The 60,948-nt window shown below is 55.9% G+C and overlaps 1 protein-coding gene and 1 long non-coding RNA gene across 3 annotated transcripts; one reads left to right on the forward strand and one right to left on the reverse strand.

Moving 5' to 3' along the window:
• Positions 1–12,928: 12,928 nt before the first annotated feature.
• On the reverse strand, positions 12,929–54,899 carry TENT4A (terminal nucleotidyltransferase 4A). Of its 2 annotated transcripts, none has more exons than XM_051853408.3 (13): positions 53,777–54,899; positions 31,364–31,487; positions 30,408–30,454; positions 28,497–28,617; positions 23,903–24,010; positions 23,318–23,446; positions 21,082–21,295; positions 19,036–19,162; positions 17,983–18,083; positions 17,191–17,363; positions 16,293–16,451; positions 15,903–16,067; positions 12,929–15,004 (listed from the first exon to the last, which is right to left on the reverse strand). In XM_051853408.3, exons 1-13 carry the CDS (start codon positions 54,493–54,495, stop codon positions 14,813–14,815), a joined length of 2,379 nt encoding a protein of 792 aa, XP_051709368.1. In that variant the 5' UTR covers positions 54,496–54,899; the 3' UTR covers positions 12,929–14,812. The 2 variants fall into 2 exon arrangements, with proteins under 2 accessions (XP_051709368.1, XP_002721862.2); XM_002721816.6 differs by having other exon boundaries at positions 12,929–15,007.
• LOC149122438 (uncharacterized) lies at positions 31,498–50,547 on the forward strand. Its single transcript, XR_016220870.1, has 2 exons — positions 31,498–48,792; positions 49,325–50,547. It is a non-coding gene; the product is annotated as an uncharacterized LOC149122438 (long non-coding RNA).
• Positions 54,900–60,948: the final 6,049 nt, after the last annotated feature.

Raw genomic sequence — 60,948 nt, forward strand, 5'->3', positions numbered from 1 at the left:
CCAATTCCTCTGGTCCCTGCGTGAGAACAGCTGGTGTGTGGCTGGTGTGACGTGGGGCAGACCTGAAACGCACGCACCCCTGGCTGTGCCATCTGGCCTGGTGCCGCCTCGCTCAGTGTCTGCCGGGGACAACCCTCTGCGGAAGCAGAAGCAGGCCCCGAGCCGTGTGTGCATCCCTGGGAGGATCCGTGCAAGGGCTGCTCCAAGAGCCCGCAGTGACAGTTTGTGCTGACTCATGCGCAGACAGGTCCTGAACATGCTTACTCAGCAGCGCACACTGGGCAGCAAGCACGGGCCCCACAGGTGGACCAGGAAGCTGTGTCTCCTCCACTTCCCAGCAACGGGGAGAGGACTCGGTGGGAGAGGAGAAGGCTGCGCGAGAGACCAGCACGGAGCCACCAGGGGAGAAAGAGCGAACACAGACACTGTGTGGCCGAAGGCCCCAGGAGGTCCGAGCTGCAAGGACCCCGGGTGCCAACCGGGCAGGAGTGACCCACGCCAAGGACACACAAGGTCAGGAGGTGCCTCCTGGATTTGGGAGTGGGGTCTTCGGTAGCCTCACAAGACCCCCGTAGCCACACGGAGAGACTGGGAGCGAGAAGGCCAGTGGGGGGCAGTGCTTCACAGAACTCCGGATTATGGTGAGGATGTGTTGGAATTACAAAGCTGTGTTTGGGCAAAGCCCAAGTGAAGCTGAGTGGCAGGTTCTGAAAATCCACGGTGACTAGACGTGCTGTGGACTGACACCTGCCGGGGGTGGCCTAGACGTTCTCACAAGAACACGGTGAGTACTGATGGGGGTCGGTGCCCACACCTGATTTGATCGCTCCACAGTGCATAGGTAGGTAGGTAGATAGATGATTGATAGATAGATGATAGATGATAGATAGATGGATAGATACGTAAATACATAGACAGATAGATAGCTATCATTTTTATTTGTCCATTACAACTTTTAAAAGGTGGAGAGGAATAAATAATAAATAATAAATTAAATGAGGAAAAATATACCCATGACTTCTGCAAAGATCTTCAAGAAATGCTGGAAGCACCAGTCAGAGGCTAGGGAACAGGACTTCCATGTGGTAGAAAATACCACTCACAGGGCAAGTGTAGCTTCTCTGTGGGGACCTGGCTGTGGTCACCGGGCTCAGAGACCATCTCGTGTTGCATGGGCCCTGTGGAGGGTGGAGGGACAAGGCGTCCCCTCAGCGCGCCTGGAGAAGTCCTGCTGTCAGAGCTGATCAGGCCTGGAGAAGTAAGCTCCAGAATTCAGGAAACACCATCGGAGAACACAGTGGAGGAACAACCAGAAAAGTCTAGAACATGGAGCATCCTGGGACATAACTTCCCTGGTCTCCTAAATGAGGACCATAACAAAGGTTTTCAAAAGGCAGGATTTGGCCTGAGCAAAAGTGCAGGTGAGGGCCCGTGGAGTCCTCGGGTGCTAGGGGAGACACACACATCGTCCGTGTGACTCACAGCCGTGGAACCCTCCTCCAGCTTTGTCCCGTCTCACACGTCACTCCGATCCCGTTTCTCTGTCAGGACACAGAGACTGTGAAGGAGACCCAGCAAGACGGCTGCCTCTCCTGCCCAACACAGCTCCACCCTTCCGTTTGTTGGAGAATTCAAGGACCAAGCATAGCTTTAGGATAGCTCGATTAACTGTGAATGCAACAAGCCTGTGTCGTTCTGCGCGTTTTATCCAAACCACAGTTCTTGTGGATTTGTTGGGAGTACAGTATTCCTAAATGCCAAGACTTGCATTTTAAAAGTCTGGCCAGGGGCTGGCGTTATGGTGCAGCCAGTTAAGCCACCACCTGGGACGCTGGCATCCCATGTGGGTGCCAGTTCAAGTCCCAGCTGTTCCACTTCCCATCCAGCTCCCCGCTAAGGCACCTGGAAAGCAGCAGGAGACAGACCAAGTGCTTGAGCCCTTGACGTCTATTTGAGAGACTTGGATGGAGTCCCAGGCTCCTGGCTGTAGCCTGGCCCAATCCTGGCCATTGTGGCCATTTGAAGGGTGGACCAACGAATGGAAGCTCTCTCTTTCTCTCCCTCTCTCACCTCTCTCTCTGTAAGTCTGCCGTTCGAATACCTAAATAACTGGGCTCCGTGACCCCTGTAGTTCTGCAGATGCTGCCTGGGAAACCCACCTTCCTCAGCGGCAGTCCTGGCTGCAGATTAAAAGTGCTGACAGCTGGAAAACATTGCTCCTGGGCTCCACCCACCTCGTGAAACCCTACTCTCGCAATGAGGTCCACGTCAGGTGTTTGCAAGCTCCCAGGTGAGTCTGTGAGCAGCCAGGGGTGACCATGTCTGCATGAAATCCTTTATCACACTCACATCTCAACCTCAGTTTGTTCCAGATTCATCGGCCAGGCCCCTTGCAGGGCTCCAGCCACAGACGGGAGTGGTCAGTTTTGCAGGGATGGGTGGGACGTGGGAAGAGCGGTGACAGAGAGGCAAGGGTGAGGGGTGACCTTGGCCCTCTCCTTGCCTGGCAGTCACCGGCATCACCTCGCTCAGAGCAGGAAAACAAAAAACATAAAACCTGCTCTTCCTTTCCTTTTGCAGGATTTCCTGTCACTTCCTTCCAGCCCACATTCAGTGTGATGCCAGTTACATAACCCAAGGAGCTGTTTTCTTAAAGTTCAAAGTCAAATTGGATCTGGCACAGCAGGAAACTCGGATAAATTTAGTCACGGAGTCAGCTGTTACCAGAAGGGCGGCTCCCACAGCATCCACAGGCTGCAGGTGCGCCCCCAGGGAGAGGAAGCATCCCTTGGCAGTGTCTGGGCCCCGTTGCCTTCTCACTCCTTGGCAGGTCCTTCCACTGTAGAAAAGGTGGCAACAATGCATTGACCTGGGAGCCAGCTCGCCCAGGAGCGATGGGCGCAAGCAGAACCAGCAGTCGTCTAGTTTGTAAACGAGACATAAAGCAAACCCCACCAGGCAGGGGCCAGCAGGCGCTTTATGGCGAGCCTTGCTTACTCTGCACATCAGACGTGCAAGCCTCTGCTAACCGTTCAGCCTCTGGAGACGCAAGGCCAGGCCCCCTGAGAGATCACACGGAAAGTGGGTGACCACATCAGATCTTTTGGATTACCAAGGCCGAGTGCGGTCTTTCTTTGGGCCCTGAAAAGAAACTTCCAAGGGTTAAAAAGCCCCCAATACGGGGCGGGGGGGAGCTTCCCTGGCAAGGTTAGTCCAGGACTGAGGAATCTGCCGAGGGGCCGTTCAGATGTTTACAGCATCATTCACGCGCCACACAAAACTCTCAATGTAGAAATTAGCCTGCTGGAGACTGACTGGATTTCAAACCCCAGCTGCCGTGGCCTTGGAGGGCCAGCCCAGACGAATCTGTGGGCCTTATGCAGCCCACAGGCCGGACACTCCCCACCCCGGCCCCTCCAGAGGTACAGGGGTGAAGTCTGGGAGGGGTGAGCCCGGGATTTGGGGTGGGGCTTAAGCATGGCCTTTTTCCATGTGCATTGCAGGAGACGTGGGCAGTGTCATATCATCGGTGCATGATGGGAGTGGCTGTGCCCCGTGGCAATTGTATTACAATGACATCACGACCTGGAGGTCGTGGGGGAAACAACCACAGCCATGTTGGATATTTGCAGCTAGTGCTGGTTCCACGGTCACAGCAGTATGGGACTTGCTGTCTCCACTACTCAGCGAGGGGCAGCGGCTCGCTGGGGCCGGGGAGGTGGGCACAGAAGGGGCCTTGTCATGTGGGCAGGACCAGGCTGTCAATTACCCACCTGCCCCCATGCACAGTTCGGGGAGGAGCTGTCCAGTAGTGGTTCAGCTGGAGCTGTCAATCATAGACCCACATTGTGGTCCAGCTTGGCAAGGAGCTGTCACACCTTAGCTCTTCCAGTGACCTAAGCCCTCGACACAAGCCCACACACACTGTTCAGTCATTTCAAAGAGGACAAAATTCATCATTGACCTGGACGTCATTCCATGACCTGAAAGACAAGCACTGCGTGGAATCTACAGATGCTGACGTCACACAAGTTGAGAATGCAATGCTGGTTACAAGAGGCGGGGGCGGGGGGCAGGCAGGATGGAGAAAGGTTGGGGAGCGGGTGCTGAGCTCCAGTGAGCTGGGAGACGTCCGTGCTGGGCTTCTATGGCGCAGTAGGGTGACCCCACATAATGATGACATATTGTAGACATATTTTAAAAGCTGGAAGAATGTTGAATGCTCTCACCAGGAAGAATCAATAAAGGATTGAGAAAATAAATACGGACATTCCACACTGTACGTGCATCATCATGTCACGCGGTGCTCCATAAATGTCAAATCTTACGTCAATTAAAAACTTTGTAATCAAACAGGAAATTTACAAAACACATCCTCTTGACAGCTCTTCTCCCTTTCCACAATCCTATTTCATTTTTAAAAATATGACTTGTTGGGGAGGTGCTGTCACATAGTAGGTTAAGCTTCTGCCTGTGACACCAGCATCCCGTCCAGGTGCCAGTTCTAGTCCTGGCTGCTCCATTTCCAAACCAACTCCCTGCTAATGTGCCTGGGAAAGCAGTACAAGGTGGCCTAAGTGCGTGGGCCCTGCACCCACATGGGAGACCCAGAGGAAGCTCCAGGCTCCTGGCTTCAGATCCTCCCAGCTTCGGCTGATGTGGCCATTTGGGGAGTGAACCATTGGATGGAAGGCCTCTCTCTGTCTCTCCCTCTATCTGCCTCTCAAATATTTTAAATATATATATATATGATTTATTAAGTCTTCCTGTCTGAAATTAACTCCTCCCCTCCCCTCTTCTCCAGCGCCAACTGCAGCAGGGCCTTCGTCCCCACCGCCACAGCCTGCCTGGAGGACAAGGTGGGGGAGTGCTGGGGGCGCCAGGAAGAAGAGGGCAACCCAGCGCTGCGAGCTGGCTGCACCCACCCACCCAGGGATGGGGCGTCAGCCTCGGCAAGCCAATGTGCCCCGGGGAAGCCCACAGGGAGGAAGGGGTGCAGGCGGTGGGGGAGGGGTGGAGCAGCAGCACAGGTGCAGCAGCACTGCTTCCCTGGGGGAGAGCGCCTGGAGCGTTAGCACCAGCAGCCACAGATTCCGCTGTGCTGGCCCCTGCCCTGGGGAGGGGAGGGCTGGGGGAGCCCCTGCTCGGGAGAAGAGAGCCAGGGGACTGGGATGACAGCAGCAATGCCCCAGGCTGGCTGAGCGTTAAGGTGGAATCACCCCAGGCCCGCCAAGCATTAAGGTGGAATCACAGAAATGCAGGAACAGCTGGCAATGAGCAGGGAGGCTGCGTGCCTGCCCCAGGGCTGCAGTAAGAACAGGACCACAAACCGCCTGCCCCAACCACAGAAAGCATCCTGTCACCCCCTGGAGGCTGGACAGCTGGACGTCGGAACTCGGGCTCCCTCAGAGGCTCTGGGGGACTCCCTGCCACGCCCCTCCCCCAGCGTCTGTCGGCAGCTGGCAGGCCCTCCCCCCCTCCAGCCCCCACTGCCCACCACCATGGCTGCAGTCTGCCTCCACCATCAGCCCGAGCTCTCTTCCTGCATCTCTGGTCACCGCTCCTGCACACAGTCTGCCCATCAGGACAGGTCCCTGGGCCAGGGGTCACCCCGGCTCCCGCATGGCCTCATCTTGATTTGATGGCATCGGGAGACGCCCGGGTTCTGGGGTTGGGGAAGCCACAACTCGGCATGCTGCAGGCACAGGGGAGATCTCTGAGGAGCTCGGGAGAGGAGGTGGGACCTGAACAGCCAATGCCATCTTAATTGATGTCAGACAGACCCATAAGTAAACGGAGAAGCAGAGGGGGGATGACACACTGCCCTGCCTGCCTCAACCCCAAGTTTGTGTGACTTTGCTTCCACTTTCAGCAAACTGATCTCTGTGATACAACTGTTTTCACACCAAGTTTGGAGCAAACCCTTGAAGATGATGGGTGTTTTCATTCAGAAGATGAAAATCCCACAGCTCCTGCAGAGGTCAGCTGCAGAGGCCCCCACCAGAGGGCGCCACTCTCTCCGGGGCGCTTCTGTCTGAGCCACACCCCGCTGCCCTCTCACTGTCCTTTATTGGCGAACACTGAGCAAGATGCCAAGGGGTCTTCACCCAGGGCAGGAGCTTAGGGGTCCATGAATTGCATTGACCCTTGAGAGCCCACCAGCCAGGTTCAATGTCATAAAACACTGACTACACTCCTGGGGCACTGCCGACATTTGGGCGCCAACTGTCTTGTCGGAAGGGAGGTGTTCTGCTCCCTGGGCAGGGTGTTCAGCAGCAGCCCTGCCCCCACCACCACTAGATGCCGCCAGCAGCCCCCTCCTTGGGACAACTAGAGACATCTCCATAGGTTGCCAAGAGCTCCATGTGGGGCGCACGATGCGCGCTGAGAAGGATCTTGGGTTTGGGAGATCACCTGTTTAGCCAGCAAGTGCCTCCCTGGGCGAGCCGAAGCCTGTGCCACATCATCACCCACCTGCCATCAGTGTGGCCAGGTGGCAACAGGTCAGCTCTGCCCTGCCACTCCCTCTCCTGCAAGCCCTGAAGTGTGAAGGCACTGGCAAGCCCATGTCCATTGCAACATGAGTCACAGTAGCCAAGGCAGGGACTTGGCCTAAGTGTCGCTCGGTGGACAAATGGCACTTTTTAAAAATTTTTTTATTTGACGGGTAGAGTTAGGTAGTTAGGTAGACAGTGAGAGAGAGAGAGACAAAGGTCTTCCTTCTGTTGGTTCACCCCCCAAATGGCCACCACAGCCGGCGCACTGTGCTGATCTGAATCCAGGAGCCAGGTGCTTCCTCCTGGTCTCCCACACGGGTGCAGGGCCCAAGCACTTGGGCCATCCTCCACTGCACTCCCAGGCCACAGCAGAGAGCTGGACTGGAAGAGGGGCAACCGGGACAGAATCCAGCGCCCCAACCTGGACTAGAACCCGGAGCCCATATGGGATGTGGGTGCCGCAGGTGGAGGATTAACCAAATGAGCCACGGCACCGGCCCCTGATATGGCTTTTAAAAATGTGGCAAACATGCCCAGTGGAATACCGTGCAGCCATACAAAGGGTGAACTCCTGGCACTGGCAACAAGAGGGAGGAACCTGGGGACATTATGCTAAGTGAAGTCAGCCAGGCACCTGATTTCACTCATACGAGGAATCTAAGAGAGACAAACTCACGGAAGCAGAGCCTAGAATTGGGGAAGTATTGGAGAAGCCCCTCGGGAGCAGCCTGGGCTTGGAGCCAGGTCCCTGAGCAGGCCCTGGCCCTGCCGCTGCCTGTGGGACACACCCCCACCTTGTCCCCTCACCCACAGCAGTACCAGTACCCTCTCCTGGGCAGCCATGGGAACCCCACCCATCAGCACGTGCAGCGGCTCAGGCTGTGCTTTTGGTCCAATCCACTCCCCCAGGCCCCAGGCCAGGAGCCTCTGCTCTCAGCAGCCAGAGGAGCCAAACTCTAAGCTCTCGGGCTCCCAGCCTGATCCCCTTAAGCCACGAGTCATGAGCCCTCGCTTCTTCATTCGTGTCCAAGAGGAAAAGGATCAGTCAGGATGAAAAGGGGAAGTGGAAAGGATTAAGAGCGTCCCAGGGGCCGGGGCTGTGGCACAGCAGGGAAAGCCACCACCGCCTGCAGTGCCGGCATCCCATATGGGTGCTAGTTCGCATCCTGGCTGCTCCACCTCCAATCCAGCTCTCTGCTGTGGCCTGGGAAAGCAGTAGAAGATGGCCCAAGTGCTTGGGCCCCTGCACCCACATGGGAGACCCAGAAGCTCCTGGCTCCTGGCTTCGAATTGGCGCAGCTCCAGCCATTGCGGCCATTCAGGAAATGAACCAAAAGACATAAGATTCTCTCTCTCTCTCTCTCGCTCTCGCTCTCTCTCTCTCTGCCTCTGCCTCTCTGTACTCTGCCTTTCAAATAGATAAATCTTAAAAAAAAAAAAAATGTCCCAGTCATTTGCCAGGTCAGGTGGCTCTCACCCGGCTCCAGGCGGACACCGGGCCCCATCGTCAGCCCTGAAGGAGGGCTGGGCAGGTTCTAGCCACATACCGTGCTGTGTGGGTGCTCACACACATGCATGCACACACATGGGGCACACACGCACGTGCACACATGTGGTCATGTGCACACCCCACCAGGAACACCACTGGGTCCCGTGCCTTTCCCAGACTGAGTCACTGCATGCCATCCAGGAAGGAGCCAGCAAATGTGCGTTTCTCCCAAAAGTGGTTCATCCTGCCTGGGGGGCCCGGGGGCAGCAGAGCGTCACAGAGTGGGAGGCCGGCGGGAAGAAGGACCCCCAGGCAGGGACACAGCCCAGGCCTGTGACGAATGCAGACAGAGGGCCCAGCTGCCTCCCTCAAACCCCATTACCTCTAGGACAGGAAGTCCAGGCAGCACAGAGCACACCAAAAAATGTAGAGAGGAAAAATGAGTTTTCTCCATTAATCAAAGCAGAAATATTTATTTGCTACTACCTTCAGTTTTATGTAACTATTTATAGGTTATTCACCAAAACTGCTGTTCTCTTAACATGGCCATAAGCCTAGCAACCAGAATGAGGCCACTCCCACTCGCAGCCGGCTGATGGACACCCACTCCCTAGGGCCAGTCAGTGGCCCAGCTCCCCGGGCTCGCCCCACCCATGAGCACCTGAGGTGCAGGTGCGCCCTGTTTCCCCCTCTGCTCCTGTGGAACCCGGTGGCAAGTGTTTGGCGACAGGGCCCTGACGTCCGCGGTGGCTACTCCACAGCTTCCCTGTACCCAGCCTCCAGGTCCTGCCGCTGCCGCAGCCAGCCTCCTCGGTGAGTGCCAGCCGGATGTGCCGTGAGGCTCGTCCCACCAGGAAGGGCAGAGGGAGAAGCTGGGCTTGCAGAGGTGGGCTGTGGTTTGCAGACAGGGCTTCGCCCAGGGCTTGCACTGGGGCCCCCACACCCGCAGGCGGCAGGTGCAGCATCCTTGCCCAGGTGAAGAGCCGGCTGCAGGATGCTGCCCGCCCAGGAGCTCACATGGTGACCAGGGAGGAGATGGACACGGACCCAGGCCCTCGGCCCCCTGCTCCTGTCCCGCCCCTGAGGCCCTGCATCTGGGAGAGCAGGCAGATTCCTCAGCAGAGAACAGCAGGGGGACAAGGAGACGGGGCGGAGGAGTGCGTGGGGGTGTGTGCGCTCCTCAATTCCAGGTGCCCCTCCCAGCACATCAGCGCCCCCCACCCCGTGACAAAGTGGCCCCTCATCCCCTGCTCAGGTGTAGGTTCTGCAGGGGTGAGGGGTTTTGATCGCTCACTCCCCCGGTGGAGACAACAGGCACCTCTGGGGCGGCAGAAGACTCCCCCACACCCCCCATTCCCCCTTCTCAGCCCAGACCCCCACACCCCCCATTCCCCCCTTCTCAGCCCAGACCCCCCAGGGGCTGTGCCCATAGCCGCATCCTGCTGGTCCGTGTGATCTCACAGATCTCTCTTTAACAGAGAAACAAATCGCAGCCTCATTTGCCTGGCGTTTTTTAAACCTGAGTTCCAGATTTCCTCTTAAATACTAACTAAACGCACAACCTGTTTCAGGGCCCCGCCTACCGAGAGGGGAAGCCTGGACCAGCCCAGGTCTGGGGAATGGTCTGGCTGAGGCAAGACTGCCCCCTCTCTTCAGCGGGGCGCACTGCAGGGAACTCCTGGAAGGGGTCCCCCGCCAGAGGAGGGGGAAGGGCCGGGATGTGCACTCTGCCCCTGGGACCACCTGGGAACTGGCCAGGAGGCGTCCTGGGGTCCAGGGAGTGGGGGCAAGCCCAGAGCAGACGGGAGGAAAAGGTGCGGATGATTCTAGGTAATGAAGGAGTCGCAGGCGGCAGATTCCAGGAGGCTCAGAGGTGGCAGCACAGTCGCCCGGCTGACAGGTGGAACTTGAGGTCCCTGCTGAAGAGGGGCACATGCTGGGAGCAGCAGGGGTGTGGGACGATGGGGAAGCAGGTGATTTGGGTTAGGGGTTGCGGGGTTTGAGGCCTGCGAGACACCCACATGGAGACACACACAGGACACAGCCCCTTGCAGCTGCAGGCCCTGAGTCACGCGCGGGGAACTCCCCACACTGTCTCCCTGGCTGGCACGCGCGGGTGCACCTGCTCAGGGCTGCTGTGGCCTAAGAAGCCGAGTTTCGGTTTCTCACCTTTGGGGCTAAGCTGTCCTCATTGACCCCACAGCCTCTTCCCAGCTTGAAAGCTACCTGGCAGTTCTGTGGGAGGGGGCACGGACGTGGAGGAGACTCGGAACTGGCCTCACCACCTGCACCCCCAACCAGGAAAACGCCCTGGGAACACGTCGAGACATAGGCAGAAGGGTGCCGGTGGCCCACGCACTCTGGCCCACCCAGGGCTATGCCCCGCCCAGCTCCCCATTTCAGAGACCCGCCCAGGCCAGCGCCGCCCCCTCGCTCGCACAAGCTCACCCCACTGCGGGCAGCGGCCAGCCCCCTGGTGGCTGACCCCCCACTCCGGCTCCTGAGGGCCTGTTAAGGTCTGGAGTCCTCCTCCCACCAGAACGTCTGAGGCTCTGACGTCAGGACTTCCCCAGGACCAGGCTGTGGCACTGACAACAAGCCGAACGAACTCTGAGCTGTTCTTGAAGTGAGGTGTCGGGGATGTATGTATGTGTATATGCGTGCATGCGTATATTGTATATATATGTGTGTGCGGTGCACGTGTGGTATATGTGTATGTACATGTGTGCATGCGTATGTGCCTGTGTGTGTACATGTGGTGTATGCATATGTGTATATGTGCATGTGTATAGTATGTGTGTGCTGTGTGCATGTGTGTAGTATGTGTATTGTGGTATGTGCATATATGTAAATGTGTATATGTAAATGTGTGGTATGTGGTGTGTCTATTAATGTGTAATGTGTGTGGTGTGTACATTGTATGACATGTATGTATGTGTGCAGCATGTGTATGCGTACATGTATATTGTATATGTATGTGTGGTACACGTGTGGTATGTGTATATATGTATTGTGGCATGTATATGTACATGTGTGCATGAATGTGTATATGTGTGCCTGTGTGTACATGTGGTGTATGCATGTGTATATGTGCATGTGTATAGTATATGTGTGTGGTGTGTATGTGTATTGTGGTATGTGCATATATGTATATGTGCATATATGTAAACGTGTGTGTGGTATGTGGTGTGTCTGTATTAATGTGTAATGTGTGTGGTATGTGCATTGTATGGCATGTGTGTGCAGCATATGTGTACATGTATATTGCATACGTGTGGTGTGTGTATGCACGAGGTGTGTGTATGCATGCGTGTATGGTGTGTATATATGCACATGTATGTGTGTGGTATGTGTATAGGATGTGTACACATGCATATGTATGTGGTACATGTGAATGTGTGTATACATGTGTGAATGTGCATGTGTGTTTACTGGTCACTACATTTCCTCTACTCTTCCAAGTCACCTGAGGATTGGCAGAATCTCACAGGTGTGAGGGTAAACTGTGCAGGTCGGACCGTCCCAGGAAGGTGGGATTAACACAAGCCTGCATCTGCCCACAGCAGGGGCATCTGTGCGCCCCACCTGCCCTTGGGTCCCGGTGCCTGGCTGCTGACCACGGGTCACTTGGGTTCACAAGAGCTGGCACCGGAAAGCTGTGGCCACTGCATGGGGAGTCCAGGAGCCCTGACCATGAACAGCTCACTGGGGTTGCAGGGCTCCGAGCCAAGGTGGGGATCCTGCCAGGCAGCAAACTCACAGCCGAGCCACACGGTGAGGTCACAGTCACAGTGGACAGGAACCAGACACCCCCGTGTGCTGACGTCCCTCTCAAGCCCAGGGAGGACACGCAGCCCTGTCACCGGACGGGACAGGCCTCCTTTCCTCCTGGGAGTCTCCTGCTTTCCATGGATGGGGCCAGGACACATTCCTTCCCCGGGGATCCCGGGAGAGCAGGGCCCGTCTCACTGCTCCCCTCGGGCTCCAGGCCCACCTCTAACCTGGCTCCTTCTAGATGCCGGGGTCACTTCCTGTCGGGCTCCTTGGTCCCCTGCAGGCATGGGCTCCGGGGAGGCCGCACTGCCAATCACAGGGAAACCCAGAGGCCAAGGGCAATGCCCTCCTGCCTACCCCGTCCACCTGGCGCTCTCGCCAGGGCCCTAAGTCAGCCATGTCTCAGCCCCTCCAGCATAGACCCGCCCCTCCACACCCCATGGGCCCACTCTACATCCAGTCTGCTCGAGTCTCCACAGCGTGGCTGGATGGTGCCCGCCAGCCCTGGGTTTCAGCCTGATCTGGGGGCACCAGGCTGTGGTCATCCCTCTCCCCAAGCACCTGCTTCCCTAGAGTGGACGTCAAGGTCAGGGCTGTCGCGTCCACCAGAACCACCTCGGGGAGGAGGGACGCTTGCCCACGATGCCTGGCTTTGCACAGTGCAAGGCCCTGTGGCTGACGGCTCTAGAGCACCCAGGGGGCCTTGCAGCCTGCTCAGAGTTGTCACTCACCGACCTAGAAAAATTCTTACACACGTTTCCTTTCACATTCCAAATCCGTCACGTCTGAAGCTACGTTCTGATCGTGTGGTCTGCAATGCCGTCTTTCGTGGCGTGACCACCCAGGAGAGGTGGAAGAAGCAAACATTTCCTGGGGAAGCCTGCACACAAAGCATCACACCCAGCCTCTCAGAGAGCGTGTGCAAACAGCATTGGGCACATACTCTGGATCCCTGTCACCTTCACGGTGAGAACAGGACCTGTCTCGGTTCCTTTTCTCTTGCTCAGGCCTTGGACAAAGGCCAGGACCCCAACCCGATTTAAAGAAGCAGCCACCAAATGACCTCTCCCGCCCACTCCCCGCCCTGTGACACCTCTTCCACACCAGGTTCCCGGCCAGTGCAGACGTCACACTTACCTCGAGGGGAAAGCAGACTCAAACACAAAACTGGTTTCCAAAGTTTATTAAAAATCAAAGAATAGAAAAACTTTACATAAAAATATGTCGATTTTAGCTTCCACATTGTTGTCCACACACAAAAAAAATCGAAACATGATATCTGTTTATTAAACCTGTAGCGCGACCACAGTGGCAGCCAGGCCAATTCATCTGGTTCACCATGACGGACACGAACATGGAACCGGTGTCTATGAACGGAGCTTTAAAATGTGCACCCCAGGGGACACTCGCCGCTGTCCCCACAGTGGCTTCCTTAATGTGGGTTACAGTCAATATTGCTAACGCGTAGATTAGTACAGGCCTACGGGTCAGTTTTTATAAATATTCCTTATCAATAGGTTCACAATTTAAGTATTTCTTAAATATTTTGGATAACTCTCGATCACCAAAAACTGCAGACACAGTGTGCTACTCTGCTGGCCGCCGCCAGGAAACCGGCAGGGCAGGCGGCAGCTCCCGGGGAGGCCAGGCCTGCTTCCAGGCGGGCAGCCACCTCAGAGCTTCCTCGCCGGATGTCCATCACTCGGCAGTGCGGGAGCCCCGCTGCACACGGCAAGCAGCTGGCCCTGCATCTCGACGTCTCCGCGCACGGACTTCGCAGGCCGGCCTCCCTGTAGTGTTTAGCGGGGCCGGGCGGCCCACAGGACACGACCCACTCCCAGGACAACCGTGGTGCTGTGGAAACTCAGGGTTAGGCAGGACGGAGCTCCTCGTGTTCCCAACAAGGTAGCGAGGACAGTGGTGGCTGTGGCGGAACACACTTGCATAGTGTACCTGCACGCGTCCGGCGTGGGCGCCAGTGGCGACACTTCCCGCGGCGCGCCGAGCAGCCGGAGGGAGCACTTCTCGTGGATTTGCTCTTAACAGAACGAAGGCATACTGCTACAGATTCCTCAACGGAATCAACATTACTCCTTTCTCCACTTCCTAAAACTGGGTACCACTGTCTGCGCTGACGCTCAGCAGCCGTCATCACAGGCTGTCCCCAACACTCACTCGAGCGTGTCCGAGGCCACGTGCTCTGAGATCGCATTCCGTGACACCTCTCCTCCCCTTAGAAAGTTATGCTTCTGGCACTTTAAATGCTGGATTTGCTGTCAAGTTTAAAAGAACAAAATCAAAATGTTAAAACTCGCAGTCAGAGCAGGGCCACAGCTGGGGCCCGTGGCAGGGCCTGGGGCTGAAGCCCCCCCGGAGCCGCCGGGCAGTCAGCTCCTTCACTCACCTCTGACCAAAAAGCAAAGAAGGAAAACTAAAGCCCCCCAGCCCCTCGGCACGGTGCTCGTGACGATGCCCATCCAACAACAGCCGACACGATGAACCCAACTTAGAAAATACGACTCGGGAAAGGATCTGAGCTTGTTTAAAAAAAAAAGTCCCTCCTCCCTGAAATATAACTTATGTGAAAATACGAAATTAAATAAAAAATATCTGAGTTATTGCACAAATCATAAGTTGTCAATATGTACACAGAAAAACAGTTCTGAAGCTTCAAACCAAACACGAGGGGAGTGAAGACGGTGACCCCCCAACCCTGCCGGTGGACAAGACACGGCCGATGGCATCTGATCGCCTCTGCTGCTTCGACCCACGTGAGATGAAGACTCCAAACCACACGGGCCAGGGCGGCTGCCCCAGCGGGAGCCCGCCTGCTCCAGCACGCATCGGAGAACCCGGGGCGGCAGCACCGACGCCCACGCTTCGTAAGGCCTCACAGATGAGCACACGTTGTTCTTGGGAACGGACGCGACCGCCACACAGACAGACATGCAGAGTGACTGGTGCGGGCCCAGCTCACGGGCCGGGCGCTGGTCTCGGTCCGCGTGGCGCCGAGGTGCTGGGCAGCCTGGGGTGGGGGTGTGCAGCGGAGCCACTATCTGCTGAGGCTCACAGGCAGGCTGTCCCGCGTGTGCGTGTGTTTTTTCCTCCTCCAGCCGGTGCGGTTATACTGGTGGTGCCCCCGGTTGCCCACAGGGGGCCGCACACTTCCGCTGCCCACAGAGCTGTAGCCGCCGCCTTGCGTGTGGCTGTGAGAGCCTTTCATGGAGAGCTTCATGCCATTGTGCTGCTGAGAGACCAAGAGGGACAGCAGTGTTGGAGCCCAGCACACGGACACCTGCAAAGACCTCCCCTCCACCCCTCCCTGACCCACACTCGGTCCTGGGGCAGGGAGCTTGGGCCCTGAGCCACATTCATCTCAGCCAGCCGCAGGCGCAGGTGCGAGGCCATACAAAGGCTGACGGCTGCCTGTCCGGCTGCACACGCCGGGTGTCTCCACACCGACCAGGGAGGGGGTGGGAACGTGCACCCCTGAGCATCTTGGCTGAGGTCAACCTGCACCAGCTAAGAATCTCACTTCCAATGAGTTCTATTTGTCCACAGAAATAAGAAGGTGCCTCCCACCACGACCTTCTACAAACACCCAAGTGGGTGACACTTGCTGGGGGCCCCACCCACGTCCACACCCAGCAGCCTGAGTTCAGGCTGCCTCCAAAGAAGGCCCCTGCACTGTGGAATCCCTCACCAGGCAAAGCAGAGAACACATGGGCTGTCAGGAGCCATCGGAGCACAGCAAACGGGGGAGGGGCTGAGAGCCCACACGTGGGGCAGGCAGGTGCCGCCACGGTCAGGGAGCCCAGGCCCGTGGCAGAAAACACATTTAACAAGGAAACAAAAAGCAAAGCAGACTTCCCTTTGAACCTTGCTTATTTCACACTTCATGCTTATTGGTTCAACAGAAACAGGGGAATTCACTATATTACATTTTTCAATAATTTCACATTCTTAAAGTTTTCTTTTGAAAGGAAAGCAAACATAAAGCTGAATAATCAGAACACAAACTCCCTTTGTAAAATGATCCCCCTGGGTTCTCTGTGGGAGGCGGAAACCCGGGAGCTCTGGCCGCGGCGCGGCAGCTCTGGGGACAGCCCACAGGCCCCAGGTGGAGCCGGGACAAGACCCACCTTATGGTACAGATGTGGGCTGGACAGCGGGGTGGGGGATGCCGAGGGGATGGCCGGGGAGGACGAGTGGTGGACGCCCTTCAGCGTGGCAGTCCCTTCGATGCCAGCTTGCCTGCAAGGAACAGCGGCCACCCCGAGGGTCGGCGGAGGGATGGTGAACCTGGTCTGGAACAGAACAGAGGCATCCGTGGGACCCAAGGAGCACAGGCAGAGCCGCACCTCTGCCTCAGGCCTGCACGGCCGCGGGACGAAGCCAGAAAAGTAGGTAACTCCCTCTAACGGGATAGGAACATCTCATTTATCAACGTTAGTCCCCACCTCCTCCATGCCCTTCCCAGCCGAAGCACTGGTCCCTGGAGTCTGTCCCCAGGCCGGCACGTGGGCACACACCTGATTGTTGGTGGTCACGATCAGTGTTCTGGAAGGCGTGGACTGAGGTTTGCCACTGGGCATCGGCAGGGCAGCAGGTAAGCTGGCCATCAGAGGGGTCGGTGCTTGTAGACTGAACTGGTAAACACTGGGTGTGGTACAGGGTGGCGTGTCCGAATCCTTCAATCCAGCACAAAAAACAAGGTCAGCGTCTTAAAAGTAGGAAAGAAAGGCCTGCGTGGAGAGCGGGCGCTTGGCCAAGTGGTGGAGACCCCTGCGTTCCAGGTCGCAGTGCCTGGATCCAACAGCTGCCTCCGGCTCCTGCCTCCAGCTCCCTGCTAATGCGGCCGCTGGAGGCAGCAGGGGTGGATGAGTGACTGGGTTCCTGCCGCCCGCGTGTGAGCCCGGCTGAGTCCCTGACTCCCAGCTTTTGGCCAGCCCAGCCCACTGCTGCAGGCATCTGGGGAGTGAGCCACTGGAAAGAGGCTCTCTCTCTTCCCTCAAATAAATCAAAGTTTTAATCCTTCTGCCTTTCAAATAAAAAGAGGGGGGCGGACTGCCTCAAGGTAGCTGTGAGCTGTCAGTCTGACTTCTGAAGCACAGGTAGTCCACACTATCCAGATACCCAAAAGAATGCTCAAAGAAATACAGAACAGACACCTGGACTTAATGTTTTATCTCCAACAGCTGTGGAACAACTCTCCAAGGAAGTTCACCAGTTCACCTGCGAAGCTGCCCGGCCTCCACGGGCCACGGAGACCGAGGTTCTTGGGGTCCCTGTCTTGGGGACCCCAGGGCTGACCCCCACGTGCAGGCACAAAGAGCAGGAAGTCACCAAAGCTAAAGGGGAGGAGGCATTCTGAACTCACTGCTGTGGACACAGCCGACCCCGACACGGCAGAGGGCAGGGCACACTCACAATGTCACTCCCCGAGAGCGACGACACGGAGGACGCGGAGGAGCCGGAGGAGAGGAGCTGGGGGCTGGAGAGGGACAGGGTCAGGCGCTGGCTGCAGGGCGACCCCGGCTCTCGGTTCTGGGCAGGCTCCCCGCTGCACAGGGTAATTCGCTCTTTTATCTTGATCCTGTTGTCTGCGGAGGGAAGACAAAGCCCAGGTTATGAAGGGACTGCAGGCAGACGGCGCAGTCAAGGCCTTAAGTCACTGCCGGCAAGGCTGACAGACTGAATTGTAAACTGTAATTTTAACTTATATTCAATTTTATTTCATTCAATTATATTCAATTTTTCCATAACTGGGAGACATTTAAATATGGTGTTAACGTGTGTATTCGTAAATCATCTTCAACTATAAACTTAGTGAAATCTAAATACAGATCAAGTGTTTCTGATGAAAATTTCGCATCCTAGTTAGGGTGTGCTATAAAGTGCAAGCACACACTGGATCTTAAATACTTAGTGCAAAGAGAGACTGAAATGCTTCTTTTCAGTACTGAAATGTTGGTAGTCTGAAGTGAAGTTCGCCTGTTTCTTTCACATTTAGTGCAGCCACTAGCAACGCTACGACCCCATGAGTGGCACCGCTGCACTGCCCTGGACAGCACTGCGTGAGACCTCGCAGGCTGACGCAAGCGCTCATCCTAAAAACAAGCGAATTTCTCAGTCTGCACAATTTACCACCCAAGCATGACAAGGAGCCGTCTGCAGGGACAGGTCGGCAGGCTGAGGGCGGGGCGAGCGAGTTGCCCTCACCGAGGTCTGGCGATGTGTGGGCTCTGCTGCCCCACTTCTCCTTGATCCACCTGCGGTAGTCGATCACTTCCTGAGTGACTTTGATGATCCTTCCTAAAGTACTGCAAGGGACAAGAGACTGGCGTCAACACGGCACGGACCTCCCGGACAGCCCACCACACATCACCTCCTGCCAAGTGGAAAACAGGCGGAAAGCAGCTGCAGCTACCGTAATCACACCCACAAAGCGGCCGTGCCTTCTGAGGCGCAGGCGCCGTGCGTGCTGAGGCCACGGCACGGAGCAGCCAGGCTCACTTGGGGAGCAGTCCGTGACTCGCTAACTCCTGCTCTCGGCCAGGGCAGCCTGCCCCGACCTGCAGGACCACAGAGTTCTAGCATCTTCACTTCCAGCTACACACATGGGTATGGAGACGGTGGCCAGTGACACTGAATGCCGTCACCTGCACACTCTGCGGGGGCACCCTCTGAGACCCAGGAGCAGCACTGCCGCCACCAGCGCTGGGGAACCTCTGAGCCCGGCTCCCCACCTGCCCACTGCAGCTGTCCACATGCTGCGTCAAGCACTGCTCTCAACACCACACCCCTCTTCTTTGCCCTCCGTCACCCCACCACAAGGGCATCATTTGGGGCCAAAGTTAACTATTTCTGGCCAAAATTAAGCACACAGTGCAAGCACAGACCAGAACACAGAGTGAGGGACAAGAGAACGTGAGTAGGAGAGAGGGCAGGGCTGAGTGCTGGACACATTTTCACTTCCAGGCTGAAGCCGCACTCTCAAGACTGCTGGGAGAAACAGCATCCTGTCCAAAGTTTTAAACACCAGAAAACACGACCACCACCGTCAGCCCAGAACAAGCAGCCTGAAGCAGACCATGTCCAGTCCACAATCAGAGCAACTTGCCCAAGGACGACTCAAACACAGCCACCCTGAATCCCTGGACCAGCACGCTCAGAGCTGCTGAAACACGACAGCACCTCCATCCGAGTCCAGGGCAGGAAACACCACAGACAGTGCGAGGGCGAGCCCCAGGACAGGAGCCCAGCACGGCTCACCTTTCGGAATCTCGGTTGGGGTAGGACCTCGCGAGCGGCGACACGGCGTGACTCAGCACGATGTAGGCGTAGTCGAACACCTGCTTCACCTGCATGGCCCCGTACGAGCTCCGGCCAACATCGTTTCCTACAACAGAAAGCCAGCTGTGAAATTCTGCCAGGGATTCGAGCCACTGTGCCGGTGTTCCTGATCTTCCACAGAAGTGACTGTCACACAGTCCCTCGCCACAAAAACACTTCCAGACTCCACCACCGAGCTGAATCTGGCCATGGCCATCGGCCTGCACTGAAATCAGTGCCCACAAACAGGCTGCGAGCCGGGCTGGCAATGAGACGCTCTGGGGTCCCGATCTGCCGATGTGAACAGGGAGGCGGCATCCTGGGCAGAGCACGCTCACGGGAAAGCTCGTCACTCTGCAGGTGGCAAAAACCACGAGGAAGCCAAAGACCACCACAGGCCAGACCAGCTGTGAGCGCTGACCTGGGAATTACAAGTCCTCAAAATGACCCACCAGGGGCCGGCGCCCTGGAGCAGCAGGTAAAGCTGCCAGCTGCAGTGCCTGCATCCATGTGGGTGCTGGTGTATGTCCCAGGGCTCTCCACTTTGGTCTAACTCTCTTGTTAATGTGCGTGGGAAAGCAGGAGAAGATGGCCCAAGTGTGTGGGCCCCTGCACCCGCAGGGGAGACCCAGAAGCAGCTCCTGGCTCCTGGTTTTGGCCTGGCCCTGCCCTGGGCATTCCAGCCATGTGGAAAGTGAACCAGCGGATGGACCATCTCTCTCTCTCTCTCTAACTCTAACTTTCAAATAAATAAATATTTTATAAAAAAGTTAATTGCCAGCTGTAGCCTCCATGGACAGTTCACCCCAAGTGTACGTCAGCTCAGTCAGCACTAACGGAAGACAGGAAGTGCACCTCTCAGAAGGCAGCAGTCCCGGGGAAGGTCTCAGGGACTGAGACCCTGAGTGCACAGCCAATCTGAGGAAGCCACTGCTGCAGCCACCAGGTTAAACAGTCAAGAGGAACTTAATTTCTGTAAGCACAGTTTCAAATTTTCACTTACATATAAATTAAACAAAATAGGCCTACTTCCTTTCAAAGAATTTCAGGAAATACATCTTACACTTCAGAAGCCTTAAAACAAAATAACTAAATTTGAAGATACTTTAAAAATTATGCAGAAGGTGAACAGCGAAACACAGCAGATACAGTTGGGAATGACAAGGGGGAGTGCGGCGTGTGTGATTGTGTGATGGGAGTAGCCTCCACGGCACACACAGCTCCTCACAGCAGGGAGAGGGAGGACAGAGGCAGGAGCCGCACGGCAGGAAATACAGAGAGCAATGAACCTGGGCTGGCATCCTCCTCCACCTCTGCTGTCACCTGTCCACCACTGATCTTAGCACCAACAGAAAGAACAGTGCCTTCCCTAACAAATGCTCAAAAAACATTGTGGAACTGATAAACAACGTGTTTAACCCACACACCATTCAGGAAATCTAAACTAAATGGGATTTCTATCACACACAGGTCCATGAGATCGGCAAAGATTCAGGAGACGGCTGCCAAGGTCTGGGGTGGCAGCACCCTTCAGCACAGCAAGGGGCATCTCATGAGGAGGCCGTGCCCAGCTCGGCCCTGCAGCACAGGGAGGGATGAGGACACTGCCCCGTCCGAGCCACCATGCAGATCCACACATCTGCGGGTGCTGTGGTGGCATTTGAGTAACAAGCCGGCAATAAACACCAGGAGCCACGTGGAGCACTCGGCTTCCCACGGCACACGCTCCACGCTTCTGGAAGGTGGATGGTCTATGGTGTAATCAGAAAAGAACGTTTTTCCTGAATTGTGATTACAGAATGTGAACAGTTTAAGTAACAAAAAACTTATTACAAGTGTTAAATAAGGAATTAACAAAATGCTACTACGAACTCCATTCGCACTGGAGGGGCCTGCACCCAGACTCACCAACTACTCTGGGTTCCTGGGGCCTGAAATGACCCCAGCCCACCCCGCGTGCCCGGGCTGCCCGCCTCCCTCCCTCACCAGGCAGCAGGGGGTCCTCAATGCACAGCATTGACGGTCTGTACCCGCTGGTCATGGCCTTCATGATCTCTTCTTTGGCGATATAGGCACCTCCTTCTTTGATCCTAATACCAGTTTTCAAATAATTAAAATTTCTTCCGTAGAGTTCAAAGAATTCTACAAGCAGCATCCCCAGGTTTTCGTCAGCTCTCCGGGCGTCAATTCGCGGGTGCAGCTGTGAAGCAAGGTGTCCACAGTTCACGTGTGCTCAAGCCACGTTCCCAAGACACAGCACACAACAAGCCTGCCTAGGCTGGCTCCCCTGCCAGCACCATGAAACGCAGGGGCGGGGGGGGGGGGGGCACCGACAGAACCCGCAAGGCCCCAGTCGAGCGATCCTCCTCTCACCCTCACTCAGCTTTCTGAAACTGGCAGTCCCCGTGTCATCTTCCTACAAACACAAAGGCACCTGGACACCCACACGCTCCAAACGGGTAAGGACACCAGCGGCACTGGGCACAATTCACTGCTCCGGAGGCCTGGTGTCATCGGTGCATGGCCCTGACACACAACCAATAGGTGGCAGCAGCAGACTGAAGAGTGCCACACGAAACCAGACCGTGCACGGACTGACTTGGACTGTGAGCAGGGCATCAGACCTGCACCGACACTGACGGCAAACCTCATCCTGCGATCACGCGGCTCAGCACCGGCCTTGGCTCAGCGCCACGCCTCCTTCGAGGGCCTAACCCGCTACCCAGAACCGAAACCCCTCACTGCCTGAGCACCTCAGATGCACCTCGGAGCTGTCCAGACCTGTGCTGCCCACCTGTGACGACTGCTTGAACAAGTCAGATGCATGAAGATTCCCTCTCAGCCTCACCAGCCACACTGCCAGCACTCGGCAGCTGCACGTGGCTGGCGGCCATCCTAACTGCACACAGAACACGTGCATCTGCAAGGGACGCGACTGCCAGCCCAGTCTAGGAGAGGGGCCCAGTGCCCTGGACACGAGAGCCCTGGCAGACACACGGCAACAGGGAATGCTTGCAGCACAGGGCTCCGCGAGCAGACGCGCGGCCTGCAGCGAGCCTGGCTTCTGCGCATTCGCACGTCCCCACAGCACAAGAGGTGCACTCTCTTCCGCACGCCCTGCTCTCAGTCCAGCCCGCCGCGTGCCGGGTTTGGCTTCCCTCCTGCACCAGACACCCTCGTCACAGCTCTACTGGCCACTGGGCAGCATGGGGAGGCCCTGAGCCAGGTGGTGGGCCCCTAAAGGTGGCTCCCACAGGACCAGAGGCGCTCCCAGCAGGAGCAGAGGAGGAAGTCAGGAACTGAGGGTGGTGTGCGGCTCAGAATCCCGCGCAGCACCAGCAAGAGCGGCTGGAAGGCCACATCTCAGAAGGTGGAACAACACGTGCAACGAGAACTCTGAGAACACAGACGGAATCCGCGCTCACTCCTCACTCACAGACAGCCGGGAAATCGCCAGGACAGGAGTGGCGGGACAGGCAGTTCTGTCACCAGCAGTACCAAGGATGGCGAGAGAACTCCCCGCACTGAGCACGGCATCAGAGGCGAAACTAACAAGCGTGCGAGAGCACAGCCACGCGGCTGACGTCCGCAGGCGAGAGTCTGCACAGGAAGGGAGTTCTCGTCCAGGAAGATACAAATGCAGAAAACACTGCTTCACCCGAGACCACCGCCCCTGCCCGAGAGTGCCAGCACGGCCCGCAGCCAGCGTGCGACACTGAGGCTCCTGCCGACAGAGCCTCCATCGCGCTCTCGGCACCAGTGCCCGGTGCTCCTGCCGACGGAGCCTCCATCGCGCTCTCGGCACCAGTGCCCTGTGCCACCTCTCCGCTACGCACCCACCACACTCAGACTTCTTTCAGCATGAGTCACAGATGCCAAGAAAATCACTTCCTACTGTCTAGCAAGGAATGAGAATTTTCTAAACAGAAAAGAACAGTTCCTTGCGCTCGGACTGACACCTGACTCAGAACCAGAGAGGCCCTCCCTGCCCCAACACTCAAGCCAGCTACAAGCTACAAAGGCGCACCAGGAAGGCAGCACTGACCAAGAGGGCTTCACCGTCAGACACAGAAGTCGGCCTCCACCAGACGGGAGCAGCACGGGGGGGGGGGGGGGGGGGACCCAGGACCCAGGGGCAGCACCAGGAGGCAGTGACTGCATCTGGACAGGAAGCCCCCACCCTCACCCCCCGCCCCCTGCCCCCGAGAGAAAGCGTACACACCTGGAGGAAGCTAATGGCCATCAAGATGAGGCTGTAGGAGCTGATCCCACCTGTAAAAACTTCATTCAGGTCCCTCTGCAGCAGGAACTGTTTCAATACTAAAATCAAGTAAGGCAGCAACGAATATTTCTGTAAATCCCAAAAAGAAAAACAAATTCTGTTAGTTAGTACACTTTGAATAAACTGCACAGCACATCTCACATGACAAAGTTTAGTCTGTGGGGAAGGGCCACCAGCTTAGATCACACACCTACAGGGTCCACAACAGTCAGCAACTCTGCCAGCCCCTCCTAGGAGTCGTGCCTTCCCGAGATGGTAAACCTCAACTGCATCACAATGGAGCCCGGGACTACACTGGCCAGAGGCCAGCTGCTTCGTGATGGCTACAGAGAACCCTGGACACCAAAGCAACCATCGCCTTAGGAGATGGCCACTACAGAAAAGCAACGTGGACAGCAGCTGTGTGCTGCTGTCCCCAGACTCCAGCCGGGATCCCTGAGGGCATGCCTACATGGGGGCGGGGAGGGGAAGAGGACCAGGAGGCAGCTTGGGACCTCAGCTCCTGTCTGGCCTGCGCCAACTTGCCTTCATGTAGCTCTTGATGAACTCCGCTGCCCGGACGCCAGTCTCCATGTTAAAGCTGATGTCCACTTTCACTTCGGTCTCCTGATCCGTGAGTTTTATTATTGGTACCTGCAGCAATGTAATTAGAGAAGTGTGCCTCCGTCCGTCCCTGTGACTCTGCCCGAAGCACCGTCACAGGAGGCAGGTTTCTGGACACGGGGACCGGTGCTACAAGACTGAAAAGCTCACGCTGATGTTGCAAGCTCTGCCGTGAACAGAACGGTAGCATCTCTTCAGGGTTTTATTTGGAGCCATCAATGTTTCCTCTTTTGAAACTTTGGTTTTTGGTTTAAGCAGCTAATATTGTACTATTTTTATTTAAGCAAATCCAATTAATTTAACTTATATTCTTATATATGGAGAGCAGATAATCATAAGCTGGTTTTTCCAGTGGTATCACACTTTCTAGAATGCTATTTTCTCAGTGGAATGGCATTTCCCTGGTGTCAGGTGTAATATTTAAGTAAAAATGAAGAGGGATACATTCTGACTGAAGTGTGCTAAAGCAGTGTAGACATTGTAGTCACATATGTTACACTACCTTTTCAAAGAAAGCTTTAGAAACCATCCTTTAATTAAACTTTCAATAATGTTTAAAGGGAAAAATATCCATTTTTATGGCCCAGACACCTGCTATTACACTAAACAAATTTTGAATAGAATTAGTTCTAATAAGTTTCACTACGAAAAAAGAAACCTTTTAATATGAAAGTGTGACTTGATCAGCTCTCGTCCTGACTGTTGATGTACAATGTAATACTTTATCCCTTTTAGTATTTTTTTTGTTCTAGTACTATTGGTTGAACTCTGTAATTCACACACAATTATTCTTAGGTGTTTAAATTTTAACTGAAAAGTGATCCCTGTTAAATATAAGAGTGGGAATAAGAGAGGGAGGAAATGTACAATTTGGGACATGCTCAATCGGACTGGCCCCAAATGGTGGAGTTAGAAATGTGCCAGGAGATTCCAATACAATCCCATCAAGGTGGCATGTACCAATGCCATCTCACCAGTCCAAGTGATCAATTTCAGTTCACAATTGATCACACTGATAGGTCTAAGAGTCAAAGGGATCACACAAACAAGACTAGTGTCTGCTAATACTAGCTAATAGAATAAAATAGGGAGAGAATGATCCAACATGGGAAGCGGGATACACAGCAGACTCATAGAATGGCAGATGTCCTAAACTCTGGCCTCAGAATCAGCCCTTAAGGCATTCAGATATAGCTGAAGAGCCCATGAGAGTATTTTAGCCATGGAAAGCCAAGACACTCTGGGAGAAAAAAAAAAAAAAAAAAAACCTAAATGAAAGATTTCTGCGAGTGAGATCCCAGTGGAAAGAATGGGGCCATCAAAGAAGGAGGTACCTTTCTCTGAAGGGAGGAGAGAACTTCCACTTTGACTATGACCCTGTCGGAATAAGATCGAAGTCAGCGAACTCAAAAGGCTTCCATAGCCTTGGCAACTCATGACTAGAGCCTATGGAGATTACTGATGCCATAAACAAGAGTGTCAAATTGTTAAGTCAACAACAGGAGTCACTGTGCACTTACTTCTCATGTGGGATCTGTCCTTAGTGTGTTGTCCAATGTGAAGTAATGCTATAACTAGTACTGAAACAGTATTTTACACTTTGTATTTCTGTGTGGGTGCAAACTGATGAAATCTTTACTTAATATATACTAAATCGATCTTCTGTATATAAAGATAATTGAAAATGAATCTTGATGTGAATGGAATGGGAGAGGGAGCGGGAGATGGGAGGAGTGTGAGTGGGAGGGAAATTATGGGGGGGGGAAGCCATTGTAATCCATTAACTGTACTTTGGAAATTTATATTTACTAAATAAAAAAAAGGAAAAAAAATAAAATAAAAGCTTAATTCTGTTCAGTATATCAATCTAATACACAAATATTGATTTCTATCTATGCTAATAATGTATAAAACAAGATTATCCTATTCTTTTAAAGATTTACTTTCTAAAAAAAAATATGAGAGTGTGGACGTTTTCAATTAAAAACATCGCCTTCATAATTTTAAACTTCCAAATGTAAAAGCTGACTTTGTGGGTGCTCTAGGGTATCACCAGCCACGTAAAACAATTTTTCCAGAATATATAACTAAAATTTAAATAATGTACTAATTTGTCACTCATTTATCATGTTAGCTTTCATGCTTAGGAAATCATACTCCAAAAAAAAAATCTCTCTACACTCTTGCAAAACTACAGTACCAAATCTATAGTACCAGTATCGATTCATTAGCAAAAAACTTGTGATTTAGCTGCCTGATTCCCAAGTTCAGTGTGTGACCAGTGAGTTTAAAATTAATAAGCAAGGGGCTGGTGCTGTGGCATACTGGGTAAACTGCTGCCTGAAGCGCCAGTATCCCATATGGGCACAGGTTCAAGACCTGGCTGCTCCACTTCCAATCCAGCTCTCTGCTACGGCCTGGGAAGGCAGTAGAAGATGGCTCAAGTCCTTGGGCCCCTGCACACACATGGGAAGGCCCAGAGGAAGCTCCTGGCTCCTGGCTTCAGATTGGCGCAGCTCTGGCCGTTGCAGCCGATTGGGGAGTGAATCAGTGGATGGAAGGCCTCCCTCCCTCCCTCCCTCTCTCTCTCTCTCTCTCTCTGCCTCTCCTACTCTCTGTGTAACTCTTTCAAATAAATAAATAAATCTTTAAAAAATGAACAAGCAGAATGGGTACCAAGAAATGGGACCAACTGTTCATGCCACTGTGTCAGTCAGAACAATGCAGTATTGTTTCCAAGGTTTTATATTTGTATTACTAATTGATCTTATAAAAGCCTTTGCTGTATTTTTTTCTTGCTCTAAAAAATTTTTAAAAGCTTAAAAAAACAATTGTGCTTTAATATGCAGGACTCTCCACAGCGCACAGAAAGATTGGGGGTTTCTCCTCATTCACAGACAGGGCTTAGAGATCTTGAAGCCCAGATTTAAAGAGGGGAAGAAAGGGCACTTGCCGGGCGGGTGTCCAGCCCAGCACGCAGGAGGCACACAGCTCAGCTGGCAGCAGTGCCCCAGACAGCAGGGCGCAGGGGGCAGCAGGGGTCCCGGCCACGCCACAAGTGTTTGGTGATGCTGGCAGGTGCCGTCACCACCTGATGAGCTCTGTGCAGCTCCTGTAACAACTGTTACAGAGCATTCTGGAGCTCTAGACAGCCAGACATGACCTCTTTAAGCAGCCCAAAATCCAGGGACGACACCGGGTCAGAAATCCCACTGCCACCTTTGCTCTCCGAGGGCACTGTCACTGACTGCACAAACACGGGCAGAGGAGCCCCCAAAGGGAGAGCCGAGTCCCTCCCTGGTGAGGGGCACCGGGGCGCTGCTCGAGCTCAGAGCTCAGCGCTCAGCCTGCGTGGAGGCGCCGCCCCCCAGAGCTGCTGCACCCACTGTGGGCTGATGACCTGCGCCTCAGTGTCCTCTCCTGGGAAACGCGGGCGAGCGTGCTGTCTGCATCCAGAGTGCCTGGGAGCCTGGACCCAGGGTGGGAACGTCCACCCACCGGCCGTACAAGCCCAGTGAAATTACCGGAGGTGGGACTCAAAATCCAGTCCATCTACAGCAGGCTGGTTTTCAAGCTGAGAATTCTGTATGGCCCACAGATGATGTCATGAATGTCCAGATGGCCATTGACGGAAGCGAGCTCCCGCACCTCTGGCCTAGAAGCACTCGACTGCAGCCAGAGGGCCACCTGCAGTGGCCATCAGGGGAGCAGACAGCCCCTCTGAGATGGGCCTTGAAAGAGCCCGTCTGCTGGGGTCCAGGTGTGCACACCTTGTCGAACTCAGCAAGATGCTGACCTGACACTGTGCAGCTGTCAGCGCACGTCACACCATTCCTACCCCCCATCCAGAGCATCTGACAGAGGAGGCGCTGGGGACCAGGTGGGGCACGCTCTCCCCACGTGGGCGACACCAGTCCCCTCCTTAGGCTGCCGCCAGTCTGGATCTTAACCACACCTCGTAAGTTAAACCCAGCTCACAAATGCAACGCTAGCTTGTAGCACAGGTGAGCTAGTATGTGTCACACTGCAGGCATGTAACTTAGGAAGCCCTAAACCTCGGTGACTACACACCAGCTGTGGCCTCATCTTCCGAATCCCCCCGGTACAGGAGGCTTTCACGTGCAGACACTTTCTGAACAACGGAACCAACAGGTAAGGCTTCCTTTCTTGAACTCAGCAAACGGCAATCTTAAGTCACAAACGTCATGACTGGATCACAGAGCGACACACTGCAGAGCAGCAGCACCTGAGTGTTCCTGTGTCCTTCCCTCCTCACCCCAGCGTGAGCAGACAGGGCCCGCTATTTCAGTACCAACTCAATCTGATGATCTCACAAGTTCCAATAGTTCAGACTGTCACTGAACATGTCCTCAGCTGGAAGTCACAACAGTAGCACAAGAGTACAATAACCATGTTTCTATCCGAAGCAGCGGAATCTTCAACAGCGTGAGCTCGTCACAGCAGCCGGTCAGCGGGCTGCCTGCGCTGTGGGCTCCTGTACAGGGCAGACACTTACCGTGGCTTTGTCAAGGACTTTGATGGAACACGGCTCAGCCACGTTGTGCTTCCGCAAGGCCTGCTCCAGCAGCTGCAAAGGAGGACGCTCCCACTTTCCAAACACCACCAGATCTATGTCACTGGGCAGAAAAGGAAGTGCACATCAGCCACGTGGCCCTCACCACGGCACGAGCCATGCCACAGCACACTGCCTCGGCCCCTTCCAGGCCAGGCACATCCCCTGGGCCCTCAACCCTCGGAGAGAGAAGGTGCAGCTGTGAACTGCGTGCAATCTAGGGCTGGGAAGCAAAAAGGTTAGCAGGTTTTCCCAGCAGCGTGAGCTCACCGAGGGGTGAAGAGGAAAATCCCGCCCCTCCTTTCCCAGCAGCCTCTTCTGCGCTGCCGACTCTGGCTCTCCCCTGCTACCCAGTACACTCTGAAACCGTCCAGCTCCCAGTGGCCCTCCCAAGGCCTAACCCCCAAATCCTAAGGCAGTAGCTCCTTCACTTCCAAATGCGAATTAGCAGTGGGGGAGGGGAGAAAAACTTAAAGAAATGGTGCACACAAAATCTGGATATCAGAGGAGTCCTTGATGGGAAAACAACTAGAACGCAAACTTGCTGGACATTCTCCTATCATATTAAGGTCCTTATAAAACTTTAAATAAAATTTGGCTTGAATCTTCAGGAAAACAAAGTCAACTGACCAACTTTTCAAAAACACGCCCAAAAGTATCAGCGGAACATTCTCCACTGTATTTATTCCCCTCCAAAAGCCATGCTCAAGTCTGACTGTGGGGCGGCCGCTGTATGCAGAGCAGGTTAGTCACCACTTGGGATGCTCCCAACCCACACGCGAATGCCGGGTCCGAATCCCAGCTACTCAGCACTGCCAACCCAGCTTCCTCCTCACGTGCCTGGAATACAGCAGATGACAGGGCAAGCACTTACGTCCCTGCCACCCACACGGAGCACCTGATGGAGTGTGTGGCTCCTGCCTTCCACCTGGCCTAGCCTTGGCTACTGTGGGCCTGTGGGGAGTGAACCAGCAGACAGAAGGTCTCTGTCTTGCCTTCTCTTTCTGCCTTTCAAATAAGTAAGTAAATGTTTTTAAAAAAAAAAAACCTGACACTTAAGTGTGTTGGGATGTGGAGCCTGTAAGAGGTGATGAGGTCATGGGAGCTGTCCGCAGGAGTAGACTGAGGCAGTTCTGAGAGCAGGCCGATCATAAGAGGATGCATGCAGTGGCAGTGCCGCCATCCCATGTCAGAATGCCCAGGTCTGAGGCCTGACTCCAGTTTCCCACTAACGTGCACCCGGCAGGCAGCCAAGACAGCCCAAGTGGGTCCGTCTCTGCCACACACGTGGGAGACCTGAACGGAGCCCCAGCACCTGGCCCAGGCCTGGTCATTGTGGGCATTTAGGGAATGTACCAGCAGATGGAAGAGCTCTATCTTTCAAATAAAAATTTTTTTAAAGAAAAGGATAGTGTTTGGCCCCTTTTCCTCTTCTTCTGTGCGTACCACAGTGCAACAGGAGCGCCGTCACCAGATACAGCCCCTCAGCCTGGCCTTCCCAGGAGTGAAACCAATGTCTCTGTTTGTAACGCGCTCAGTATGTGGCACTGTCTTTACAGTAGCAGGAAACGCGCTCAGTCAGTCCCCACGCTCATCTCCCTTCTGTTTCCAGTGTACGGTAGTTTTCTTCCCCAACAAATGAAGGGCAAAAAGAAGAGTTCAAAGCAATCAATGCATTATCGTCTCACTGTTAAAGTTATCTTCTGCCAGCTTTCCCTGTGTGCACCCCAATCTCCTCTAGCCGGCATTTCTGGCCTTGGACTGGATTACGAAGAAGCTGCCATCAGCCCCTAACACAGCACCCGCCCCAAATCAGCATGGACACGCCCCCACGAAGCACGCGCTGGCACTCACCTCGTTGGAAGATAAAGACCTGTGCTGAAGCTGCCAAATATCTGCACCTGGAAGAGAGAGTGCTCGTCTGGAAACACGCCCACATCCCACCATCCCCGACTAAGCCCCAGGCCTCACCTGGAAAACTACAGGGGCAAGGCAGGTAGAAAACCACCACCCCACAACAACCAGAAAATCCCCCCTAAGGTAAAGACCCATCCTAAAAAGGCGATCTTTTAAAACTTGGATTCAAGGGATGAAGGACTGCTGCTCTCACCTCTACCTGCTCAAGGCCAGAGCTTCTCAGAGCCAACTTTAAACTCGGCCAAAACCTCCCAAACTCAGAGCTAAGGCCGTGAGGCAGGGCCTTGCCCTCAGACACTGAAGTTTAAAGTCAAAACCTGTGCATCGTTTTAAAAGAAGGAAGCCAAAGGGCGGCCCCAGCCCCGCGGACACCCACACCCCTCGGCAGCCAGGCTCCACTGGCACCAGTCTCCCATCAGCCCCCTGGCTGGCCGTCATGGGCAGAGAAGGGGACTGATTCGAATGGGAGGCCCAGGGAGGTGAGCAGTTTGTCAGGGAGGGTGGTTCATGCAGTGACACTAGCGCACTCACTGTGAAAACTGAGCCTTAACAACAAGAGTGTCACATGCATCTGCTACTACATAGGGTGGAAGACTTGGAGATGTGGGCGGGGACAGAATTTCTAACTTTAAGGTGAATTTAAAATAAGAAAAATCATCACATCACTCTAAAAAATATCCTCTAGTTGGGGCAACAGCCCCCACACCTGGGTGTGCATCAGCGCGGGGTGCAGGGAAGGCCAAGGGACACGCATCTCAAGCAAGCGCAGGTGATGCTGCCATGCAGGACCATGGTCTCAGGTCAAGGGGGGCAGGTCTGGGTGGAGCCGACTGCCACAGGACAGTCAGAGTGCTCCCAGTCACGTGTGTGGGGGAGGGGGAGCAGATACCCACATCAGCCGTCGGCCAGAGATCCTTCACCACAGTTTCGATCCGTTTCACCACCTCCCTTCTCATGGTGGCTTCTTCAGGACAAGGGGACATGAAGTTGTAAAAGTCAATGATTTCCTCATGAAGTCTAGTGGGCAGAAGAGAAAGCAGACTGGCGTTACCATCAAACCGAAGCCGACCTTCCATCCTGCTCGCACGTCAGCGTGACACTTGAGTGTGTTCTTCTGGCCACTCAGGAGCCACTCTCTCTGCTCCTTTTACAAGGTGTGTCATGAGTAAAAATTCGGTGGTGGGCAGAACCACACAGCATGTTTAGCTCCACAGATTAACATGAGTGCAATCTCGGGGCCGGTGCTGCGGCATAGCGGGTAAAGCCCCAGCCTGTGGTGCCGGCATCCCATGGGGGCGCCAGTTCGAGTGCTGGCTGCTCCACTTCTGATCCAGCTCTCTGCTGTGGCCTGGGAAAGCAGTAGAAGATGGCCCAAGTCCTTGAGCCCTTGCACCCGTGTGGGAGACCTGGAGGAAGCTCCTGGCTCCTGGCTTCAGACTGGCACAGCTCCAGCCGTTGCGGCCACCTGGGGCTTGAACCAGCGATGGAAGACCTCTCTGCCTCATCTTCTCTCTGTGTGTAACTCTGGCTTTCAAACAAATAAATAATAAAATCTTTAAATAAAAAAAAGCATGAGTGAAATCTGTCAGTACCAATTATCAATAAATTTATAATTGGTCTTTAAAGACTTATACAGAGGAATCGTCCCAATGACTTCACATTAAGAAAATGGGAGAATTCCAAGAATTCTGCTAATGATAGGTGTAAGTCACTCCCAGCAAACAGAGCACAGCACGACTGCCAAAGGTGGGCCCAGCTCTAGTGCACTCCACCCCCACCAGCACCTCCTGGGGTGCCGAGACAGGACAATGACACACATCCCCAGGAGACCGACAGTCTCAAGAGTCACCACGTGCCCAAGCCACCTGCCCACGGCCCACTAAGTTGACAGCAGCAAGTCACGGGCTCACGACAGGCACGCAGGGTCCCGCAGCAGGCAAGCTCCAGCTAGCTCCTGCTCCCGCTTTATGGCACCCGAGGGAGGCTGAGACCAAACCCCCATGCGGGAGAGGTAGGCACGGCCCCCTCCTTCATAACAGAGCTCTCGGGGAGTGTCTGCAGGCTGCGGGGCAGTCTGAGAGCTGCCCTGCAGCTTCACCTGAGGCGCGTCTCTCTGCCACCACTATGTGGACGAAGCCCGGTCATCAGCCTACGGTTAGGGCAGGCCCAGACCTGCACTGCACACAGCAGGAAGAAAGCACATCCTCCTCATCTTCTTTAAGGGATTTACTAGAAATGGAGAAGGGAGGCAAATGAGCCAGTCCTAGGAATGATAAACCAGTTACACCTGCTTCCGTTTAAGTTTGATTAATAAAACGAATAGCAAAGACACAAATAAAATGTGGTTAGCTCAACAGCTAGAAAATGGCTGAGCTGGGCAGTGCTTAATAGAACCTATCAGAGTTTAAAAAAAAAAAAAAAAAAAGGTTAGGCAGCCATGATGTCAAATTAGCAGCTCTTGCTTCAGGTTAACTTCAATCATCTCTCGGCTGCAGCTTCCAACCCGGAGAAGGCACGGCAAACACTGCCGCAGACGGGCAGGCTGGCCAAGGCCACGAGGAGCACACCCAACACCACCGTCAGGAAGCACCTCAGCACCGGGCTGCACTGAAACCTAGCTGCATCCTGCTTATTTTTTAAAAAACTAAAAGAAAACTTCACCCCAAGCATATTCCTGACTCAGGAATCCACAAACTGCTTTTAATGGATCCATGAAAGTAGAACGTTAAAGTGAAGTTACTTTTCCAAAATTATCAAACTGCAGGATTTTTGAAGTAAAGCATCCATCTTTTCAACAATTACTGAGCACCAGCTGCATACGGAGCATTTAACTGTCTTTTCACCAGCTCAGCAGGCCATTTACAGCCTACCTTGCTACCCAACATTTCCTAGCATTAGCTTAATGTGCACACTAGGAAAGAGCCAAAGATGACCCTCTCACAAGATCTGTGCAGGGTGCCGCTGCCTCCACAGTCGCCACGACTGCACACAGCTCATCGGGGACAGGGTCCCAGGCTTCCCGTGAGCACAGTCTGGGAGAAGTCAGCCACACGCTCTCCCGTGCCTCGCGGCCCTGCTCTGAGGATGACGACAGCAGCACAGAAACAGAGATACGCTGATAAAGACACAGGGTAACCAGAACAGTCACTGTACCAACAGCCAAGCAACCGGCCCAAAGTCGAGCAGGAGCACCAAAGCCAGGTTGCTAGGATTCTATCCACAGCCCACAGACACCCCGAGAACCCCCTGGAAACAGGGCACTGCCGTCTGCCAGAATGTCACTCAGGACCCCCCTTGCAGAGTAGCCCATACCGCTGTCACCTGGCTTTTACACTGCACCTATCTGAAATGTGGCACAACAGTCTGTGCTACAGGCCTCAGGCACCTGCATCCCCAGTCAGGGTCATCCCCACTCTGAAGAGACCCCCTCCCCTCCACACTCCAGAAGAGGAGAGAAGGCCACGGAGGTGCATCCGCTGCGGCCTGCACGAGACATCACCCAATCAGGTCACCCACCGGCTGCGGGTTTCACCTGCTATCTGCGCAGGGGCTCACTGCACAGCCAGGGCCACCCAGTGGCAGAGAGTGATAAGGAGACTGCTTCCCACCTAACTGTCCCAAACAAGTGGTGGTACCCAGCGCAGCAGAGGCCAACCCACAAGACATGCTAACAGCAGCTACATCCACCTGGAATCTGGCATCGGCCAGACGTCAAAGTTCACAAATGCTATAACAAATTCCAGGTAATAAGAGTCAAGAATATTTGTGCCTTCCTTCTTGTAACAGAAGGGACACTGCTGGAGGGCTGGCTCAGCAGTGACCCTTGGATGAGAGAGCTGGGCGACACAGCTCTGGCCGAGTACCCCCAGGCCCTTCCTCGAGGCCAAGACTCCCGCAGCTGCCCAATGACCAGGAAGTGTGACACAGCTCAGAGGGATACGCAAAGTCTAACTGCTTCACCTGACAGCCGAGCAGACGTGACAAGCACCCCACTCCTGGCTGCATCTTGCTTTTTGTGGAGCCCTTGAAGGGTGAGGGGTGGGGCCAGGTAACAAGGCAGGACCACCAACAGAGAACAGTGGAGAGGGCATTCTTTAAAACCCGCCGAGGGTGTCCCTGCCTCTCCGGCCGGCGCCTGCAGCTGCGCAGAGTTCTAGCCCAGCACCTTCCCCAGGCCCTGCAGCTCCAGCATCTCACTGCTCCGCCTCCAGCTGTCTGCACAAGCCTGCTCACAGGAGGCATCGTCCGGGGGTGGAGCCAAGCCAGGACGTTCTGCTCCAAGATGATGCCTCAGACCTAGCCGCTGCTGCTCCAGTCTCCACACAGCGACATTCTGGGGCAGGTGGTCGGTGCAGTAAGTTAAGCTGATGTTTGGACAGCCTGCACCACATTTCGAGTCCCAGCTACTCCAAACCAGCTTCCTGCTAGTGTATGCACCTCTGGGAGGCAACAGATGGTGGCTCAAGTACCAGGGTCCCCAGCATCCACATGACCGACTCAGATACTGTTCCTGGCTCCTGGCTTCAGCCTGGCCGGGCCCTGGCTTTTGCAGGTATTTGTGGAGTGAGCCAGCACGTAGAAGACATCTCTATCATTTTGCCCTTCAAATAAGTTAAAATAAGTAAGTTTCAAAAAACTGCTGTATCCATCCACGGCAGATACCCAGAAAATGTTAGAGAATAAACACTCAAGGGGTAAGTTCCCAGAGACACACAGAGAGAGGTGGGAGTTCAGCAGGCTGCTCAGACCACTGCCTTGGGTTGTAGCCAAGCTGATCTGGATCAGGAGCCTGCCTCTCTCAGCCAGAAGCCTGAGAAACTTCCGTATCTGCTCTCAGGTGAGGGGCCAAGGAACAGACCCTCTGTGGGCAAAACCAGGAGCAGAACTTCTGCTTTGCAGTGGTGGCTTCCTGTCTCCATTTGGGTTTGGCAGTCAGGAGGGAGCACTCCACCTCAGGGGCTGTGGAGGCAGCACACCTGGAGAAGTGAGGGTGTGAGACAGCAGGGGGGCTCCTGGCCCACCAGAGCAGGTGCGACTCAGACTCAGGCGAGAGCCACCTCAAACCCACACAGCACAAGAACAAGCCCTGAAAGATTCATTCGCTGGTTGTCTCAAGGATTAATTCGTGAAACCAGAGTTTTAGTGAATGTTAGTTTTAAGTCATGACACTACTAGGGAACATAATTCTAAAGCATTCTCTAGTGTACTTTCTTAAAATAAAAATTACAGAGATAAGAGTTCATTGAAAGGGGCCGACGCTGTGGCATAGCAGGGAAAGCCACCACCTGCAATGCTGGCATCCCATATGGGCGCCGGTTCTAGTCCTGACTGCTCCACTTCTGATCCAGCTCTCTGCTATGGCCTGGGAAAGCAGTGGAAGATGGCCCAAGTCCTTGGGCCCCTGCACCCATGTGGAAGACCCAGAAGATGCTCCTGGCTTCAGATCAGCTCAGCTCCAGCTGTTGCAGCCAACTGGGGAGTGAACCAGTGGATGGAAGACCCCTCTCTCTGCCTCTCTCTGTGTAACTCAAATCATTTTTTTAAAAAAAAAAAAAAAGTTCATTGAAAAACAAGAGTAACTAATTCTCATTTACAACCATCACCTTTTAAGAATGCCAACACACTGCAGAGCTGACTAACTCCTCCATTTTTAGAAACTTTTTCAGACTTCTGCTGGTACGGCCAACCATCATGATCAGCAACGGTCTCAGTGTCTGGTATACGCCTGCTGGAAACACCTGTGGACGCCGACTGGGGGCTGTGGAGCTAGTGGCAAACGCGTGACCCACAGCCATTAAGGTCGCTGATGAGCGGGAAGAAACTGAGTGCTGGGACGGCGGTGCTCCCAACCTGGTCCAAAGCTGAACCAAGGCCAAGGAAGCCTGGTCCCTGGCTTCCAGGGTCGCCTCAGCCACCAGGGAGATAACACGCAGCCCAACGCTTGACATTTAAGCAGCTTTGAAAGGTGACATCTGTGTACTCAGCCCAACAACGGTCGAAGGGGCACAGAGGCAGTGGCCACAGCCTGGAGGCAAGGGCAGGAGCAGAAGACACACACCCAAAGGTAGGTCTCACCAGTCTGAGTGGGGAACACACAGTGGGTTCATGCTGAGGTTATCCCCCTAGACAGCAAACCCAGTGGCTTCTTCCTAGCAAAGAACAGAGTTCATTCAATGTTTTCTACTGGAAAGAAACGCCAGAGAGACTGAGCCTCTGACACGGTTACAGGAACGTAGCCTGCTTCACAGGGGCAGCTGTGACCTTGAAGTGCTGCTGCTTCTGCTGCTCCCAAGTCACTGACTTGAATCCAGCTCTGTCCACTGCTCGTCCTGGGCCTGTAACACCCCCTCCTGATCCGGGTCAATTTCAAATACTAAGGGAAAAGCCATCCCACGACCTATACTTCAGTCCCCAGCCTCCTCTACTACAATGTCAAATGCAGCAGGAAATGCCCGAAATTGTCATCAACTGGCAGTGTATTCCCTCCTCTTGCTCCAGCTCGCTCTTCAAAGCCTTAAGTGAGCAGTTTCTCTCACATCGGAGTGCCTTCACCATTGCTCCACAATGTTCACTGTCTGCATTTTTTGCCAAAAAACAATGCCTCAGTGAAAACACATGGCGTTAACCACTGCAATTTCATAGATTGTATAACACGCTTTGACGCACTAACAGTAAAACAAAAACCACTGTGTTGCAGGGGCAGGGTCTGGATTGGCGTTTCTCTTTCCTAGGAAGAAAGAATGCGTACCAGGGCCGGCATTGTGGCGTACAGGGTGTCACCACCTGTGATGCTGGCATTCAATACGGGTGCCGGTTCCTGTCCCGGCTGCTCCATATCCAATCCAGCTCCCTACTAATGGCCTGGGAAAATCAGCAGATGGCGGCCCAAGTAGTTAGGGCCCTGCCATCCATGTGGGAGGCCGGATGAAGCTCCTGGCTCCTGCCTGGCTCAGCCCTTGTTGTTGAGGCCATTGGAGAATTGAACCAATGGACGCTCTCTCCCCTTTTCTCTGTGGTTCTTTCAAATAAATAAATCCTAAGGACAGAGGAAGGGTGGACAGACACAGAAGCTAAGTGAGCAGCAAGGACAAGCACCCTGGAGGCAGTGACAGGATGGCTTCTTCTCCTGGGCTGAGGAGTGAACAAGTCTCTCGACAGCATCCATCTGATGACGATGCAGCTAGTGAGCTCATTCTAAGTCACTGTTACCTACACTAAAAGGCAGCTAATTTCTGCACAAATTAGAAATCCTTGAATCAGGCTTTCAAAGGGGGATTTTCTAAAAATGGAAACTTTAAATGAGAATCCTTAATGGCTCCAGGGCGCCCTGTCAGCTGCCATCAGAGCCTGTCTCAGCCCCTGCTCACTTAGGCAGGGCCCAGATATGAATGGAAGTGCAGGCAAGGCCCCGGGGAGGAAGTGCTGCAGAAGCAGGGCCCGACCACCGCACTACAGGCAGGAGGAGCACACCCCCTCAATGGCAGCGGCAGCAGCAGCCAGAGAAGGGGGAGGGGAGAAAGAGCAGGAACAGCACCTAGAGGAGCTACGCCAGGAGGTGTGCAAGCTCAGTGGGGCACACTCTGTGCAGCAGCCAAAGCCAGCTTGGGGCAGCAAGTTTAAGACCACCGAGCAGTCACCAGACAGCCAGGACAGAAGGACTCTGCAGCTTCGGAATGGATGTGGCAACTCTGATCCACACACACTGCACTCCCAGGAAAAGCAGGCCTTCTCCCTGCCTCTCTCCCAGGACCCTCCTGGAATCAGTCGCATGGACTGGAGCACGCAATGACTGAGGGCCCCTCAGAGGGGGCCCTGTGTGTGCTGGGGGACACAGCCTCTTCTGCCTGGCAGAGGCCTGGGGCCAGGGGAGGATGAGCCACATCAAGCTTCTGTTCCTTTCAGAATAGAGAATAAGAGCTTAGACACCAGAGGCTTCTACTGAGCCAGGCATTGAGCTTGGGAGTCTGCAAATCTTCTGAACTCTCTGCTACAGAAAAAGTACCTGTGGCTGCAGTGTCTGCAGAGGGAGCCGTAGTGAGGCTGAGGCCAGGGTGGAATCAGCCCCAGCACCTCAGAAGGCAGAGGACTGGCACTGGGTGGTGAGGGAGCCGCTCGGAACCTGCGCATCACAAGCCAAGACCCACTCGCACCACAGGTGCACCTCCGAGGGAGACATTCTGCCTGATTAATCCACCTCAGAGCGAAAGGCAGCCAGGGCTTGGTCACCACACTGGGTCTGAAGGTGCAATCACAGACAGGCAGGTAGCCTGGAAGAGTGGGCAGCCAGGAGAGCTGTGGGGCTCACAGCCAAAAGGGGCCTCACCAGGCCAGGACAGCTGGCTCTGCCCCCACGGCCTCGGGGCCACAGCACGGCGACTGACTGCTGCAGGCCAGCTTGGGGGCGCGCACTGTGTAGGATCATGGCTGCGTGTGCAGGCTGGCCCCCAGCCACACGTGCTCGGGATGCACACCATGAAGGTTTGTGGCTGCGTGTGCAGGCTGCCCCCGACCCCCAGCCACACGTGCTCGGGATGCACACCGTGAAGGTTTGTGGCTGCGTGTGCAGGCTGCCCCCGACCCCCAGCCACACGTGCTCGCTCAGGTAACTGGGTCACTTTTGAAATGAAAACAGCAGTATTTTCTGTTAGCTTTCCAGATGTGCTTATGCTGACAGAAGAAGACAGCATCACCTTTGGAGGCAGCAACACACAATGAGAGCCAGTAGTCCAAAACTATGAATTTGGGGACTACTGTACCATACCTGCATGACTGGCATTTTCAAGATCTACTCCAGTCTTTGAGGCCAAAACAGATGAGAAAAGTAAGAAATTGTTAAGACAGATGGCAACTGGCCCAGGACCACCTGACCAGGCCTCAGGTCCAGAGCCGTGAATCTCTTCTACTTGAGCTCCAAGCTAATGAGCTGGACAGGAGCCATGCTGAGGAAGTGGCCTTTCACAGAGAGAAGTTGTTATAAACTTAACTCCCCTAGTACTCAGGAAATCATGCACATCTGTACAATACTTGAAAACTGGTTAAAGGAGCTTTTTGAGGGCAGGAGGAAACAGTCCTATAGAATTTGTTGTAATCAAACAAATACAAAGTGATACATTTGTAAATATTTGAAGCAGCGTTAAAAATCATGGAAAGAAAAACGCTCAGATGTTAATAGCAAAATTATAGGAACTCTCTTTTCTGCACTTTGCAAGTTTTCTTAAGTAATGATTTCTTTTATCATCCTAACAAAATGTCATTTCAGCCCAACTAATGCATATTATCTTACCCACAAGGGCCAAAGAGCAGACATGGGCACCGTCTTACTCAGTTTCTTGATAAACTACCTGTCCTGGCCTCCACAGGCCCTCCTGGGCTCTGCCGCCCATGTCCTGTAGGTCCTGACACGAAGTGGTCTGTCCTCCAGTCTTCTGTGACTGGCCTGGTCCTAAGTCCAGCAAGGCCACAGACCCCTCAGCTCTAAACTTCCACGGGTGTCAGCTCAAGGTGCTGATGTAGGGAGTGACTCCACACTGCAGCACATGTGTCCCCACAATCCCGGACAACGGAACACCAGCAAAGCACCCGGACAGAGGCGCCTCTGCAGCAGCCTCCCCACCAGGCATGTCACCAGGCTCTCTCTACCATGGCCGCCACTGCCAGAGGGCGATGGCGAGCAGGACTCCGCGGCTACATTCAGGCCTAGTGGGAAAACCTGTTGAAAGTCATTGGTGATGCCATCAGGTCAGTGCTTTGATTATCAGCTGACTCCATCCACTTCCTCGTCCAGGAGACACACTGCACCACAAGACTGGTAAACACCACTGCCATCCCATTCTACAGAAGGCTCTGAGGTCCCGTGACCCGCCTCGGCCGCACATTGGCATGAGCCCCGTGGGGCAGCTGCAGCAGCTCGGCGGCACCTCCTCAACTCCTGACAGGAGAAAAGCTGGAAGACGACACAAGAGGCTAGGAAATTAACAAAAAATATAGAAAGAAAGAAAAAGAGCGAGCAGAGAGAATTCAGAGGAGCCAAAGGTCCAGGTCAACACTGAGGTGGAGAACGCGGGTTTACGGGCCCCCCTGGGGCAGGCACAACTCCGACGCTGGGGGCAGAGCAGTGAGCAGCATGAAACGAAGGCAGGTCCTGCTCGCGGAGTTTCTGTCGGGAGGGTGGCTGCCCCACAGGAGGCGGAGACAGTAACCAAAATAAACCGAAAAGCTGCTCTGCAGATGTCCACAGCTGCAGCTGCTTGAGGCGGAGTGGGCAGCAGGGCCTCCGAAGAGCTGGCCCTGGCGCGGAGATGCTAAGGAGGGGCAGCAGTCCCACACAAAGGCGGGGACAGCGTTCTGGCAGGAGGGACTGTGGGACAAGCCCCCAAAGTGGGGGTGAGCCCGGAGGAAGGCAGCTCAACCTGAATCTAAACCCTGAAGTGAGCCCTCATCCCCAGCATCTCCCACGGTGACAACAGTGCAGACAAGAAACCACAGGCACTGAGCTAACCAAGTGCCATGGAAGACAGGACCCAAAAACTAGACCCAGGAAGCCCAAACAACTCAGGAAACAGAAGCCAGGCCCCAGCAAGGGTGGCCTGACTCCCCCTACGCCTCTGCTCTCCACCATCTGGTGCCATCAGGCTCAGAAAGATGGGCCAAAGATAGGCCACAAACCTAGAGTCCAGGCTGGAAGAGTATTCCTGGGGAGAGTGGAAAGGGCACAGAGACAGGCAATCACGTAAACAAACCAAGAACTGATGGGCAGGTGGGCGGATGGATGGGAGGGAGAGTCACGGGGACAGAGAGCGCAGAAGAAGAAAGATCTAGCTCACTGTACACAGTGACGTCAGGGCTGGTGTTGCGGCACCGTGCGCAAAGCCACGCCTGCAACACCAGCATCCATGTGGGTGCCAGTGCATGTTCTGGCTGCCCCACTTCCAGTCCAGCTCCCTGCTAAGGCCTGGGAAAGCAGAAGATGGCCCAAGTGTTTGGGTCCCTGCCACCTACATGGGAGATCCAGATGAAGCTGGGCTTGGCCCAGCCCTGGCCATTATGGCCATCTGGGGAATGCATCTGTGGTTGGATGGCAGATCTTTTTTTTTTTATATATATATTTTTCATTTATTTGAGAGGTAAAATTACAGAGAGAGAGAGAGGGAGAGACAGAGAGAAAGGACTTCCATCCGCTGGTCCACTCCCCAGATAGCCACAATGGACAAAGCTGAGCAGATCCAAAGCCAGGAGCTTCCTCCAGGTCTCCCATGCAAGTGCAGGGGCCCAAGCACTTGGGCCGTCTTCTGCTGCTTTTCCAGGCCATAGCAGAGGGCTGGATTGGAAGAGGAGCAGCTGGGACACAAACAGGAGTCCATATGGGATTACAGCGCCACAGGCAGAGGCTTAGCCTACTACCCCACAGCGTCGGTCCCAGATCTTTGTCTCTCCCTCGCTGCCTATAACTCTTTCAAATAAATGAATAAAACTTAAAGAAAAATCTCAGCAAGAAAATGTAAGTTAAGGATCTGGGGAAAACGCACTACAGAGCCTTGCACAGAAAAACTTGGTGCTGAGGACATGTCAGTAAGCAGGGGTAAAAGAGAGGCCCCTGCGCTGAGGCAGGCAGAGAGCAGGCAGAGCCAAGTCAAGGGAGACTGGCGGGAGGTGGAAATGATGAAGTCACCCAGTGAAGCCGGGAGGCCTGGAGGGATGCACACTCCCACCCACAAGAAGATAAAACCATTCACAAAGTATCAGATTCAACAGCCACAGGCGCCCAGGCGCTGGAGTCCAGGATGAACGGCCCAACAACCGACAGCACAGAGGACCAGAGGCGTGTCCAGCACAGGTATGCAGTCAGACTCAACTGCCCCCCCAGGAACCCACTGTCCCACCTCAGGCTCACGGCACTCCAAGTCTGAGACAAGGAGGGGGGCACGTGTGAGAGCAGAGGTCGAGGAAGGTCAAGAATCACAGAGCAAGTCAGCCTACTGTTCAGGTACAGAATGCAGCCCAACTCAGCTCTTCTTCAAAAACTGGACCATTCCGCACGCACAAGAAGCTATTGGCAGCAGCTCCCGGGGATGCAGGAAGTGGAAGGCTGGGTCTCAGGTGGGAGAGCAGACAGCAGGGTCACAGAGGAGCAGCACAGGTCACAGTCAGAGGATACTAGGGGACGCCTACCTTGCAAAGCTGATCGGTGCAGGAGAGGCGGCACAAAGGTGCAGCCCCGCCCACTCCTCCCACCCTGAATCACACAAAGAACCTGCAGGGGCTGGCTTTGTGGGACAGAGGGTTAAGCAGCTAACTGCCACACTGGCGAGCCCTAAAAGTGCAGGTTTGTGTCCTGGATGTTCCAATTCCGATCCAGCTCCATGCTAATGTGCCTGGGAATGCAGCAGAAGACGGCCCAAGCACTTGGGTCCCTGTCATCTATGTGGGAGACCCATTTGAAGTTCCAGGCTCCTGGCTTCAGCCTGGCCCAGCTCAGGCAGTTGTAGCCATTTGGGGAGTGAACCAGCGGATGGAAGTTCTCTCTTGTTCTCTGTGTTAACCTGGAATCCAGGGGCCGGCGCTGTGCCGTAGTGGGTAAAGCCACCGCCTGCAGTGCTGGCATCCCATATGGGTGCCAGTTTGAGTGCTGGCTGCTCCACTTCCGATCCACCTCTCTGCTATGGCCTGGGAAAGCAGCAAAAGATGGCCCAAGTGCTTGGGGCCCTGCACCCACGTGGGAGACCTGGAAGAAGCTCCTGGCTCCTGGTTTTGGATCAGCACAACTCCGGCCATTACGGCCAGCTGCCGAGTGAACCAGCAGATGGACGTCCCCCCCCTCCCTGCCACCTCTCCTCTCTCTGTGTAACTCTTTCAAATAAATAAATAAATCAGTAAAGAGGAAGGGGGGAAGGGAAGGAAAGGGAGAGGAAGAGGGGAAGGGAAGGAAAGGAAGCGGAGGGGAGGGGTGGGGAGGGGAGGGGAGGGGAGGGGAAGAAAGAGACCTGGAATCCAGAGGCGTGTAGGCAGGCAGAGGCCTGGAGGCGAGCGTGGAGTGGGAAGACATGTGGGCAGAGGTGGGACCGTAGACCCTCAGAAAGAGGCACTGCCCAGGTCAGGGCAGGGACTGCACAAGACCCTCAGCTGCTCTGGGCCTCAGTTTCCCCATGTGGACACCAAGATGCTTGCACCCCCTATAGCCTTGCCCTGAGGATTTAGCAACTCCACAGTGATAACACACTTAATGAATGCTGGCGGTTAACACCACAGAACAAAATGCCAGTACTAAAACTCCCGGCGACACAGAAGTAACAGTGCAAATCAAGATGGACAACTTCTGCAAGCCACACAGCAGCCCGCCAGTGTCTCACCAAAACGCTCACTCTGACGCTTCTGCACTAAGGCACTTGAAAGTTTGTGTTTTTGTGCTCTTGGTCTCAGCAATCTCTCTTGGAAACTAGTACTTCCAGCTGAAGTTGAACGTCTCTCACTTTCGAGCAAAATTAATAATTTAACAAACTTCCAGGACACCATGAATGCTCATGGGACAATGTCTGCTGATCACAGCACACGGGCTCAGAGAGGGTGTGCAACAGCAGTTACTTCACAGCTAACTGGTTCTCTGGGTGGTGGGAGTGAGTGATTTTAAAGCTTTCTACTTTTTTAAAGAAACAAAAGCATGAATCAGTTTCAGAAAAACCGCATCATCAATTTTCAAAGAGACTAAAGCTCTTTCGGAAACACCTCCACCTCTGAGGCGACAGGACAGAGAGCTGCAGGAGGCCCGGGGCACGACACAGCGTCCCATCTTGTCATCCAGCTGCTCCTCACCGTGGGGACAGCACCCCGCTCTGCTGTCGGCTCTCTAGAAAGCCGCTCTCGGGTCTCTCTGGGGCACACCAGGGCCCCGCTGCCGTGTCTGGGACCCAGACTGTGCGGCCCTGGGACAGACCTTCACGGCAGCCTCTGTGGTCTCTCCCGAGCAGCCAGAAGTTCTGTGGACCCAGACGCTGGATCGCAGCACGATCAGGGTCCCTTCCTGTTCCCCACCTCTGTGGCCCACTCCCTCCCTGTGCTCCACAATTCCAGTGGTTAAAAGGCAGGCTGCGAGACGGCCTCAGCTCCAACACTGCTCCGCGGCAGCTTGCCGGTGGCCCCCAGGCCTTGCTGTTTCTGCGCAGCGAGAACCACATCCTCTCCAGGAGGAGCACACGAGACCCGCCTGAGGCAGGACAGCAGGGCCTGGCCTCGGGGCAAGGGAGCGCTGAACAGTGAGTCACCCTCCCCATCCACAGCCCTTCTGCTTCCCGCAGCCGTCCTCGGAGCCTGAAGGGCCTCTCACTGTCAGCAAGCCTTGACCCCGCCGGTCAGTTCTCACAGGCCCAGCCTTTAGCACGTGTCTACAGTCCATGCTCCTGTCTCTGCCTGGTCTTGCCTCTCGCCCGACTCAGACCCCCAGCTCCCTGTGAGGGAGGCAGCGGTGAGCGGCACTGGCTTTGCATGGGCAACGCGCTCACACCTCCTGAGGCTTCTCTCCTGGCGTGAGATCTCGTCAAGGGGACCTGAGGATGCAGGTGAGCACCTGCACGACTGCTGGGCCTGCTTCCGTCCTCCCACTGCTGTCAGACACAACAGTCAGCACGCCTGCAGCTCATGCATCCTCCCCTTCCCACAGAAGGCAGCCTCTGAGAGCACTCCAGACGGCGGGAGCCCTGCTCCCGGCTGCAGCCTCCCTCCAGCCCGAGTGCCTCTGGACAGCACATGGCTGCCTGTGCCCCTGAATCCTCCAGCATCTTCCTTGGTGCTGCCTGTCAGCAGGTCCTCACAGGAGGAATTTCACACATGTGACCTAGGATCCTTTTGTGGAGGAAAAAGCAAAGGCCTCTTTCAACGTACTTCACCCAGATTTGCAGAGCCAGCCACACACATCCCATGTCCTGCGGAGGCCTCCTTCGCTAACACTGCTTGCAGTGCCCAGACAGCAGCTCTGGACTGACATTTCAAAGTGCAGCATCTCTTGCCAGATCACGCTGGCCTTGTCTAGGCTTTGGTTTTCTGTCTAGGATACAGAAATTCTAGTGCTCATTTTGGGGACATGCTCTGGGAACCCCAGGGGGCAAACATGCACAGAGCCACGCCCCAGAGAACTGCGCACTGGTGAGCTGACGAGGAGGCTCATCACCTGCCTGCTCCACCTTATACTCTGCGTGTTACTGAAACAGCAGCTTGGTGGAAAGGATTGGCATTGCAAAGTCAGAGGCAGTTTCTAGAGCTTTCCCTTGCCGAGCAACACAGCTTTAGGGACTGTTGTTTGAGTAAAATTTATTCCAGCAAGTTACTGAATCAAACCCTGTGTTCCGGTAGTCTAAGGTCAGGCTAGCATGGTCCTGTCCGAATCCACGGCAACTTAAACTGAAGTGAAATCAGAGCTCAAGTCTTCCGTCGCAGTAGTGCCATTCAAGGCGAGCAGCAACCCCTGTGCGGAGTAAACCCAGAGCCCTCCCACCTGCACTGGTCAGGGCTGGCCCCTGCCTGCCGGCACTCCCTGTCCCTCACTGCTACTTTCCACAGCACTCCACTAGAAGCTGTCAGGAGCTCACAGAACTAACACAGCACCCACTCCTGCGTGCACAGTGAACTGCAGGCTGCACACAGCAGGCGAGGCGCACCTGACACCGGCCACCAGGAGCACCCATAAGCTCTGGGAAGGTAAGATTCTTCCTTTAAAGCTGTATGAAGATAGGACTATGGCACTGTCGAAAGCTTTAAAACCCAGAGAGGCATCGCTTCATGCAGAAAGAGGAGTATCCGCAGCGACACATCGGGCTCCGGCTGTCCCTGCCTCAGTCTTCAGCGGTTTCTCCAACAGAAAAGTCTTGGCCTGAGAGAGCCGCTTGTCTGTATTTTCAAAAACCAAGAGAAAGGCATTTCCCGGCCAGCTGGCAACAGGAAGAACCTAATTTTTGGTTTCAATTTCCTGAGAGAAGAGAGAAGGAAGGGGCAGCTTTTTTAATCCCTCACGTGACAATTCACGAAGTGCTTCCAAGTCGTCTTTATTTGACGCACACTCTGTGAACGGGCTGTCACGGGCCCTGCTTCCCAGAAAGGGAAGCCGAGGCTCAGAAACTGGAGCCCGGGTCAGCACTGTGGTGCAGCGGGTTAAGCCACCGCCGGCAGCACCAGCATCCCATACGGGCACTGGTTGGAGTCCTGGCTGCTCCACTTCCAATCCAGCTCCCTGCTGATATGCCTGGAAAAGTAGTGGAAGATGGCCCAAGTGCCTGGATCCCTGCACCCACGTGGGAGACCGGATGAAGCTCCTGGCTTCGGCCTGGCCCAACCCCCACCACTGCAGCCTTTGGAGAATGAGCCAGCACGTGGAAGATCTGTCTCTCCCTCTCTAACTCTGCCTTTCAAATAAATAAGTCTTTAAAAGAAGAATAAAAAAAAGAAGAAGAGGTGGTAGTAGTACTAGTAGTAGTTGTAGTAAGAAACCCCTGAGGAAGCTAACCAGAACCAGCCCTGGAGGCGGATGCATGATGTGGGCTAACCCAGTGAACTCTGAAGGCCAAGTGCGCCTCCCCTCCAATGCTGGAAGATGGATGCAGCCAGACGATTTAGGCAGACAGAGAAATAATCTGACTTTTCATTTCCCTCATACTACTGCACCTGAGCCATTCCTGCAGCTCGACAGGACTCCAGAAAGGCTGTGATGACTGAATGAAACATGGAAAGCTAGGAATCATCTACACCCACACGCTCTTACCTGGGAGATGAATGCCAGCCTGAAGCCACTGGAAGCTGAATGGCAAGAGCTGCAGCCCACAGCAGCAGGAGTGGTGCTACCCACAGACGCTCCCCACCAACAGGCCCCTCGGGCCGCTCCCACCTAGTCCACCCGCTGGCTCGGCCACGGACACGCTCCGCACAGGCCCACAGGGCGGCTCAGCCCCTTGCCTGCTGCCAACAAACAGGGTGCACACGGCCCACACCCAGGCTCACAGGACACTCAGCAAGGGGTCCTTCAGGGTGATTCACCTGTATATTTTCCAAATTGTCTAAGTTTTTATAGGTGTTCCACTTAATAGCAACAAAAAAAGCTAAAACTTAATGGGATCTCTTTCAAACACAGTAGAGAATTTTTTTTCAATTTTTTCAGATTTTGCTTTCTATGATGCAAGGCATAAAACTGTAAATGTTTAGCCACTCTTAAGGAAAGCAAATGGATAAATGGCAACAGAGTTAAAACTTTGTGCACTTGAACTTCAGAGGTGGCAATCAGATCTGCGAGTTCTCACACAGAAGAACATTCTCCCCACCCCATGACATTCATGTAGCAGTCACTACGCACATGGTGCTGGGCACAAGGCAGAGAGCACTCTCCTTCCCTAACGGACTCAGGAACCAGGGTCCAGGCTCCACGTGTGGGCCCAACTGTAAGGGCTGCAACTCTGCAGGAGCTGACAGACAGCTGGCAAGAGCCATCGGGGGTCTTTTGGCTCCCCCGGAAGGAGGCAAGTGCTCTGAGCCGAAGTCCTAGGGCAGTCGTCCTTCCCACAAGCAAAGACGGACCGCTGTGCCCTCAGCACTGGATTCCTGATCTACCGCCCTCACAGGAATGTACCTTTCTTAGCTGGCCAGCCCAGGACACCTCAAGGACAGCCCTTGGCGATCACCATATTTTCTCTTCTTCACCTTGCTTTTCCGTGAACTTTTCTTTAATGACATGTTTTAAAACACAGTCGGCCTGAGAAGGGCACAGAGACACTCACAGCTTGCACGGTCACTCCTTGCTGAGTCCAGCAGTGAAATCAGAGCCAGATGACAGGCCTGGCAATGTGCAAGAGTCATGGAGATGGGCTGGCGTCCAGGCGAGGGCAGACGGCCTGGACAACAAACCACAGCCTCCTCTTGCTCCATTTCCCTGACAGAAGTCTGCCCGTGAAAAAGCACCGGCAGCGGACAGCACCCACCGCACCCCACCCCAGGCACAGAGCCTGGGGCTCTGGTGAGACCACGCACTGCTATACCATCTAAAGACAGGCAGGTAATCGGGCCAGCCTGACCCAGTCACATGAGCCCTCAGCTGGCAGAGACATCATTAGACAGATTCAGAGCACCTTGCTGATCTGACTGTGGAAGGGGCCAGAAGCCAGGGGATACAGGTGGCCTTAAAAAGCTAACAGGCCACCAGCTGGCAGCTAGCAAGCAATCAGAGCACTCGGTCCTACAACTGAGAGACAGTGAATTCTGCTAGCAAGCGGAACGCACTTACAAGAGGACCTGGAGCACAAGGAGAACACAACCAAGGCCTTGCAGAGCCCGACCCACAGAAACCGACAGACGAGTGAGCACTGTTCTAAGGCTCTGAGTATCGGGTAACCTGCAACACAGCAAAACAAAGCGAGTGCAGCACAGAAATCTCAAGAATAAGACTTGAATTAGTCAGCAGGCATCTCAATCCCATCCCCCAGGGAGCTGAGAAGGCACCCTGGCCATCTCACTGGAGCACACGTCACACACGGCACGCGGGGCACCTGTCAGACCAAAGGGCCTGGTGCTGACCCAGGGGCACTGCTCTCCTGCAGAGCTTCTGAGGTGGTGCGGCTTCCCCAAAGAGAAACCATGGAGGAGCCTCACCAGGCTTCCCCACTGCTCCCCTGCCACCAGGCCACCCCACGGCTTCTACTGTGCCCAGGGAGGCTGGGGAAGCTGACTTACTCTCCTTCTCCACCCTGGCCTGAATCCTACCTTCATCATCAAAATCAAGTTTCTGAAACTGAACATCACAGGCTTTTTGGTGTTTTTATCCCACAACTAGCAAATCAGATCCTAAACCACAAGACCTAACCAAGGCACAAAAAGTCCTTCCTTTCCAGGGGTGACTGCAATCCTTCTGAAAATGAGATCCACTGAAAACGAGAACCAGAGCCTCCCATCAAATGGCGACCAAACACGGTCTGAGACTTTACCTTCCAATGTAAGTCTTAACAATTATCTACTTTAAAATACTTAAATCTCCTTAACACGGTGAGTCACAAGCATGAGCCACTTCTAAGAAGGCCACGCTTTCCCACACAGCAGAGCAGCGGATGAGGGCTCCACTGTCCCCGTCTGCTCTCACGGCCCGAGCAGGGATGGCCACTTTCCACACAGACATCCGAGGCTTCCCCTTTTCCCATCCTCGTTAATATTCCAGCCCCTTTTCCAAAGTGCTTCTCACAGCCCACGTGCCAGCTGTCCTAACTCTGCAGACTACCCACTGGAGCCAGCATGTGGCTGAAGCCGTTCTCTAGCATAACTCCCCTCGACTCGGTCAGAGCCAGCAGCCGGTACCAGACTTCCACTGTCACACGGAGACGCGGCAGGAGTGAGAGCTGCCATTATTCATGGGGGGCAGCTGAGTGGGGCCCAGTTTCACCAACAGTCAGTGCAAACGCTGAAAAGAGAGGTCTTTGGAAAGTTCATGGAAATGGGTAAGAAGACACTCCATGGACTTCAAAATTTCTGTACCAAAATCAACTTTTCCCATGAATATTTTTTTTTTTTTTTGACAGGCAGAGTGGACAGTGAGAGAGAGAGAGAGAGACAGAGAGAAAGGTCTTCCTTTGCCGTTGGTTCACCCTCCAATGGCCGCTGCGGCCGGCGCGCTGCGGCCGGCGCACCGCGCTGATCCGATGGCAGGAGCCAGGAGCCAGGTGCTTTTCCTGGTCTCCCATGGGGTGCAGGGCCCAAGCACCTGGGCCATCCTCCACTGCACTCCCGGGCCACAGCAGAGAGCTGGCCTGGAAGAGGGGCAACCGGGACAGAATCCGGCGCCCCAACCGGGACTAGAACCCGGTGTGCCGGCGCCGCTAGGCGGAGGATTAGCCTAGTGCGCCGCGGCGCCGGCCTCCCATGAATATTTTGAAGTCCCCTCACGGCTGAGTCATCTGGTCACTCCTGCCCCCCCTTCTCCATTTGGGGTCTCAGAGGATGGAAGCCAAGAAGCTGGGCACATGTGTGCACCTGTCTGGGCTGTGATGTCTCCAGGACAGGGGTGAGGGGGGCATGCCCAGTGCTGACATGCGTGCACCACGGCAGGTCCTGTACAGCCTCTGCCCGCCCACCCGCCCGCCCTCTGGGCCTCACCAGGACATTCGGGGGAGGTCCATGTGCTGCACTTTATGTCACGAGAGGTCAGGGGAGCCACAGAGGGAGAGGAGGGATCTGGGTTGCCCGGCCAAGGTCTGACTCCCTCCTGAGAGCACATACAGAGCGGGGAACAGCCCACGCTGAAGCCCTGTGGGCTGACCACGTGCCACAAACACTCATATCTGGTGGCTCCTCACAGACTAAATGCCAGGAACGGAACTGTCTTTGGAGAACTAGAAGACATTAAAACACTAGGTTAAATAGCGTCAAGAGCCTGGCAGAGAGGAGGCCGCATCTGACTGCTGCACCCTGCTGTCCCACCTGAACTGCAGGTGGGGGCCGGGGCAGACACCTCCTCTTGTCCAGCGAGGCTCTTCCTGGGCTTTGTAGCACCAACAGGGACAGCACCGAGTCTCTGCAGGCCATGCCCCCAGCCTCACCTTTCACCCCTAGAGGCTTCTGTGGCTGCGAGGACTGGCCAAGGCAGCAACAGGTCAGGTGGTGAAGGGTCAGCAGTGAGAGCATGCAGAAGCGGCTGCAGCCACAGGTGGGGATGTAGTCTGAGAGCCTCCACACACACCTTTCACCTCCAGTCCAGCAGCCGGTGGGGAGCAGGTCTCACGCTACGCACACCTCTCCCAAAACAGGCCTGAGGGTACAGCTAAGCACCAAGTAACCACCTCAGCAACGGCAGCTCCCCACAGCCAGCGCACCTTCTCCCCGCTCCTTCATCCCACGCGAGGCTGAAGCACCTGGCGGTCCCACAAGCCCAGGCCACTCACTAGATTCCCAAAGACAGAAGAACGCTCCCTCCAGGAAAGGACACACAGGGCAGGTTGCTACGGGCTAAGGCAAGGGCAGATCCACCTGGGTTCCGCCAATGCTGCCCAGACTCCTACCACAGCCGGCGACAAGGGACATCCTTTCTGGGGGATGGAAGACAGGCACATCCTGGGACTGCAAACTCTGAGCATCATCTCACCAACAAGGTCCGTGACCTCGGGCCAGGCTGGGCACGCCCTCACATCTCAGCCTTGTGGCGGCTTTTCCCACACTCTGGGGCAGCTGGTGGACGGGACCCAAGTTCCAGGGCTCTTTCTTGACACCACAGACAAGAGCCCACATGGAAATAATCAGGGACGTCCTCCCCAGTCACAAGGCCTGCTCCCCTGCTTCCTTCCTGGCTCTTCCTGGCGAACCACGCGGAGGGGGCACCCCCCTTCCCCACACACGGTGGGGATCCCAGCAGGCTCCTCCCCCAGGCACTGGGGGCCGCCCTGTAGGCACGGCATGTGCCACCCAGACAGGCAAGGACAGGTCACCAGACAGGGGAAACGGGGAGCCCCAACGGGGCACCACCAAGCCCCCATGCAGCCCGGTCAAACCAGATCTCCCATTTGGCTGCAGAGCCCCCTGCAAAGCCTCAGGTCCTGCTCCTTCTACACTGAGTTCTCACAGGTGGGGAGGCTGACAGAGAGGGGGCCCTGGAGCAGACTCTGGTCTCTAACCCAGAGGTGGGGCAGTGTCATCAAAGGGTTGGAGAGGCTGAAGGGGATCAAACTCTGCTCCCACTGGCAGCACCAAGACGCCCCCTCGGGCTGTCTGAGCAACCTCCATGAGAGGTGACTGAAGTCTGCTGGAGGCTGAGGCAGGGAGGGAAGAACAGGACCAAGGGGACAGCACCTGATGAACAGACACCAGACAGAGCGGGCAGAGGAGGGAGGTCTGCCCAGCTAGGAGCGCTCGGAGGACCTGATGGGAGCATGCAGAGGAGGGCCAGGTCTGGGGGTCAGAATCAAGACACTATTCCCCAAGCCGAACCCTGCCCCAGACGCTAGCACAGCACCTGGCGCACAGTGGGCTCCCACGCTGAGCCAACACTCAGGTCGACCAGAAGCCTACCGGCTATGGCTGAGCGACAGCTTCAGAGCCCAGGTGATGGGACCGAAGGCTTGAGGGCGCCACGGCTCAGCACTGCCGGGGCCACAACACTCTCCATGAGCGGGGAGCACACCCCTTCCCACGGCGCCCCCTTCAGCTATGTAACAAGCCCGAGAGCCTGGAGCCCTCACCCAGGAGGAACCGCTCCCCACAGCTCCCCTACACAGTTCCCGCACCAAGACCTGGGGGCCGGCCGGGGAGGCCGGAGACTGGACTCCTAACCACCGCACTGCAGAAAGTAACACTTCCAACCCAGGTGAAACAAGTTGCCCAACAGGAAGCTTTTACCTTGTAGCAAACACCTCAAGAGGCGAGAGGCATGGCTTCAGTGTTTCAACCTGCTCCCAGAGAAACACTGTAGGGGCTAGAAGGCAAACTTCATGGGAAAAAAAAAAAAAAATACCAGCACCTAGCCATCAGGGACATCTGTCCAACTCTGATAGCCTGGGAAAGCCCTACGTGGCTTTTAGGTTGGCTGGGAACTGCAAGAAAAACTGGTCTTGAGTGCCACCCAACACACGCTGCGCTTCCACTTGGGAAAGCCTCGACATCGCACCTGAGCATCTCCCCTGGGGCAGCACACACACACACACACACACACACACACGCATTCATCCCCTGTGCGGACGCCACACTCCCACTGAACTGCTGAGCCCCTCTACGAGACCTGGAAATATTTAAAACGAAAATGGCATCTCCCAGTGAACAAGCACAGGAGACGAATACGCGACTCTCGCAATGCTCTGGGCCAGCGTTATACGTCTGCAGAGGGCACTTTTTATGTGAATTTCTGCAGAAATAAAGCACACAAACCTCCGACAGAAGGGGGGAGCCCCCTCTAAATTCGCTGATGGTTAAATTGTATCCCACCAAAAACTTAGTTATCTTTTAAAGGGGCTCTCTCAAAAAGACACACAACTTCCCCTGACTCCAGCTCCCGGCAAAGCTCAAACATCCTGCAATTTCAATTCAATGAAACTCACACCTCTAAGACAAGGGTCCCTAAGCTGCCTGGGGCGGGGGCGGAGAGAGAGAGAGAGAAAGTGCCCATTTCCCTTTCTAGCCTGAAGTCTCTGCGAGCCAGCGACCCCTTCCGCACAGGGGCAGTTCCAGGACCCTCCGGGGCCGGCCATTCCGTCCTAAAGCAATGCCTCGCGTTCCAGGGAGAAGAGCGGAGGACCCCCGCCCCGCCCCGCCCGACCCCCCCTTCCTCGCAGGGTCGCGACGCCGGGGCCCGGCAGGTGCGGCGCACTCACCCCTGGATGCCCGGGCTGTACGCGCGGCTCTTCCACGGCGTGCCGGGCCGCGGCGCCTGCGCCCCGGGGCCGCCCCCTCCGCTCAGCGCCGCCGCGCGGCTGCCGGACAGCAGGTAGTTGAGGCCGTAGGTGCTGGCCTTGTTCTCGCGTTTCCGGCGGCCCGGGTGGAACTGGTGCTGCGGCGGGGAGCCGGCGGGCGCGGGCCCGCGCGGCCCGGGGTGCCCGTTGGCCGCGCCGGGGCCGGTGGGCGCGCCGTCGGCGAAGTTGAAGAAGGCGCTGCCGCGGCCGCCGCCGCCGCCGCCGCCCGCCCGGCCGAGCGAGGCGCTGCTGGAGGACGACGAGGAGCAGCCGGGGCTCTCGGTGCCCGACTCGGCGTTGGACGAGGACGACGACGAGGACGACAGCGACGGCGACTTGTGCAGGCGCCGCGCGCCCTCGGCCGCGGGCCCCAGCGCCGTCAGCAGCGCCGCGGGCGCGGCGGGGCCGGGCGCGGGCGGCGGCGGGGGCGACGCGGCGGGCAGCGCGGGGCCCAGGCCGCCGCCCCGCCCGGCCGCCCCCGCCGCGGCCGCCGTGTCCAGCGCCGGCGAGTTGAGGCAGAAGTAGGACGCGAAGCCCGAGCCGCCGCGGCCCACGCCCTGCGAGGTCTCCCAGATCTGCATCCACAGGGCATTGGCCGGCCCCTTCTGCTCGGGCTGGATCCAGGCCACGCGCGGATCCATCCACGCGCCGCCCCCGCGGGGCCCGCGCCGCCCGCCCGCCGCGGCCCCGCCCCCGCCGCGCCCCGAGCCCGGCCGCGCGCGCCGACCGGCGGACGGACGGACGGACGGACGGACGGGCCGGCTCGCGCTCGCTCCCGTCGGGGTGGCCCGGCAGGCCGCGCGGCCCTCCGGCGCTCTGCACGTCCCGCGGCGGCTCCGGGCTCCGGGCGGCGCTTCAGGCGGCGCGGGGCGGGCGCGGGGGCCGCGGCGGCGGCTGCGTTCCGCTCGGGCCGGGGGGAGAGGCCATCGGAGAGGGGCGGGCGACGGCGCCGAGGGGGCGGGCCCAGGCGCCGCGCGGCCGGGGAGCCGCGGGAGGCGCCGGTGCCGCGGTCACGCTCGCGCCGCTCGCTCCTGAGGCGGCGGCGGCGGCGCGGCGCGGGGGAGGGGGCCGCCGCCTCCGCTCCGACGAGGGGCGGGGAGGGGGAGGGAGCGGGGGCGGCGGCGGCGGCGGGGAGGAAGCGCGGCCTCCCTCGCCGGGGCCGCGGCGCAGTGCGCACGCGCGGCCGATTTCAAATCCTCACTAGACACCGCCGCCTAGGTGACCGCGCCTGCGCGCTGGGGCGCCCTCGGCTGAGGGGCGGGGGCGACTGGCGTCGGAAGGAAACGGGCCTGGGAGGAGCTGAGCGGCGGCCGGCGGTGTGAGCCCCTCCGGACCACGATGGGCCGGGGCGGGCGGCAGCCCCGAGCCGCGTCCCCGCCCCGCGGCCGCCTCAGCGCCAGGCCGCGGTGCAGGCATGCGCGCTGAGGGCCGTGGGGGGGGGGGGGCGCGGCCGCTCCGCGCGTGCGCACGGGCCCGCCGCCGGGTGGAAGTTTCCGTGCGGCCGGGCGGGGGCCGTGGACGCTGCCGCGGGCAGCCGGGGCCGGCGGCCTTACGTAAGGGCCGGGGCCGGGGCCGGGGCGGAACCTGTGCGGTGGCGCGGGCTTGCCCGCAGGCGCTTGGCGGCCGCGGGGAAACGGCGTCGGGGCGGCGCGTGCGGCGGGTGCGGAGAGCGGCGGGGACCGCCCCGCGCGCGGGACCGGAGCCTTGGCCGCACGCACGTGGGCAGCTGGGACCGGGGCGCCCGGCGCCGCCCGCGTCTCCAGGCACCGCAGCCGTGCGTTGCGGAGGCTCTGGGACGAGTAGCGGTATTTAGAAGGAAGGCAGTGTGGGGCGCAGGTGGTCCTTGCGCACGTGGGTGCTGTGGCCCCGCGCCAGAGCGCGTGCACGGGGCAGGGAGTCGCTCGCCAGCCCGGCGGGGGCTGTTGGGGACCAGCCTCCCGAGTCCCCGCCGTCACACGGGGCCCCTCTCTGTCCCAGGGACCAGAGCCCAGCCGCTGCCCGCAGCCGCCTCTGTCCCTAGCCTTGCAGCAGGGACACCTCCGTCCCTGCGCTCTGGGAGCTGTCCTCACCCTGCGCCTTGAAAAAACAGCAGGTGTTGCTCTGAACGTCGGGTCACGCCGCACGTGTGCAGACCCCCGCAGGAGCAGCGCTGCCCGGCACAGCGGCCCGCGCCCTGCGGTCCCTGCCTGTCCGAGCCCTGCACCAGCTCTGCCCCGACCTAACGGGCCAGCACACTGCTGCCTCTGGGGCTTTGGGCCCGCGACACATGGCAGCCCCCTCTCCTCGCGCGTTCCAAACCACCAACTAAAAACGCAACAGCCCAGTTCCCTCTCCCTGCGTTATTTTTCCCTTAGTGTTTATCTCCTTTCCTGGCTGGTTTACACGATGGATTTCTTCTCGCGCCTTCCTGGAGACTAAACCTTGGAAATCAAGGTGTCGGCAAGAAAAAAAAAATTTTTTAATCCATGCCTAGTTTTTCCAAAATAGGCATTTTCCATAAACTTTTTAAAGATCTTTTCTATGCGAGAGTTTCAGATTTTCTCAGGGAAGCAACGTATCTTAATTCCACGTTTCCACAGTTTCTGAAGGGCCTTGTTGGGGTGACCTTGCCATCGGCCTCTCTCCTCCCGCCGCACTCGCACGTAGTCTCCCGGGGAGGAATGGTGCTCGGCCCTTGGTTCTGGCTGTGCACCTGCTCCGGGACGGTCTGCGCATGGTGGGTCCTCAGCGAGCGCTAGCAGTGTGGGGGCAGCGGTTGGGCGTGAACACGGGCGGTCCAGGCGCCCTTGATGCCTCCCAGGACCCGTCGGCGGGTTGTCACCTGCTGGCTTCCGTATTTTAAGGCTTTTCCTTCTTCCTCTGTCTGCAGTTTGCCTCTGCCTGATGCCCCTTAATTTGGTTTCATCAGTCACCAGTAACTTTCTTTAATTAGTGCTGGGGCTTTGCTACTTGACGATAAATCCTTTTGTGTAAATAAGACGCTATATATTTCTTAATGAAAAAAATCAAGAAACAGTACTGAGAGTAAAAGGCAGTCCTCGCCATTGTCAGCAATGGAGGTCTGTCTCCGCTTATCGGTTTCTACAGATAAGCCCAGCGCTTTCTCTTATGGGCCTGCTCTCCTGATTGTGAAAGAGGGATAAAGGCTTGGGGGTGGTGCTGTGGCATAGTAGGTCAAGCATCTGCCTGCAGTGCCGGCATCCCGTATGGGTGCCAGTTCGAGTCCTGGCTGCACCACTTAAGATCCAAGTCTCTGCTTATGGCCTGGGAAAGCAGTGGAAGATGGCCCAAGGCCTTAGGCTTCTGTATCTACGTGGGAGACCCGGAAGAAGCTCCTGGCTTTGGATTGGCCCAGCTCTGGCCTTTGCAGTCATTTGGGGAGTGAAACAGTGGATGGAAGACCTCTCTCTGTGTCTCTCTGTAACTCTACCTCTCAAATAAATCAAATAAAAAGGGGATACTATCAGAGAGAGAGAGAGAGCACTGTAGGTTTAGTGATTTCCCCCGTGGAGAAAAATTGGTTCACAAGAAGTGAGTTCTGTGACAACCCATGCCAGAATCAGCCATGCTGTTCAGAGGTGAGTTTTTGGGGGCCCACCCTGCCTGCTGCAGGTCTCCAGGAGTGAGCTGAGCTCCCCAAATAATTCTTAAGCACAGCAAAGATTCAGTTACATGCAGGCACCGAGTATGGAAGCGAATGAGAACGTGCAGGTGTGTGGATGTGAGTCAGCTGCTGCTGGGGGACAGACCGCCCCAAACGCAGTGCCCTGGCAGTCAGCACCCAGTGGTGCCCACGGGCCTAGCCGCCCGCTGCACGGTTCTGCTCTGACTCAGGCAGGGCCCGTCTGGCCGTGGTCAGCTGCTGGCTCACTGCCCTAGAGTGGTCACACAGGGCCGGTGGTTGCCTGGCCGGCCATGCAGCGTCAGGTTGATAAGTCCATGCTCACTGTCCAACAGCCCACTTCCGGCCTGTCCACAGGTAGCTGAAGGCAAGCAGCCACGCGTGTGGCTCAGAACTGCCGCACCATTGTTTCCTCACCATGCTGCGAGCTGCCGTGAATGGCGGCCTTGGCGGGCAGCAAGGGGCCGGGAGGAGACAGCCACTACCTCCTGGTAGAAAGGGCTGCAGTCACACGCCAAGGGCATGGAATACTGCAGGGAGTGACGGGCCACGTTGTCCCAACTCTGCTGTCTTCGTGGCCGTCCTCTCCATGTGCCTCTCGGTCTCTCTCCTCTCTCCCTAAGAATTATTTGAAAGGCAGAGTGACAGAAAGATCAACCATCTGCTGGCTCACTCCCCCAAATGACTGTAATACCAGGGCTGGGCCAGACCACAGCCAGGAGCCTGGAACTCCATCCAGGTCCCCATTTGGGCGGCAGGGGCCCTAGCACTTAGATCATCTTCCGCTGCCTTCCCAAGTGGTTTAGCAGGGAGCTGGTTCCCAAGTACAGAAATGGAGACTAGAACTGACACTGGATATGGGGTGCCAGCATTGCGGGTGGCAGCTTAACCTGCTGTGCCACGGTGCCGGCCCCTACCCCTCCTCTTAGAAATACACCAGTCATTGGATTTAGAGCTCATCCTACATCCGGGATGATTTCATTTTGAGATCCTTAACTAATTACATCTGCAAAGACCCTATTTCCAAAGGTCAGGTTCTGGGGGTCTGGGGGACATGAATACTGGGAAGACACTATTCAGCCTGTCACCGAGGCTTGAAAACAGCTATGCTGCTCCTGTAGTGTAAGAACTCTGGAGACAGGGCCATTGTTAGCGGGGTGGCCCAGGGCTCAGGGTGTGAGCTGAGCCCCCTCTGTTTCCCAGGCCTTTGCCCCATGGGCACCCCCAGCTCCGGCCCACATGTCCATGCTGGAGGCAGGAAGGGAGCAGGGAGAGGGGCAGTGTTTGCTGCACGTGGCCCACTTTATCAGAAAAGCAGAGATTTCTCTAGAACGCTCACACTCGATTCTCCATGAGCCTTGCTATCTAGGTCTCATTGTAAGGCTACCCCTAACTGCGGGAGGGACTGGGAAAGCAAGGCGTGGAATGACCGTGGATGACCTGGAGCCATCTGGAGCCGCTGTTCATGCAGGGCACGTGGCCGTACTGAGAAAGAACTGAGTCTTAGCAAAGAGCAGTGGGGTGAACCAAGGCTGCCACCACAATCTCTTCTTTAAGAAAAAAAGTATTTGAAAGTCAGAGAGAAGGAAAAGCAGAGAGAGAGGTCTTCCATCTACTGGTTCACTCCCTAGGTGGCCGCAATGGCTGGAGCTGCACTGATCTGAAGACAGGAGCCAGGAGCTTCTTCTGGGTCTCCCACATGGGTGCAGGGGCCCGAGCACTTGGGCCATCTTCCACTGCTTTCCCAGGCCACAGCAGAGAGCTGGATCAGAAGAGGAGCAGCCAGGACTCAAACCGGCTCATATGGGATGCTGGCGCTGCAGGTGGTGGTTTACCCACTATGCCACAGCGCAGGCCCCACTCCAGTCTCTTCTGAGTGCGGCCCATGTAAGTCTAGTTCTGAGAGCTTGATGCAGCAATGCCCAGTGCTGCAGTCAGCCTTGGACAGGCGACCCCGCCAAGCTCATGTGGCCCCGCCAAGCTCATGTGGCCCTCTGGCTTTTGGTGACCTGAGGACCACCTCTTCCACATCGCTCCAGAGCAGGGCTTCTCAGCCAGGACTGGCCTGCCTCTCCAGGGACACCTGGCGGTGTGTGGCGAGCCTTGATTATCACAAGTGGGCCCCTGCTGTGAGTCAAGTGCACAGAGTCCCACATGGTCTCTGTGAGAGCGCAGCCACGCTCTCCAAGCAGACCACACAGGCGTGGGCGGTGTTCATACATGGCAGAGGCAGGGTACACAGGAAGGGAACCCAGGGCAGTGCTGCTGGGCCAGCCCTAGGAGATGCAGAGAATTGTCCTAACAGGATGGACATTCCAGGATGAGGCCTGGTGAGAGCAATGGCTCCGAGGACAGAAATGCCAGGGTCCTGTGCGTGGTGGTGGGAAGCAGAGAGCCTAGCACCTTTGAGCAGGCCTGGGACGATCCCACGCCAGGACCACACTCTGAGAGTGACACCCAGGAGCAGTGTGATCTGACTGTTGCGGAAGCTCACCCTGCCATAACAGGAGGGATGGTGAGGTGTGAGGTTGAAGGCAGGGATAAAGGATAAAGTCTGAGGTCAGGGCCTGTTCGGGGAAGCAGACTGGTAGTGGGCACAGTAGTAGGGAAGGGAAGGTTCTGTGGTTTGAGCCACCCCAAAGGGTTGTGGAGGCGCTGTTCCCAGCATGGCCATGTGGGGAGATGGTGGGAGATCCATGGGGCAAGTGAGGATCTCCCCTCCAAAGAGACTAAGGTCTCTTAAGGGACCCTGCTTCTCACGAGAGGGTTGTTATAAATGCCAGCGCCTTGGGTGATGCAATTGCGCCTGCACACACCCTACCACTGCCGTCGGCCACAGTGTGATGCAGCAGGAGGGCCCTAATCATCGCCAAACTGTTGCCAGTGCCATGCCCATGAACCTCCAAAACGGAGCCAAATAAACGTCCTTTGTAAGCCGCCTGCCTCTGGTGTTTCATCGGAGTAATTTGAAAGCTGGCTAATACAAGCGTGCTGTGGAGGAGAGAGTAGCGCCAGTAGCTGTAGTTGCTGTGGGAGAGAAGCTCAGATCAGAGTGGCGTGACATTTGGAGGTGATGAGGATTTCCTGTCACCCACATCCCAGCCCAGTGTGGGTCCACAGCGGGGCCTGGGGTAGGGAAATCTAGAGCTGCTCCACCCAGGCGTTCAGGGACCTGGGATCTTGCAGGTAGGAGTTCTGCTGTTCCCCAGGGCCTGGAGTCATCCATGCAGAGGGCCTGCAGGACAGGAGTAACAGGGTGGTGGGTCCAGCTCTGCTGTAGATTTAGGAGCTGGGCTGGGGGCGGCTGGCCCCTCACTTGCATCAAGAACTATGGTTCCAGGGAGGCTGGGAAATGGAGTCCAGCCGAGGGGCCCAGACAGGCAGAAACTGGGTCTGCAGACAGTGCTGAGCCCGGCACAACGTGTTCAGGAGGCAAACCTGTCAGAACTCCGTAATTGGTTCCATGTGGAGA

This window comes from Oryctolagus cuniculus, chromosome 14 (genome assembly GCF_051225735.1).
Source record: "Oryctolagus cuniculus isolate XC-2025 breed Fujian yellow rabbit chromosome 14, ASM5122573v1, whole genome shotgun sequence".
Lineage (NCBI taxonomy): Eukaryota > Metazoa > Chordata > Mammalia > Lagomorpha > Leporidae > Oryctolagus > Oryctolagus cuniculus.

Coding starts and splice junctions, on each gene's coding strand:
- TENT4A (XM_002721816.6), bottom strand. CDS start 54,495: ATGGATCCGCGCGTGGCCTGGATCCAGCCCGAGCAGAAGGGGCCGGCC. Junction 17,364..17,982: donor CCACACATCGCCAGACCTCG/GTGAGGGCAACT, acceptor TTCCCTCCGCAG/ACAACAGGATCAAGATAAAA. Junction 16,068..16,292: donor TCGTGACCACCAACAATCAG/GTGTGTGCCCAC, acceptor GTTCTGTTCCAG/ACCAGGTTCACCATCCCTCC.